Source organism: Nelumbo nucifera, chromosome 1 (genome assembly GCF_055504915.1).
Source record: "Nelumbo nucifera cultivar China Antique chromosome 1, China Antique-T2T, whole genome shotgun sequence".
Taxonomy (NCBI): Eukaryota; Viridiplantae; Streptophyta; class Magnoliopsida; order Proteales; family Nelumbonaceae; genus Nelumbo; species Nelumbo nucifera.
Window position 1 is genome coordinate 102,754,573 of NC_142649.1, and position 60,948 is coordinate 102,815,520.

General features: G+C 39.5%; 2 protein-coding genes and 1 pseudogene across 3 annotated transcripts; 1 reads left to right on the forward strand and 2 right to left on the reverse strand.

Moving 5' to 3' along the window:
- Positions 1-2,832: 2,832 nt before the first annotated feature.
- Positions 2,833-25,959, forward strand: LOC104611917 (uncharacterized; annotated as a pseudogene). Its single transcript, XR_016077865.1, has 16 exons — positions 2,833-3,086; positions 3,194-3,243; positions 4,012-4,072; positions 4,390-4,485; positions 4,592-4,741; positions 5,765-5,896; positions 16,952-17,079; positions 18,437-18,479; positions 19,434-19,517; positions 23,079-23,120; positions 23,495-23,565; positions 23,956-24,009; positions 24,121-24,226; positions 24,349-24,417; positions 24,957-25,100; positions 25,541-25,959. The product of XR_016077865.1 is annotated as an uncharacterized LOC104611917 (transcript).
- A 1,725-nt stretch (positions 25,960-27,684) lies between these two features.
- On the reverse strand, positions 27,685-37,716 carry LOC104611916 (Haloacid dehalogenase-like hydrolase (HAD) superfamily protein). Its single transcript, XM_010279199.3, has 4 exons — positions 36,794-37,716; positions 35,588-35,759; positions 28,062-28,178; positions 27,685-27,930 (listed from the first exon to the last, which is right to left on the reverse strand). The coding sequence occupies exons 1-4, from the start codon at positions 36,901-36,903 to the stop codon at positions 27,802-27,804; spliced, it is 528 nt and encodes a 175-aa protein (XP_010277501.1). The 5' UTR covers positions 36,904-37,716; the 3' UTR covers positions 27,685-27,801.
- Positions 37,717-49,800: 12,084 nt separating this feature from the next.
- LOC148803641 (uncharacterized) lies at positions 49,801-52,310 on the reverse strand. The gene is made up of 2 exons (XM_088896959.1): positions 51,987-52,310; positions 49,801-50,409 (listed from the first exon to the last, which is right to left on the reverse strand). The coding sequence occupies exons 1-2, from the start codon at positions 52,308-52,310 to the stop codon at positions 49,801-49,803; spliced, it is 933 nt and encodes a 310-aa protein (XP_088753085.1).
- Between the last annotated feature and the right edge of the window lie 8,638 nt (positions 52,311-60,948).

The window sequence follows — 60,948 nt, forward strand, 5'->3', positions numbered from 1 at the left end:
TACTTGTTGAAGATTAGTTGCTTGGTTATCGGAGGAGGAGGAGGAGCCTATGCTTGGGCTTACTAAAAATTGTTATGTGCCTTAGGAAAATTCACCCTTAAAAGCTAGCTGTTAGAGGGAGGGAATCCAAGTGCATATATACCCCACACTAGCATCCCATATTACAAAAATGGGACAAATGGATCGTAACAAAATTATTGGAAATGATTATAACGCTATTGTGATTGTGAGAGATAATAAGAAATTGTGGTTTTGATGTAATCCAGTTTGTGAAATTGGATAGGAAGGAGAAGAAAGAAGGTGGGAGAGCCATTGATGTCCGTAAATATTGGTTTTAGACCATACACGTGGATGAGTGTCGTCATTCTGTAATTCCGAAAGATTCAATGCACAAAACTCTCTGACATTAACAAGGGTAATTTTGTAACTTTATAATTTTCCATCGGGGTCAATAATGGAAGGGAGGTTTTTGTTGACTTTTTTAAAAATTTAAGGGAGGTGTTTCTTAAAATGAAACTAAAGGGGAGGTTTTTATTATTATCAGTAACTTGAGGGGAGGTTTTTGTATTTTACCCTAAAAAATAGTTACCTGCACATGTGCATGGCACATACCCTTATACCATGTGTGGGCTAATTTTATATACTTTTTTTGTATTCTAATTTAATTGGTTTTGATTTTAAATGCATAAACGAAATACATACACCTGTATTCAAATTCCATCACATCCATGTTAGAAGTAACCATTGGATGGAATGTTGTCTTTTGCCATCATAAAACCATTCTTTTTCGTATGAATTAAGGGTCTGTTTGGTTTGTAGTTGGAATCGGAATCAGAATGGTCCATTTTCATAGTCTGTTTGGTTTAGACAGAAATGAGAATGGGAATTAAAATCAGCAGGAATGGGATTTCATTCCCAAGGGAGAGGCAGGGAATGACCATTCCCTCAAATGGGGGAATTCCATTGTAGCACGAGTGGGAATGGGATTATGATTCTGCCCAACCAAACAGTTGGAATCAGAATAGCCCATTTCGATTCTGACTTTAGACCCCTATTCCTGCAAACCAAACGGATCCTAAGAATTTAGGACCCCCCAATATGATTTATTTGGGTTTGCCTCAAAGGACTTGGTACGAAGGCGATTTGTCACTTATAAAATTAGGAATGAAAAATATTTAAAATCATATTAGTTATTTGAAATAATGCATTTGGGAAATAAATAAATAGATTGAACATTTGACATGCTTGAATATAGAACTAAAGTCAATAGGCTTTTAAAATATTTAATTTAAAATTTAAAATTATATTTAGTTTATTTCTAATCAATACTATTTCAACATTGATTTATTTTGAACCATTTATTTTTCTTTTTGCATTTTCGTTTTTAATTTTTTTGCAATTTTCTTTCGTTTGGGTTCAATTGATGATAGGGTGTAAACGGATCAAATTTGAATTGGATCAGGTAATATCTGAATTTGATTATATTCGAATTTGATTAATTAATTATTTTGGGTAATTAATAAATATATAAAATAAATATTTTATTGATATAAAGTATATAAATATATAAATTGTTTACATAACTTAATTATTATATATATATATAAATTATATAAAATATTATATATATTATATATAAGAATTAAATAGTCGATCGAATTCGAATATTTATCGAATCGAATCAGGTCATATCCGAATTCAAATCCGATTAACTATTCGGTATGAATATGATATATGAATTCGACTAATTAGATATTCAAATTATCCAAATTTGATTTGATTGTATCGAATATTGAATTCAAAATCGGATTTTCGAATACTGCAAACCAAATAGTTAATTAGGTCTTTAATTCTTATTGAACCAAACCGGATTACTTTAAACAAAAAAGGTAGGGCTGCAAATGGATTGAATAATAATTGGTAAAGGGTATAGTATAAGAATTGGGATATATTCCTCACAAACACTCCTCACACCAACTTCAAAGCCACATCCCACCCTATAATGAAAACATCTCCCTATGAATAATGAATATAACTATGAGAGATGTTTCGGATGTACAACTAAGACATGCTGTGAGATTGGTGTGAGATGCACTCTATAAAAAGCAGATCAAGACTCATAATATAAATCCAATAACAATCCGTCAGATTTGTAACAGATCAAGACTTATAAATTATGATTTGAATTGAAATCCAAATATCTTATAAAAAATCCGATTCAATTTGGACTACAGTAAAATAACCTTGATATATATATATATTTATATATATATTATTTCATAACTAAATGAATCAGATCGGAGTATATTGAAATTAGATCCATTAAGTAAGCAGATCGACTTTTCGGTTTGGATCCTAGTTGTTAGAATCAAGGGAGGTATCCGAATCTGACACTACTTATATGATCGAATTGATACTCATATCGGACATGATCCAACTTATTTGCAACCCAACAAAAAGCCCTCACGCCTTTTCGCGTCTCGTGCTTTTGAAACACCGGTGCGTGTTTTCTACCGTTATGGAAAATTGGACATTTTAGAATCTGCTGCTCGTACGGCTGTGGCCCAATTTGTACGGATGTATTCCCTCGAGAGTCGAGATTGGCACGTTATAATTTTGTACACAACCCTCTGCGAGTGGCACCGTAGCAGTAGCACGACGCCATTTGACTGACTACTTCTACAGTTCTACTAGTAGCTCGCCCTGCTGTGTATAATTAATGCTGAGCCACTGCCACCAAACCTTCACAAAAATCGAACACTGCAGCATTGTAACCTGTAACAGTGTAATTAATACTAGTTGACAATATTTTTATATTTGGTATCTCCCAGTCCCACGAGCTTCTCGCACCATATTTCAATTCCCTTCAACAGAGAAGGAACAGAAGCTTCGCTACCAGCACCTATTGCATCATAAATACTCGATCCCAGTCGACATGTCCTACCGACAGAATCGCCATGGCTTCATACGGCCCGCCAGACGTTGCCATGGAGCTTCATGCTCTCAACCGCGCCAAGCTTGTCCACTCGTTTCGTCAGTATCTCAAAGCTTCTTCTCTGCCTCTCTACGGTTTCATCCTCTTACAGGTTCCTTTTCCTTTTTTTCCTTCGTTCGGAATTTCGTCTTTTTGTCGGAAAGAAAATTCACTATGGTTTAAGTTCGTGTATTTAGTCAAATTTGTATTGATTGTCAGGGAGGCGAGGAGCATACACGGAATTGTTCGGACCATGTTCCTCTTTTTAGGTAAATGCAAAATTCTCTGTGGTATACTTCTTTTAATTTCAGAATTGGGTTTCAATTATTTAAGTTGCACTTATACAAATATACAAATTGATTGCTATGCATTTATGCTTGACAGTGAGTTGTATACTTGTATGCAATGTGTACTATAAATGAATTGATTAGGACAGATATAAGTGCAATATAATTTTCTATGGAAGATAATTTCAAGTATAAGAAATAAGCACATAGCAGCATGAACAATATTTACCATGATTATTACAAAATTGCGATGATTGATTTACCCATATAGTAATTTGATTTAATATGCCTTGTTTAATCTTAATAAAGAATTCAATCTTAGGGGCAAGTAATAACACGATGAAGCCAATTAATCACTATGTAGTTAGAATGTAATGGATACTTATGACCTCTATATTTAATACTATGCCACGTCTCTGCACATTTTGCCTTGTTTGCAATTGGAACAACATCAACTCATCCACAAAAATACTAAAGGACAAGGCACTTATTCTTGGGAGAATCATTTCAGGAATAAGATTAATGATTTTTATGATACTAGATGGAAATTCTGATTTCAATTAAACACAAGAATTGACACTTCTTTTTGTTTTCATGAATCTGTAAGAAGTTTCCATACATCAATATAGATCACATGGTTTTCTTCTTGAAGATAGACTTTAGTGTGCTATTAGTTTTGGGTTCTTGTCTTGGTAACTGATGCCAGATAGCTGTACTTTCCAAACTAAACCCTTGATATTCATTCTGCAGGCAGGAGAGCTACTTTGCGTATTTGTTTGGAGTAAGAGAGCCTGGTTTCTATGGAGCAATAGTAAGATTTCATTTTTTTTGGAAGTTCTTGATCTACGGGTGCTCTTTTATTTGTAGAGGACCATTACTTTGATATTTGATATTTGAAGTTCTTCCAGTTTGTTCTCTTGATGGCATCAATTCTGAATGTTTTTGGTTGCATAAGAAAAACATCTTTAGAAGACTTGAGGCATGAACAAGAATACAATAATATTTTCTTTGTCCTTTATAGGAATTTCTGTAGGTAACCAATGTAGGCAAGAACTTGAAACAAATTTATGAGTAATGCCTGTTGTTATACCATTTACATACTCTGTTTTTTCTTCTTATTATTATAAGGATGTATCCACCGGTAAATCCATTCTTTTTGCCCCGAGGTTAACTGAAGATTATGCCATTTGGTCAGGAAAGATAAAGCCCTTATCCTCATTTAAGGTAATGTAACCTTCACCCTCTGAGCTCTCTCTAGCTGAGCTTTTTGGTAATTCTTTATTATCAATAGTATTATCTACCATGTAATTAACACAATAAATAATTACAGGAAAGATATATGGTGAGCATGGTCTGCTACACTGGCGAAATTGGCCAAGTCCTGAAAAGTCATTACCGGGGTCCTGCAAAGCCTCTGCTGTATCTCTTATATGGGCTTAACACTGACAGCAATAGGTTCTCAAAACCTGCCGAATTTGAGGTGCTTTTATGTCTCTGCTGTTTCTCTTATATGGGTTTAACACTGACAGTATTATGTTCTCCAAACCTGCTGAATTTTAGGTGCTTTATGTCTCTGCCCTCTTCTTTTTGTAAACATATTATCCTATGACTGGTAATAGAACCAACAATTTAAGTCCTATGGGTAGAACATATAGTAAAAGTTAATTTGTTTTTATGATGCCTTACATATGGTATCCATTTCTATCTAACACATATACGTGACTAATTTGATATGCAGGAGCCTATGCCAAGTGTGACTCCATAGATCCATGAAGTTTTGATGCCTCTGAAATGTTTTTTTTTTTTTTTTTTTTTTCATTTTCTTGGTTTTTTTCCAACTAAAGAAATTGTGTGTTGACTAAGATCCATGTAAGATTATGGTGTGGTCTCTCCAGTTAAAGCAGCAAAAAAGAGCATCTACCGGACCTAATTGGGGATGTCCTCTCAGACTTTAAATGTTATACAGTTGTTATAGCAGACTTAGCCAGACTGTTTTCTATCATATTAAATCTTCCAAACTACTAAATAGACTTGACTACTTTTGTTTTCCTTTTAAGAAAACTTGTATTATTGTTTGTCATTGCTACAACAGTTCTTCTAAGCCTTGACATAGGTTGGTGGCATGTCTTAAGTCACTTGCAATTCAAAGCTGCCTGAGTTCTTCAGACAGAAAGTTGCAGTTCATTCCTAATGCTCCATAATTCAGTGATGACAATAGATATATTCTGAGATGTCTTGGACAGCCTCCAAGAAAGTGCCTTTCATGATCTCTGATAAGTTTTGATTGAATTATTTCAGGATTTTCTGTCAAGATTAGCTATCCATAGCATGCATTAACTGGATGTTGAAAAAGCCAACTGCTTTTATCAGATATCACTGTTTAATTTCTCAATAACAGTAGTTAAGCAATTAGGATTACTATTTCTATAATAAGGTTATCATTTTAGGAGGAGATTTTATGTTGTCATAGATTGCTAAAGATGCAAAATGATTCTGCAACCAGGGTATTGATGAATTTGATACAGATAGCACCACTCTTCACCCTATTTTGACTGAGAATCGTGTTTTCAAATCTGAATTGGAACTTGGCCTCATTAGATATGCAAATGATATAAGCTCAGCAGCTCATATTGAGGTATAATATTTTCATTTCACTCTTTTTTTTTTTATTTTTTATTTTTTAAAGTGTGCATACTTAGCTTATTCCGGATTATTTTAGGTGTACTTTCAGAGATTGGCAGTAAACATCTTGTTCCAATTTTAGGCGTTTTTGTTATTTTTGCTATGAACAAACATAGAAAAAAATGGACAAAACATTGTCTTTTAGTCTCAATGGAAAGACATCTTTAACATTTCTGGGAATATCTAGACAACTGTAAATTGGTTACTTTTATTATAATCTAATCTGCTCTTGAATTCTGTTAAAATAAGGACTGTAGAAGTAAGAGAAAGATGAGAATAAGAAGAAGAGAAGAAAATATAGAAGGAGAAGAATTCTGGTTCGAACAAGAGAGAATAATCCATCTCTCTAGTCGGCCAGGTTTAATTTATATGTTTCTATTCAAGAAGAAAAAGACTCCTTTGTCCCTACTTAAGTAAGGGACACAACTATTAATAGAACACACGAAGAAGTTTGGTAAAAAGTGATAGAGCAATTAAGAGATTTGGTCAACTTACTAACAGACATAAGGTTAAAAGGAAATTTGGGGACATGCAAAACTGAGGATAAAAATAAAGTGAAGCCTCATCCCCGTCTTGGTCAACTTACTATTCGAATCTGCCCTCCACCAATCTTCATCCCTGTCTTGAGATCCTGAAAACACACGAAGAAGGGTAAAAAGTGATAGAAAAATTAAGAGACTCGGTCAACTTACTAACATACATAAGGTTAAAAGGAAATTTGGGGACATACAAAACTAAGGATAAAGATAAAGGGTCCATGTTAACATTACCAACACCACAAATGGAGGATGTGGAACCATTAGCAAGAGTAACAGATTGTGATGTTGGGCACTGAGAGAGGGAGGATAACACACTTGGAGTTTCAATCATGTGATCGGAGGCTCCAGAGTCAATAATCCAGGGATTAGGTTTGGATGCCAGACAAGCCATACCTGAGTGTGCAAGAGTGGTTGTATTCTGTTGAGATGTGGCCTGAACAAACCTCTCATACTCATCATGGGGAACACTCATCATCTCCTTCCCGGGAACATCTGTGGATGTAGGGGGCATCTGATCAGCTGAATGGCTCTCCTGTCTAGAGCTATTATCACTGGTCACGGCATGATTGGCCCAAGTTGAAGGTGGACTATGCAAATCATAACAATAATTGATGGTATGTCCATCCATACCACAGTGTGTACATCTTCTCGGACTAGAACTACGTCCTCTGCCACAGATTCCTTTTGAATCTCGACTTCCAATACGGCCACCACCACGACTATACATAGGTCCACCACCACACAGTTCACTTGATGTATGGAATTGTTTGAGATTAGATGCAAAACAGAAAGTAAACAAACAAGAGAGGAAGAGAAGAGAGCTGCCGGCAATGAGTGTTAGAGAGTGAGAGTTTCGAACTTAACCTCACTCTAACACTCTAAACATTTTATTAAGGTGTTAATCTTTGATAAATTACAGAGAGGCTCTTGAGTGGGCAAAAAAATACAAAAACAGAACATTACAGAGTATGGGCCCAGAATAAGGCCCATAACAAAGAGAAACATAACATAACATGAAAAGACAGTCTATGGGCCATTCGGCCCATCTCCTCTACACTCCCCCTCAAGCTGAGCATAGATGTTAATCATGCCCAGCTTGCCAGTGTCATGTTGAAGTCTTTCCTTGGAAATGCCCTTGGTGAGAAAATCTGCCAATTGTCCTTCAGAAGTAATGAATGGAAGACACACTTCACCGGAGGAGACTCTTTCTCGAATAAAGTGTCGATCAACCTCAATATGTTTGGTTCGATCATGTTGTATCAGGTTGTGAGCAATGTTGATGGCAACCTGATTATCACAGTACAACATCATGGGTTTGTCATGATCAATCCCAAGTTCTTCCATTAAGGACCTTAGCCACAACAATTTCGAGACTCCATGTGCCATGGCTCTATACTCTGCTTTTGTGGAGGATCGGGCCACAACAGATTGTTTCTTACTCCTCCAAGAGACAACATTACCAGCCACCAGACTACAATACCCTGAAGTAGATCTTCTATCATCAATATTTCCAGCCCAATCAGCATCAGTATAGGCTTCAAGTTTCAGATGACCATGCTTGGTAAATAGAATTCCTTTTCCTGGAAAGCCTTTCTGATAGCACAAAATCCGTTATGCTGCTGCCATATGAGTATCTCTAGGAGCATGCATGAACTGGCTAATGCAACTGACATCATACGCAATATCTGGCCTAGTCATGCACAGGTACAAAAGCTTCCCAAGAAGTCTCTGAAAGATCTCTTTGTCTTCCAACAAAGTTCCATTCGAAGTTGAAAGTTTGTGACTCATATCAATGGGAGTTGCAGCTGGTCTTGCACCCAATTTTCCAGTTTCAGACAACAAATCAAGGACATATTTCCTTTGGGAAATAAGAATCCCATCCTTGGATCTGACAACTTCTATGCCAAGGAAGTATCTCAACTCCCCCAGATCCTTAATCTCAAATTCTGTACGGAGGAAAGACTTAAGGGCCAGAATGCCTGAGGCATCATCACCAGTCACTATAATGTCATCAACATACACAATGAGATCCACTTTACTTCACAAACAGAGTATGATCTGACTGTGTCTGAACATAGCCGAATTTAACAAGTGCAGCTCTAAATCTCTCAAACCAGGCTCTAGGAGATTGTTTGAGACCATAAAATGATTTCTTCAATTTACATACCTTTCCTTGCATATCTTTCCCATACATTCCTGGAGGAAGACACATGTAGACCTCCTCATGTAAGTCACCATTCAGAAATGCATTCTTTACATCTAACTGATAGAGAGGCCAATCAAAGTGAACTGCCAGAGATAAAAGAACCCTCACAGATGTCATCTTGGCAACAGGGGCAAAAGTCTCCAGGTAGTCAATCCCATATGTCTATGTGTAGCCTTTTGCAACAAGTCTGGCCTTGTACCTCTCAATAGTTCCATCAGCCCTGTATTTAATGGTAAAACCCACTTGCACCCAACTGGATCCTTCCTTTCAGGAAAATCCACCATCTCCCAAGTACCATTTGCATGTAGAGCATCCATTTCAGTCTTCATGGCATCTCTCCATTCTGGAATCCCAAGAGCTTTAGAGACAGACCTAGGAATGGGGTTAGAAGCAACAGAAGAGAGGTAGGCAAACTATGAAGGAGAAAGCAGGTCATAGGAAAGGTGTTTGGAAATGTAGTGTGCAGTACACTTCCGCTTCCCTTTCCTAACAGCAATGGGGACATCAAGGTCTGGGAAGGATGATTCCAAAGGAGCTGAAGCAGTACCTGTTATCTCATCTGTGATTGGGAATGTATGAGCCTCATCTGTTGTAAGGGAAATTACTTGCTCATTCCTGGATCTCTGCCTTTGATACACTTTGGGATTATGGGTAGGACGAGGAGGTAAAGAAATAGGGGCACTAGGACACGAGGTATGAAGTGATTGATCCTCCTTTGATTCATTTGGTGAGGATACAGGTTTGTCAAGAGACTCAACTGGGACAAGAAGAGGAAGAGCAAAAACTTGTGATAGACTCTCCCCCTGTGGACAATGTCCTTCCTGAGAGGAACCATAAAAAAGAGAAAGTTCATCAAAGGTAACATCCATAGAGACATGTCGGGTGCCAGTCTTTGGATCAAAACAACAATAACCCTTTTGTGTGGGGGAGTAACCAAGGAAGATGCATTTGTGGGCTTTCAGTTCAAACTTATGTCTCTGCACACTTGGAATGTGAACATAGCAGGTACAACCAAACACACAAAGAGGAATTGGGAAGAGATCATTGTCTGGATGAAGAGGACAGAAGGGGGATTTAAACCCTAAAACCCTGGATGGCATACGGTTTATGAGATAGGTAGCAGTAAGTACAACATCACCCCAAAATCTTGTGGGAACATGTGAGGCAAACAAAAGGCTCCTTGCAACTTCAACAATATGTCTATTTTTCCTCTCAGCAACTCCATTTTGTTCAAGGGGTTCTAACACAGGAGCTTTGATGAATAACCCCCATGTCAGAGAGATACAAGGATAAATTCTTCTCAAAATACTCTTTTGCATTGATCTGAAAACCTTAATTCTGGTATCAAATTGAGTTAAAACAAGCTCATGAAATTGCCTCACAAGTCTTGGGACTTCATCACGGGATTTCATTAAGTATATCCAAGTGAATCTAGAAAAGTCATCAATAAACAGGATAAAATATTTGTAACCCCCCATAGAGGATAAGTGGTAAGGCCCCCACACATCAGAGTGCACAATATGAAAAGGAAAAGATGATCTTTTAATTCTCACAGGGTAAATCTTTTCTACAATGCTTTGACAACTGACATGACTCACAATTGAGACTGGACACACTGACTCCCTTAAACAGTTTGGGAAACAAATGACTTAAAGCAGAAAAAGGTAAATGACCCAACCGACAATGACTCAACATAATTTAACTGACAGACTCTGGAAAAGTAGAACCAAAAGCAACATTCTTGGGATGATCATAGCATTGGCCAGGGGTGTCGAGCAAGTATATTCCATTCGCTTCATGGCCACTCCCAATCACCTTCTGAGACTTCAGGTCTTGAAACACACAGTGAGAAGGGAAAAATGTTACACAACAATTCAATGACTTGGTCAAGCTACTTACAGATAATAAGTTGGTATTTAATTTAGGTACATGAAGAGTGGAAGATAAGAGTAAGGAGTCTGTAGCCTTGACAGTTCCCTTGCCAGAAATAGGGGCAAGAGAACCATCAACTAAGGTGATTTTGTCACGACCAGGAAGTAAATCATATGAAACAAACAAAGTGGAAAGGTTGGTCATGTGATCAGAAGCACCTGAGTCTATGATCCAAGGGGTTTTGAGATTACCTGAGGTGGATGCATGGTTAGCAAATGCGGTGGTGGCTGGACTTCCAGAAGGGTTGGATGATGAAGTTACACCTTCAAGTTGGCTGATCATCTTTCCAAACTTCTCATATTCAGCTTTCATGGCTGCCAACTGTGCACTGGTAGACTCAACCTCTGTATCTGTGCTTGTGGCTGCATGTGCACTTCCTGTCTTTCTACTATCATTCTTCTTCTGGAATCTGATAGGAACAAGATTGGGATGCAATTTCCAACACTTGTCCTTTGTGTGTTTCGGCTTCTTACAATATTCACACACCACCTCCTTCTTTCCTATGCCACTGTGAGCTCCTGTAACCCCTTTGGGTTTAATTCCCATATTTGCAAAATGATCATTGATACTGACTCCTTGAACCTGCACTTGCCTCTTACTTTCTTCACTGCTGACCAAAGCATATGCTTGCGACAATGAAACATCTTCCTTGGACAAGATGTTTTGCTTTGTAATGTCATATTCAGAGTTCAACCCTGTCAAGAACTCAAAGACCCTATTCCTTTCAACCAATTTCCTGTATGTTTCAGCATCCTTGGGGGTATCCCATGTCACAACCTCTATAAATCAATCTCTTGCCATAGAGATTTCAGGGTTGAGAAGTATGCTGCAAGTGACTTCTCCCCCTGCCTTAGATTCTTCACATCACTTCTCAGTTTGTAGGCTCTGGCAATATTCAACTTATGGGAGTAAGTTTCTGCAACACTATCCTAGATTTCTTTAGCCGAGTTCATCCACAGATAATGTTGGCTAATTTGTGGCTGCATTGAGTTCACAAGCCACCCAATCACTGTGTAATTCTCCTGCACCCATTTCTCATAAGAGGAATCCTCTCTGGGGGAGCTTTCTTGCTCCCAGAGATAAACCCCCACTTTCCTCTACTGCAAATATGAATTTTTACGGATTGTGACCAGGCCAAATAATTGGTTCCATCCAGTTTAACTGTAGTTACAGCCAACAATGAATCAATTGTAGTTCCCAAATTATGTCCGTATTCAACAGTGCTCTTGTTCTCAATTTCTGAGAAGTCCATTATGTAACAGCTTCAATTAGGGTTTCGGAAAGCCTTCAAAAGTGACCTGATTTCAAAGAACTCAGATTGAGTTGAAATAATAGCAAACACAGCAACACACAAACTCAGTTCAGATCTAACATCCGTGAGAACCAAGTTCGGTGGTAGCACTTTCAAGGAGAAGAAACCCTGATTCAGCCTTCAAGGAACAATCAGCAGGCCTCCAAACAATATGTATTCTTGGTTCCCAACAATAATTTCCCAAGGAGAACAAAAAATACAGTCCACAGTACCTAAGAGGACTTTTTACAAACACTATGTATGCAACAGTCAACACTTCACTGTTAACCAGCAGAAATCACTTCAAGAACACTCCGTCTAGGTCCAGGAAGTAGCTGAACTAAAGTAGAGGCTTGTACCACTTAGTTTAGATCAGTTTTCAGCAGTTTGAAAGTCCAATAACAGCCGAACCACACTTCCAGAATAACCAAAAAATTTCTGAGTAGAATCAGTCCAGCAATAATGGGCTGAATGGAGGTGTGCTTTGAATGCTTTAACAGTCCTCCCAAATAACAAAATAACTCAGCAAAGAACTGAGAAAACAACTTACAGTATCTCTGGTTTGAACTTCAAACCAGGCCGAACACTTTGCTCTCTGAGCTAGCTTCGAAACCCCTTTTCTCTGATTTCAAATCAGGCTGAAAAACTTGCTCTCTGATTCTTCTTGGTCACCGAACCCTTCTCCAAGTGTATAGAAACTTGGGCACCCTCCAATGACCTCCAAGAACCAGGCGAATGACTGTAAACATTCAACCCTAGAACCTCCTCATGCAGTTGGCTGAACTAGAACCACATGAGGGACACTCCAAGCAATGACCCACTCTGATACCAAGTTGAAAAACAGTTCACTTGATGTATGGAACTGTTTGAGATTAGATGCAAAACAGAAACTAAACAAACAAGAGAGGAAGAGAAGAGAGCTGGCGGCAATGAGTGTTAGAGAGTGAGAGTTTCGAACTTAACCTCACTCTAACACTCTAAACATTTTATTAAGGTGTTAATCTTTGATAAATTACAGAGAGGCCCTTGAGTGGGCAGAAAAATACAAAAACAAAACATTACAGAGTATGGGCCCAGAATAAGGCCCATAACAAAGAGAAACATAACATAACATGAAAAGACAGTCTATGGGCCATTTGGCCCATCTCCTCTACAACCTCCAATACGGCCACCACCACGACTATACATAGGTCCACCACCACCACTACGACCATACACCGGTCCACTACCAATATGGCCAGATTGAGCTCTCCGAGCTCCACCTCTAACACCACGGCCCCTGGATACTGCAAAGGCTGACCTATCAGAGACACTAGAATTCTCGGTAGATCCAATAGAAATTCTCCTAAGCCGAGCAAACACCTCTTCTAAGGACGAGCTGATCCTCCTAGTATCTGTGCCCGCACTGGTTCATATTCAGACTTCAGCCCCACCAAAAATCTGGTCACATTTAGTTGTTCTCTCTGTTGTTGCTGAATTTTAACATCAAAGGTGAGGGGGTGATACACATTCAGCTCATTGCGAAGGTTTCTCATGCTAGCATAGTATTCCTCAAGACTCTGATTACCCTGTTGCAAATTAAAGTATTCTGGATACAACTGATATACTCTAGTTGTGTTGTCTTGTCCCAAATACAACTTCTTAGCATGGTCCCAAACTTCCTTGGCAGTATCAAGAGACATGAAATTCATACTAATCTTGGGTTCCATACTATTCCATAACCATGTGATAATCTGTGCATCTTCTTGTTCCCAATCACCATACTCATGAGATTCAGTAGAGGGTTTTTCTTCCATTATATGCTTCACTTTCTTCTTTGATTTAAGAAAGACTTCTACAGATTTCGCCCAAGGCACATAATTTTCTCCATTCAACTTGATAGAAGTCATCTGAACATTCAGGTAGTCGGTGGGAACCATCACACTAGTTTTACTTTCACTGTTGTCTCCCATGGCTGATTTTTTTTTTTTTTACTTTCTTATTTTGCCTCTCACCACACCACACTACACACTATACCACACTGCCCTCAGCACCAGTTGTTTCTGAATTCTTCACTCTCTACACCACAACCCTACTACACGACTACCTGAAAACTCACCACACTACTCGAAGATCACTCCCCCTTCAAACCACATTGAAATCTGCACAAACCCTAACACACTACAACCTGAATTTTCACCACCCAACTTGGAACACATCCACCATTTAATTCACACTGAAAAACTGCATAAAAATCATTTACCTAATCACCAGAAAGTCAAGCTGTACTCGACACTCCACTGCGTCACTCGAATCAGCGCTCTTCTCTTCATTGATTGGGGGGGGGCTTCCTACAAACCACTGCAAACACTCACGAACTGCATGGCTGGAGGCATAGAAACCTCCAAGGGAAGAGGGCGATAACTCTTTTTCAGCCCCTTTCCTTATCTCCAATTGATGACGAAGGAAAAATTAGAAAACCCTAGGCTGGATGCGTGAAGATCAGAATTCTGGGCAGATTCAATTTTCTCAACCTAGCTCTGATATCATATTATAATCTAATCTGCTCTTGGATTCTGTTAAAATAAGGTCTGTAGAAGTAAGAGAAAGATGAGAAGAAGAAGAAGAAGGAGAAGAGAAGAAAATAGAAAAGGAGAAGAATTCTGGTTCGAACAAGAGAGAATAATCCATCTCTCTAGTTGGCCAGGTTTAATTTATATGTTTCTATTCAAGAACAAAAAGACTCCTTTGTCCCTACTTAAGTAAGGGACACAAGTCACACAACTACTAATAGAACATTACACATCAGCAACTTAAACATAAATATAAAGACTAAAATACCCCTACACAGTTGACATTAACAACTTTCTTTTTTGATATTACCAAATTTGCATGGGGAAGGCAAAATATTCCAGGCAATTCCAAATTCTTTACATTTCCAAAATATGTATGGTAAATATAGAATGTTGCTTAGTGAGACCTTCTGGTAAATTTCTAATGTTTGGTGGACCTATACTTATATCTCGAAGTTTCTTCTAAAGGAAATACAAATATTGATTTATCACAATTAAAATGATGTCAAAAGAAAAATAGGAAAAATTCTCATGGCAAACCACCACAATAGGAACTCTCTATTACTAAACTACTCCTCAAAGAAAGAGAAACAGAACCTATTTCAGGTCTCTTAATCTAAATCATTATCTTCTATTTGCACTATCTAAAATCAGTAGGATCCAAAAGAAATTGTGTACTAAAAATATTTACTAGTCCCCTTACTTGTCACCACTCTTCTTTTCCTTTGTATGGGACTATGGGGGCTGGGAAACATCTCAATTAAATGTTTTTCAAAAGGACCTGCAATTTGGTGACCATCCCACATTAGTCTTGCGTCATCATCATTCTTCTTCTTCTTTTTGGAGGAGATTTACCTTGATTTTCAAGTCCCAGTTGATTAGATATGAATGAGCAAAAGGCTGTGGGCAGTGGAAACTGATTCCCTGTCAGCGACAAACTGACAACATTGTGAATAAGTTGATACAATTGGTGGTGCTTTTGTCCAGAGTAAGAAATATAAAGAACCACAATGAAGATTAAATCATGATTTGCTGAGGGAATATAGTTCCTGGAACTCTTATCTATAAGATGTTGAGATTGTGGATGCTAGTGCTAGAATGATGGTTTAATCTTTACCACAGCTAAGCTCAGGAATGAATCCCCTATCAGATTCTACAGTTTCGTCATTATGTTCAGAGCATCACTGAACCTGAACTGTCACATCAAGCATGTGGTACTTTAACAACATGGAAGGAGTGTCTGTCTTTTAGCCTCTTTAATATAAATACATACGTATACGTTGGCTACTCCAATCCTGTTTCATCATTCCACTCTACCAAGATCCATATCTTCTATTAGTTTTTGTTTCAGATCTTTTTTCAACACTTCCACCTACATCCTTGTTGATTTTCTCATAGCTCTTTCACAATCACCTTATTTGTTCATTGGTGGTCTTTGTATATGTACATATCATCATCAATCTATGCTATCAGAGCCCATATCTTTTGTTAATTTTTGTGGCCTTGGATCTTTTCCCAGCACTTCCACCCAAATCCTTGTTGGTCTTCTCTTAGCTCTTTCACAACCACCTTATTGGTTCATTGGTGCTCTTTCATGCATGCCATCTTGATTGACAACCATGTTCCCATGCTTCCCATTACTAGTTCTGTCCTACTCTTGTTATGTATCCATGTGAACATCCTTGTCTCAACAAATACTCTCAAACTTGATCCTTCATATCAGCCTCTCCTGTTTCAGCATATTCTGCTCTTATTTCCCTTCCCAGTTAGTAGTCTAGCTTGATAATTTTTCATGTCGTCCCCTTTTAATTCTATATTCCACGGTATTTTTAATGTTAAAAACCATTCCTTTGGGTTCCTAACAAAAATAATTCTATACTTCATTTCACTGATATGCTAAAAACAGAGAGGGAAGCATTTGTAGGAAATCTTAGGAACTCAAGAATCCAAGTTTGTGTTCTGTGGAAATCATTATTCAGTTATATTTGTTGTTAATGAAGTTATTATAGCCAATGGGCCTAATGTAACAACATGGAGTATTACCATGGTTAGAGCATGAATAAAGTTCTTTTGTATTGGATCTTTGTGGGTTTGGGTCCAGGTTTGATTTGAACGAGGCATTCTATATCGGATCTGAGACGGGTTCTGCTTGGATTCATATCAGGCCTTCTATCTTGATATCTATGTCAAGTTTCTTCCATTTTATCAACTCATGCATTAAGGATTGGTTTCACTCCAATGCCAAATCCATTCTACACATCCAAGTCAACATCAACCCAGGAAAACATAACTTAGTGAACAGATTTAAGGGTTGGGCTGAATCTTAGCCCTCTTCATTCATGCCTTAACTGTAGTTAATCTAATTTCACTTTTTAAGGCAAAGAGGGTAAATTGAAATCAAGTAACCCCTCGTATTAAGCCCATAATATTCAATTATTGATTATGATGTTAGGCACTTAGGCTTATTAAGCTTGCAATTTTTGCACAGGTTATGCAGAAGACAAAAGTTGGCATGAAAGAATATCGACTGGAGATGATATTTCTACATCATATATACATGCACGGTGGTTGTAGACAGTGTTCCTATACTTGTATATGTGCTACAGGAGAAAACAGGTGCCTTCCAATTTCATTCATTTTTTAGATGCCCTTATCATATAGTATGAAGTATTTTGGGCAGAGAGTTTTATCTGTGATTTGTAGACAAAGCACTTTCCTTAGTAAATGATTTGCATTACAGATTCACTTCCCTTGGGTAATGGCCCTTTTATGCACTTCCCTTGTTAATTTAGAGAATGTGGTTCAAAAGCTTCACAGGAGGAGGAATACCCTACACTCATGCCTGACAGTCAGTTTGTATTAAAAAAAAACTCAGTATAAAGTTTAAAGAAGAATTGTAAATTTAGCCTCCTACAATAACCATTGGAAATTCACTGGCAGTAACATAACTAAAATATTCATATTGAATAGTGATCATTGAAATTCTCATGACTAATGGGCATCGGAGTCGATCAGCAAAAAGTAGACTTTGGACCATCTAGAGAAGAATTCTTACCATCCAGGGCCAAGGTACAGACAGATGCAACTAAGTGGTATCTTTGACAGGTATTGTGGACACACTACCTCTAATAGATATTCGAGATGATGGAGCCCTTGTCACTGGTGAGATTTGGTGCTTCTTTAAACAAGACAAGCCAGTAGACTTGGAGGGAGCACTTGAGACTGGTGCATGTGGCACTCCTATAACGAGTAATCCTTGAATTTTGTGAATTTTATGAAGGCACACACTTACACACAGACAGAGGCACAAAATAACCCCCATTTTCTCCTATCCAATCACTGCTCCATCTTTGCATGATTGCTGAGCAAGTAAACAGTGGGAGCTGAGAACAACTAAATGCCATTTAATGGGGGTTATATACGGGCACCATTCTGCACCACATGGTTAGCAGGGCATTGGGTTCTGAATGTCCACATGTGTGGCCTAACTACTTCCTGAAGAAAGTTCATGACAAACGAAGTTTTACATCAATGTGATTATATTGCATGAAAGGTTCAATAAGGTGAACTATGCCAATTCTTTTGATGACTCATGAATAAGAAACTATGCCAGGCTGCAATTTGAATTTGTCTGACTTATGTTGCTTTGGCTCTACATAAAAAACACAAGTTTATAAACATGCAGTCTGTGCTGGTTAAGAGAAATGGTTCTAGTGTTGACAAAACCATTAAAGTGAAACTTTGATTTATTTAGAAACTTACGTTTTGAGAAATACCAATCTAACTTTTCTTTTGACATTTCTTAATCTCATCTAGTCTCTGTTATACATGTCTATGTAGTAGCTCGCAGATGACATTGCCAATGCATGTTTTGTTGATGCCAGTATGCCATAATTTTTGCATAAAAGACAAATTTGGTTGCATGTAGAAGGAGAACTAATGTGAGGTTTCACTTTTGGGTGTTTTATTTCAGCTCCATTATTCACTATGGCCATGCTGCTGCTCCAAATGACAGGGTATGCAGATTAAAATATTCTTTGTACACGACTATTGTTTCAGATATTCATGATCAACTCCATAATGTCCTCAAATCTCAGTTCCATTTTATGATATTCTTTGTTTTATGTTCCCAAATAAATCATATTGATAACTGTTCTTCATGGAATCCATGAATGTAAAACCTTGGCAAAGTTATTCTATTATGCTTCTAAGGGTCTTTAAGCCAGCTGCACAGGGGTGTTCTGCCAAATTGGCAGTCCAGATTAACAATTAGCCACATGTAAACATGCTTATTAGATGCCCTTGTGCATCTAAACTTCTATTTTTGCACTTCTACCAGTTAACTTTTCCGAAATTTTAAGCAGATATGAGAGCAAAAATGACCTTTTCATGCCATATGGAAAACTTTCCACATTAAAGGGGTGAGTTGGAGATCTTGTAAATATTTTTGGGTGCTACCTTTAGTTGCTACATGTAAAAACGTGCAAAAGAATAACTCTAAACCTTGTGTTCTTTTTTATGCATAGAAAAGGTTATTGGCCTTAAATGGCATTTAATGTTTGGACAATTACTGACTGCTTAAGATGCAGTATTTTGTGATGGCATTTGTTTGGCCTACATTTTTGGTAGTATCCTCTTAACATGTCAAAGCAGTTCTCTCTCTCTCTTATATGGCTCACTCTTTTCCTTGATCCTTTTACAGATCTGGATTCTGCTATTTTTACTTGTGAACTAAAGTGGTTTGACTTCTGTTCTTTTTCATTTTCCTATTTTTTCTGAAAAAACAAACATGAGAACATTAAATCAGTCCCAACCAGGGGGTGTTATATCATATATGTTACATCATATTTTGAATAGACTGGACAAAACAATGGTAAAATTGGTCATGCATACCATTTTATATTCAGAACACTGAAAGCTTTATCCTCTTAGTTTCATCTTTGATTTAGCTTGCCTTTTTCTAATGGCAGACTCTGGAAGATGGTGACATGGCCCTTATGGATATGGGAGCAGAATACCATTTTTATGCTTCTGATATCTCATGCTCCCTGTGAGTTCTTGTCTTCTTTCATTATTCCTCTATACTGTCTTCTCTAATATATAAATTATCAAGCAAAGGCATGCCTGACATTTTGTTTTGATGTAAGGGGTGAAATCCTTGTATATGTTCATTAATACCTTTCCTTACATCTTCGTAATCCTAAAAAGTTATAGCAAGAGAACTAGTGGCCCTTATTGGATTTTCAGCGGTCAATAATGTGCCCATGTAAGACGAAGTGATGCAAAATTTGAACCCATGCAAGGATATTTTCTGACAAATTTAAAACAATCTCTAGTTGGAAAGAAACCCAACACATACAGCGTATAAATTTGGGATGAGACAAATTGGAGGATCATCTGTGAGATAAAACCTTCTCTATACTCATAATGTAAGACTTGTTAATGGTAATATCTAGCTTTAAGTAAACTGATTTTGGAAATAAAAAGCATACATATCTGGGAACTTATTAAGCAAGTGCTCGATCAGCATCTAGCCCATCTCAAAACATATCTTATGCCCTACACATTTTCTTGATCAACTGTTCTTGAGGTCTTACTAAATAGAAAATAATAGAGTAAGAAGACAATGAAGTAAAGAAAGATTCTTCCCCGATAATATCAACTGAGTGCACCTAGCATCCTATCCTCCACCAAAACAACATACATACATCTCCCCCCCCCCCCCCCCCCCCCCCCCCAAAAAAAAAAAAAAAAAAAAACAGCCACTAACCCAGGGGATCAAGCCCTAATGCACTTCTTTTTTTTGTTTATTAACTACTGTTGCATGAGCTCCCCTAAGTGGATGAAGTATCTATGTCAGGCATGTTCCTGATTCTGACAATTCATGAATTCTTGATGCTTCAACATAACATTTTCCTTACTTGCTCATTTGACATAAATTAAATAACAAATACAAAATTAAATATGATGATGGGTCTAGTGAGCAACTTTACTCTCCCTTCTCATCCTTGTCTCTGACAAGACAGTCTCCATCCTAAACTCGATCGAGCGAGTCCGGGGAGACCAATACCCACCGAAAAAGTGTTATGGCTTCTGATAGTTCACGATGTTTGGCTTCTCAGAGTTGGGCGAAGCGACAGTTCGGATAACTCCGACGGGTTGACGTGTTTGTGTTGGTGAGCTCGGAGTAAAGGAAAGGGAGTGTTGTCTGAGGAGGTGTTTGGTCGGGGAGATTGAAGGGGAATTTCTCTGGTCGAAGGATTTGCGGCTTCAGGTTTTGAGATTGTGCAACTGCAGTACAGAACCGGAGTTCAGGCAGTTAGCAGGTGGCCGCGTTTTGGTTATCCTAGAATCGGAACTTGAGGTTATCCGGTTGGTGGGAAAGAGCCCGTTCCGGCTCGGAGGAAGAACCTTAACACTTTTTCGGTGGGATCCGGGGCTGGAGAAGGAAAAAGCTGTGTGGGGAACCCAGCGGTCGCGAATCCAGGTTTTTGGGCTCCCACTCCATGCCTGGAGCTTGGAAATGTTTAGGGAGCTCGGAAACGCCGTCGGTGGCTGCTTTGCAGGTGTGGCAGAGGATAACCTCTGTTGGACGGACCTCGAAGCAATGAGGTTTCTGATTAGGTGGACAGCGATGAAAGAAGAGGAAAACAATTGGGATTCCAACCCGCAGCCGTATACTATGTCCATCTCTGGGAGAAAGTCATACCCTGCTCCGACATGTGAGACTGGTGTTGGGGTGAGGGTGGGCGTTTCCTCAGGGGCGGGGTTTGAGAGGTTCTCCCCAAGCGGAAACACCATAAAAGGAGGAGAAATAGAAAGAAACGGCGGGTTTGAGCGCGAGGGACTGGTACAGAGGAAAAGGGAAGGGAGACTCTGTCGGTGCCGGTGCCTTTAGTTTCTGAAACAGAGGTTTGCGTCCCAAGTCAATTAGAAACGGGAGGCGGGATTCCTTTGTTGTTTCCGGCCCCAGACGGAATCTCGCTGGATATGGTGCCATCGGAGGTAAGGGCGCCGGTGAATCCAGGAACAACAAAGGTTTCTGTTCAAGACTGGGTGGGTGACTCAATTTTCAAAAGTCTTTTGAGCGGGGAAGCCTCAAATTTCGATTCCCGACTTGGAGCCTGGGCCGACCTTTATGGGTCAACCTAATCATGGGCTGGGCCTGCCTCGGGCCGCTTAAAGCCCAAATTTCCGATGGGCTCTCAAGGGCTTTTCCCTTTGAGCTCCATTTGGCATAGATTTGAGGCTATCAAAGATACTGCATGTGGAGGTGGCAGTTGTGAAGCTCAAACCAGTAACGACACCATTGCAAAGTCCATGCTTACCAATTTTTCGGTTAGGTTTTCAGTCTCCACAAGCTCTCCGGCCACAAGAGAGCCTCTTAATGATGGGGCTCGGGTGAGTGGACCCCTATCGGAAGTTCAAGAAGAGGATGCTGTATCGGCACAGGTGGGCGTTGATGAGCAGGTGGAAAAAAGCGATGCGCTTTGGGAGTTTCTTGGGGTGTCTATCCTAGGAGACCAAGAGACCAGCGTCCGAGATTGGCTTAAAGATAAGTTTTCTGAGGAGTTGAAGATTCATCCCTCTGGGCTTGATCCTTCTCTCGAGACTGATACAGAAGTGGGGTCAGAAAGCTCGTGGTCGGACTACATGTCTGATTCTTCGTCATTTCCGCTCGGGGTTAGAAAGTACAAGTTTCTGGTGGACTGCTACCACCTGCCGGTTGCTGATCCTCCTTCCCGTGGGACTCGTAGCGCCAGAGGGAGAGGTAGAAGAGGCAGAGGCAGAACCGCAGAAGGTTTTAGTGTTCACTAGTGAGTTTTTGCTTTGTCATGGTTCAGGGGGTGTTTTTGGGCCTCTGTAGGTAGGTTAGCTGAGGTCTCTAGGTTGGGGTGCTGTTTGTGGGAGGTCTTGTTCGTGCATTCTCAGGCCCGCTCGTTTGTTTTGTTGGAGTGGCTTGTGGGATCTGTTTTGCCCCTGTTTTTTTCTTTTTCTTTTCGCATACATCTTGTATACTCTGTTTTCTTTTTAATAAATTTACCTTATCTTACTCAGAAAAATAACAAATATAAAATTCTAGACCATTTTTATAGGTATATAATATCAGAATTTGAAAAAATAGACTATGTTAATAATTTATGGTTGCAGTAGTGCATTGACCAGTTGAACTATGGGGTCTGGTTATAGTTTTGGGTAAAGTTGATCTTGAATAGCTCTCTTCCGTGTATAATCTTGCTAGGTCCATATCAAATGAATCTTCCTTTGACTTAATCACCACTGCTATCTGAAACCACTCCAAGCATGTCATGGCTAATCTATGAAATCTCGAGTTACATGATAAATTAAGAAGCTTCATTAATAATTACAACTATATTGGGATTATTGGTAATGGAGTAACCATAACCCTGATGGGCTAGAAAAAAATTTCGATTTTAGGATTTAATATCTGGGTTGGTAAAATGTGCACTGGGAAAATGTGAGACCTGCTTTGCCATATTAAATTTGTTCCTGATAACTTACTGCTCACTCAGTCCAATTCAATGTACTTCTACCAAGATTGATATATTTACTGGCTAACAATCATAACTGGTTAACATTCTATCTTCATGTAGGTAAATGGAAAATTCAATGATGATCAACGTCTCGTATATAATGTAAGTGCATTGCTTCTTGTCCAGTTGTCAATGTTGTGCATTACAGAACATGAAGAGTAACTTTTTTGTTTCAAGTTAGATGCTTTATTTGGTAGTTATCCAATGCTTCTAATTTGTTGATTTATATTTTCTGTTTGGGTTTTGTATTCTTTTCCAATTAGATTCAGATGGTGATGGAAAGGTATTGCCTAACTTATGACAAGTTGGAAAATATCATTTTGCTAGCACATTGGTTGCCTAACCTCCTATCACCATTTGGTCACAATTAGATTAGTGAATGAGAAACTAAAGCACCTGGGTTTAGGTGTACTAAGTCATTTCTTATTTATTTTGTTCTGTTCAACAAGTTAAATGTCTTATTCACAATTTCTCAGGCAGTTCTGAAGGCTCATAATGAGGTTATGTCTGCAATAAAGGACGGAGTAAGCTGGATTGACATGCACAAGTATGGTTTTGTACATCTTAATTTTTCATCCTTCATCTTTATAGTATCTATAAGTATAATATAAGTGCTTACAAATGATACTTGCATTCGTTGCTCTGATGCTTCTCTTTTTCTTTGTAAAATTGTTGAGTATCTTTTATCATTTTTTTGGGTCAAGGTTATCAAGCATCAGAGTTGCAGAGTGGTGATATTTACATTTATGATATAAAATGAATGCTAGTTTGCACATGTATGGAGTTTGAGATCTCTATCATTAGGAACCTTGGTTCATCTGCCTGTGATTGCATTATCATTTTGAGTGGAACATCATAGTTACCATAACTTTGAGTTTAGCTGCGTAAATTAATGTTTTGTTAATGATATTCCATATTTAATTCCGATGCAAAACAGATTAGCTGAGCGGCATATTTTGGAGTCCTTGGTAGAGGGAGGAATTCTCATCGGGTATGAGTCTTTTGCATGAGAAATACTTAGAATGATCAAGTATCAGCATGTAATAGAATTTTTTTTATTGGTAAGCATGTGATAGAAGCATAAAATTGATATTCCTTCCAGGAAGGTTGATGATATGATGGAAGAAAGATTGGGTGTCATCTTCATGCCCCATGGCATAGGACATTTCCTTGGGATTGATGCTCATGATCCAGGAGGTTATCCTCAGGTCAGTCATTTCTTTGATTGAGGTGTTGTGTGGTATGGCACAAGAGAGTCTTAATGTTAGCTTGTAATGTTTTTGCCTTCACCCAATTGATGATCTGAACTGTTTTTTTCTCACTCTTTTAGGGGATAGAGAGACCAACAGAACCTGGGCTCAGGGCATTGCGGACAGCTAGACAACTCAAAGAAGGCATGGTTAGTCAGATAATAAGATTTTTTATTGATATCTAGTATTCTTTGGTCTCTTTTAACACTTAAAAAGAAGTGCAGTGTAATCTAGAACATCTTTACCGAATATACATGTGGCCAGTTCCCATTTGCCAAGTTTTATACACCTCTAGGCACCATCATGTTTTTTATGATTCCTCTGGGGTTGAAAATATCTTAAGTTTAGGAGCAAATCTCCTAGATACCAAGTCAGATTCTATCCACATGAATTACAAAACTTGTGGTTATGATGTTATACATGGTTAAAGTGTTAATAAATTCAGAGATGCATATTTTGATTAGTGACTTTTCCACTAAGAACTCTGTTCTGATGTGATGTAATTGCAGATAAATATGCCAAAATTTCCCAATGTGTTTGTGTATAAAATTTTATCAGGACCTATATATAGGCCAAAGTACATAATGCCTTGCCTGTGAATCATTACACTGCACCACACTAATTACAATCACAAGCAAAAGAGCATCAAATTGAAATTGCTTATTCTTTTGCTTTACTTTAACTGCAGGTGGTTACAGTTTCACCAGGTTGCTATTTTAATGATGTTCTCCTAACATCAGCAGTGAATAATCAGAACATGTCTAAGTTCATCAATAGTGACATGATTGCACGGTTTAGACAATTTGGTGGTGTCCGAATTGAAAGTAGTGTAGTATGTATCTCTCTTAACTGAATCTATGATCAATCTCACTGGCGTTTTATAGGTTGGATTAACAGATTTAAGAATGAAAAAATAGCAAGATTGATTATGGTTTCAAGCATTGGTTGACAGATGAATACAAAAAATAGAAAAATAAAATTAATGTTGTCAGACTCAGGCCTGACAAAAACCAGAAAACTCGCTGGGTCATGGGTTGACAGTTTAACCGTTTGTTAGATCATTCAACCTAGGAAAATAATTAAAAAAACAGGGGCATGGAATTTTCATCTGTCGCCTATTTACCAGTTGAAACTGGGTCTGATTTGAGTCTGACAATACTGGATAAAATCTTTTTGTTTGGGACTAGCAGTTAGGAGAATTGGTGAAACCACATTTAGTAGTTTGAAGAAATTCATCAAATGGAACCTTAATACAAGTTTCTGTTTGTTCAGCATGTAACATCTAATGGATGTGAAAACCTCACCCACCTGCCTCGAGAAACATGGGAAATTGAATCCGTCATGGCAGGAGCATCCTGGCCTTTGGACAATGAAACAATCCTGAAATATCAGAATACTGGCCTTTCATCTACAACATCAAAGGAAGATCCTAAAATGGGCCTTTCATCTGCGACACTGGAGGAAGAATCAGCAACTGCCCAATTGGAGAAGAATGAAATTTCATCCTCAACATCGGAGGGAACTCTCACTACTACCGAGTAGCAAGCTGAACCCCTTGACGCAATATTGAAGTTGTATCAGCCACCAAATCTTTTTTGTAACTGTTGTGTGTCACTTTTTTCTTGGATTCTGGATCCGGAGGCATTCTGTTTTATTTCTTACTGTTAATTTGAGCATTCCTTGCATGGAAAGCTGTAATGGGCAACAAGAAAAGGAAAAGATTAGCATGTTTTAGTACACCACCAGCACAAATTAGGGAAAATGACGGTTCAGCTCAGGGTCAGTGTTTATACGCTCAAAGTACATTTTGGGTAGGTGTCAGTTTGGAATTGATATTAATTCACGGGCGGATTTAGGTGTATAGAATGTGGGTTTTGACCTTTCAAATGTTTAAGGTTTTGCAGTGAAAATCAGAAATCTACATTGGGCCTATCTGTAGAAAATCAGAAATCTACATTGGGCCTGTCCGTATTTTTCCACACAAATTAGGGAGAATGATCAATCAGTTATAGTCCCATAGTACAGGGGGAGTGCATCTGACTATGAATTGATGATTTATAAGGGGGAGAGGGCTAATTCTGCATCGGGTGTATCCGTAGTCCGCACAAATTATTGTCTGACTCCGGAATTTATACGCGAACAGGCAAAATAAAAGGTGACTTTCCAATTTCCTGTCTATCATTTCTCCCCTCGAATCCTCCTTGATGTAAAACGGCCAACTGTCGCACTTGACGTACTTTGTTGACATTCCTCGACAAGGACAAACGGTTTGATGTGATGCTGGGCCCATCGTTGCCGATCAGACCTTCCACCGTTACATGATGGATTGCAAGTGTCTTTAGATTTTTGGACAGAGATGACGATGTAGGGTCAGTCAGAGTGGGATATGGTATTATGGTTGATTATATTCCAATCCAAAGTCAGAAGCGTTCTCCTCACGTGGGGACCCCCTTATTATGTTCCGCCCCTTAGTTGATTAGATTCCAATCTGATGGGAGGCTTTATCTTCAGTTTTTCTTCCAATGAACATTCTTTTAGAACTCCATGTCTTTCTTGAAATGCTCGAGTTTGTGTTAAATTATGTCACTCAATCTGCATTATCAATAAAGCATCTCGAATAGCTAGCTATATTTGTGTCTAAAAATTGTAAGGCATGACACATGTTGGTAACTTTCGGTGAAATATCTTCATGTTATTAGAGTTTTGAGAAACTCTTGTTGCCTTCTTTAAGAAACATGCTATCTTGTGGATTTTCTTTTACATGTCAAGATCTGATAGTTATATTAACCCAGTTCTCCATCTTAATTTTTAACATGCCATCTCCGTTTCTGCTCTTGCGTAGATTTTGTGAAAATCCACGCTGACACGAATAGGAAATGGACGGCTTCCATAAAGATGAAGAACTAGATGAAATTAAAACTGCAATAGAGAAACTCAAGCAGACCATAACAAGGAAATGATAAACAACACAGATCAAACCCTTGTTTTGGATATCCAACAAAATTGTGTAAAATGATAAATGAAGATCGGTTGATCAGATCATATATGATCCATCTATGGAAATCCAGACATTAGTGCAAGGTTCAAAATATCGATACGCTTGATACACCCGTATGGGCATATCGGGCAAATCGATACTCTTTTTGGTGGTTTTTTTTTTAATTTTTTTTTGCCAACTGGTTCAGAGGTGTATCGGTGGGGTGCCGGAACGATACATATCGACTGATACGTGTCGATACTTTGAACCTTGCATTAGTGACTAGTGGTGGAAGTTTATCATCAACGAGCATGCAAGTGCATATAATGTCCTCATTGGGACAAAAGGGGATACATCCTGCATCCCTGTTAAGTAGAAATGATTTGGTTGACTTTCCTGAATTACTATGAACTCACTGATAGCAATAGATTGCAAATAATTTCTGTAACAGTTGTATTGTATTGATTTTCCCATTTGAATGAGAACTACAATAAACAATCTCAGACAATGTGCACAAACTCCACAACCTTTCAAAAGCAAAATAAGGAAAAACTAATCATTTTCTCTTGTTCCTCTCGGTCTCGGATGGAACTGAATTTTGAGTAAATGTAGCGAGCCCCTGTCTCAGTGCTCCAAGGTTTACCCCATTGCCAACAAAAATGCTTGTCACACCCATTTTTGAAACCTGAAATTAACCAATACATAATTTAAATGTCTGAGAAGTATCCTCCAGATGAGAATTTGCAATTTTCTCTATATATGTAAAACATAACCTCAGGACATACTAAAGACAACAAGAGTTTTATTTTTCCTTACCGCATCAATGTTTCTATCCTCATCATCGAAAAATAGCATTGAACTAAAGGGAACCCCGGTCCTTCTATGGATTCTTTGGAAATGCTCTGTCTTGTGGGTCCAACTGGAGAAGATCTCCTGCACCATCAAAGCATCAACGGCAATGATTACTCAAAATTAGACGGGGAGAGAGGAAACTTCAGATTATGTGAAACCTAAACTAACAAATATAAAGGAAGAAGATGAAATTAAAGAAATCCTAGAATTCACAGTCAAATATATAATAGAAAAAAAAAAAAAACATATAAAGATGAACTTAAGAGGGTCAGAGCCAACAGCTAGGAGGAAACACCAGCAAGGCCTCCCCCACACCCACACCCAGAAAAAGTGTTTAGACATAGAGACCACTATACATGTACATAAACTAAGCAAACAAACATAAATGGGTGAAGGAAGAAAATAAAATCAAAGCAGACCTATCATTCAAGGTCAAATGTATTATAGACCAAAAAACATATAAAACATAACCTTTATAATATGCAACTAGAAGGGCTGAAGAAATGCAATGCTCAACTCTTCCCAATAACCAACCAAAAGTTCAGAGGAATCAAAGCCTGACGTCTTGATTCCCTTACACTGAAGCAAATAGCATTAAAATGTGTAGTGAAAATTCTAGATTTCACTGTAAAAACTAAACTCCCTCCCAAATCTAAGGCCCATGATATTCCCCTATGTTTTACATGGATTGGACATCCAAACCGAAGCCCTTACTTGAATGAGATCCTCATGGCATGAACTTAAAGAAGACAAACTAGAAGGCTGAAAACGAGCCCTTTACTGTATTATAGACATCACTTTTCTACAAGTCAATGAAGTCTATGTCTTCCTTTTGCACCATATCTCTCTTTGATATCTACTCAGGCACTACTTGTTCATTGAAACATTGTCTAGTCCTATGGGTGACCATAGGAGACACTATCATGTGCAAAGCACATATATTTCATATGTGTGTGTCTAATATATGCAAAAGGTCTCCTGATCCAGTCAAGTACAGAAGTTCCCTAAATGACTTAAGCCAACCAATTTCTTTCACATGTAGGATTCCTGTGGCCAGCCCAGACTGTCCATCAGATGGATGACCCTATTGATCAGTCATGTCTGGATTCCTGTGGCCAATTCAGATAGTCCATCGGATGGATGACTCTTGGGATCAGTCATGCCTGTTACGCCCCATCTTGTGTTGCAGTTTCATTTGATTAATAATAATCCTCCAAATTTTCATTTTTTGATTTAAAAATACCATTAAAATGCATTTTTGCAACAAAGCAATGTCTTCTATGACAAAACTTATTCTACAAATATAGGGTGGAGAAGAGGAACACAACGGTTCTCTTTGGCTCTATACTTGTTATATATCAGAGATTTGAGTTGTTTATGCTTCTTCGCTAAACAAACCTACTTGTTTTACGTATGCAAATACTGATAACTCCTCCACATTTACCCCTGCTGCACCTTTTAACTTGCCTCAGCCTCCCCTTTGATTGTCACTAAAGTGGAGACCTGCTAAAATCCACAATCTGGTACACAAATCATGTCCTTTCATGATCTGATCCAATGATAGAATGGAAACTTTACCTTTTAATGAGGGTATCCGTACTTTGCACATTACAAGTAGGTGCACTCCAACAGCTCAGCACAATAAAGCTTGAACCCAACAGTCCACAATCTGATTCACAATTCATGCCCCTCATGAACTGATCCAATGAAAGAATGGACACTGTCTGCAAATTAAGAAAGATATGATTTGATTGATTAAGAGATTTGAATAAATTTAGGAAAGATTAGATTTGAATAAATTTAGGAAAGTCATATCCTAGGATTAGGGCTGTTCACGGGTCGGGTTGGGTCGGTTTACTGGCGTTTTTCCAACCGACCCGACCTGGTCAGTTTACCTAGAAATAAAACCGAAATCGACCCAATACTAGGTAAAACCGACTTGGTCGGTTTGAATCGGGTTGGGTCGGTCTGGTGAATGATTCTCTCGGTGTGAACGACAACGGTAAAAGATTCAAGTCTAAGAAAGCAAAGGCTGGATGCCTGAAAATTAAAAATGATTTGATGGATTAAAACTGATATTTTATATATCAGACCTGGTCGGTTTACCTAGAAATAAAACCGAAATCAACCCAGTACTAGGTAAAACCGACTTGGTCGGTTTGAATCGGGTTGGGTCGGTTTGGTGAATGATTCTCTCGGTGTGAACGACAACGGTAAAAGATTCAAGTCTAAGAAAGCAAAGGCTGGATGCCTGAAAATTAAAAATGATTTGATGGATTAAAACTGATATTTTATATTTAATATGTATACTTCTGAAATAAAGCTGAAATATATATATATATATATATATAATATCTGAAATATATTATATATAATATATATCTAAGTCGGTTTGGGTCGATTCGGTTTATGTTTTTTTGTAACCCAAAACCGACCGGTGCTGAAGAAAAACCGGCCAACTCGGGTTGGATCGGACCGGGTTGGTCAGTTTGGGTCTTGTTATGAACAGCCCTACCTAGGATTAAGGGAAAGATTTAGTCAATCCCTGATTCAGAGAGATTCTAGGGGTTTGTCTTTCCTATCTTTTCTTATTTAAGTTGTATGCTCAAAATGTTTTGATTATCAATAAAGAAAATCTTCTTCTTTTCTCCCTCTATATTTCACAACATGGTATCAGAGCTTTAGGGTTTGATCATGAATTTTAAGGCCGCCATGGTTGGCTCAGGTTCAGCATCTTCGGATGCTACCAGTGGTGTGACGTCTTCGGAGGGAGGTATTTAGTCAGCGGCTATTTCTCTTTCTGAGAATTCCCTTCAAATTACCATTCACAAATTGAATGGAAAAAATTATCTTGAGTGGTCTCAGTCCATGCGGTTGGTGATCGACGTCAAAGGGAAACTCGGCTATTTGAATGGCGAAGTGAAACTGCCAGCCACTGATGATCCAAAGTACAGGCAATGGCGTTCTGAAAATTCGATGGTTACCGCCTGGTTGATCAACTCTATGGATTCGGTGGTTGGAAAACCATTCATGTTTCTGCCGACGGCTCGCGATGTGTGGGAAACTGTTAGGGAAACCTATTCAGATTTGGACAATCATTCATAACTGTTTGAACTGAATACCCGAATGTGGAAGATGCAGCAAGGCGAACATGAAGTAACAACTTATTATAATGAGATGATGGTTGTTTGGCAGGAGTTGGATTTATTTGAAGAAGAATGGGAAAGTCCCAGTGACAGTGCTCGGTACAAAAAGAAGATAGAAAGAGGTCGGGCTTTTGTCTTCTTGGCTGGTTTGAACAAAGAACTCGATGAGGTTCGGGGACGTATCTTAGGACGAAAGCCCTTGCCTACTATAAGAGAGGTTTTTTCAGAAGTGCGTAGAGAAGAAGCACGGTGGCAAGTGGTATTGAAGAATGTTAGTGAAACAAAAACAGAGAGTGAAGGGTCCGCTCTTGTGGCCCGAGGTGCAGACTTAGACGGAGATAAACGAGGAGGAAAGTAGAGGCCTCGGTGTGATCATTGTAGAAAGCCATGGCATACTCGAGAAACCTGTTGGAAGCTGCACGGGAAACCGGCGGGTTAGGACATCCTAGCTTTCAATATTTAAAGAATCTATTTCCCAAGTTATTCATGAATAAAAATCATTCAGTTTTCAAGTGTGAATCTTGTGAATTAGCAAAACATCATCGTGTTGTTTTTCAGTCTCAACCATATAAAAAATCAAAACCATTTACCATGATTCACAGTGATGTTTGGGGCCCTTCTAGAGTAACAACTCTTTCTGGAAAACGTTGGTTCATTACTTTTATTGATGATCATACTAGGGTCACTTGGGTTTTCCTTTTAAAAGAGAAATCTGATGCTGAAACTGTGTTCAAAAATTTCTATAACATGGTTCAAACACAATTTCAGACTCAGATTAAATTTTTTCGAAGTGATAATGGAAAGGAATTTTTTAACAATGTGTTAGGGAATTTTTTTGCTGAGAAAGGAATTGTACACTAAAGTTCGTGTAATAATACACCTCAACAAAATGGGGTGGCTGAAAGGAAAAACAAACATCTCCTTGAAGTTGTTAGAGCCCCAAGTTTTCAAACTAAGGTTCCTAAATATCTTTGGGGGAAGCCGTTTTAACAGCCCCTTATTTGATTAACAAACCTACACGAATTTTGGATTTTAAAACACCCATACAGGTTTTCATCGACTGTTTTCCAAACTCTCGTCTAGTGACAAACATTCCCTTAAAAATTTTTGGAAGTGTGGCCTTTGTTCATAACCATGATCCTAAACGTTCAAAACTTGATCCAAAAGAACATAAATGTATTTTTGTAGGCTATCCCACTAATCAGAGAGGTTACAAATGCTATGATCCAGTTTTGAAAAGGATGTTTGTGACTATGGATGTCACATTCTTTGAAGGAACCTCGTACTACAGCAACTCCCATCTTCAGGGGGAGAGCAACACTAGTGAAGATGGTTTTGTAGATGGTTCGGATTTAGTGTTTGAATTTGTCCATAATGATGTTCCTCACAACCAGTCACCGAAAGAAAGTGAGGCAGAAAATACAAAATTAGTGGAAACAAATGAATTAAATATTGAAAATGAACAACCTTTTGTGATGCCATATCAAAATGAAAAAGCTGAAACAACAGAGATGCGTGCGAAACACTATAAAGGCCTTGTATATTCAAGGGAATATCTAGCACAGAAAAGGAGAGGCACTATTCCGCAACATCAACAAGAATTTGATCTGAGGTTGGATCATGAAATTCATGATAATTCTCCAAAAATCCCTGAAAATATTCCTCCAGGTAATTCTAATTCTTCCAGTCAGCTTGATCTTCCCATTGCTCTTAGGAAAGGTGTTAGGTCTTGTACAAAACATCATCTGTCAAATTTTGTATCTTACAAAAATATTTCACCTTCATATTGTGCCTTTATTTCACAAATGTCTAGTGTATCCATTCCTAACAGTATCTAGGAGGCTCTAAATGTTCCTGAGTGGAAAGAAACTGTTTTTGAGGAGATGAGAGCTTTGGAAAAGAATGCTACCTGGGAGAAAGTAGATCTGCTGGATGGAAAGACAATTGTTGGTTGTAAATGGGTGTTCACTCTGAAGTACAACTCATATGGATCCTTGGAGAGATACAAGGCTCGCCTAGTAGCTAAAGGTTTTACTCAGACATATGGAGTGGACTACTCTGAGACCTTTTCTCCAATGGCGAAGCTAAATACAGTTCGAGTACTCTTATATGTTGCAACTAATCTTGACTGGCCACTGAATCAGCTGGATGTGAAGAATGCCTTTTTGAATGGAGACTTGGAAGAAGTATATATGGAGCCTCCACCTGGTTTCACTGAGAAGTTTGGAACTAAGGTATGCAAGCTAAAAAAGTCTCTATATGGACTTAAACAGTCTCCTAGAGCCTGGTTTGAAAGATTCACAAGATTCGTTAAAAGTCAAGGATATAGTCAAGGACAATCTGATCATACTCTTTTCACAAAAAGATCCACCAAAGACAAGGTTTCGGTTATGATTGTCTATGTTGATGACATAATCTTGACTGGAGATGATATTGAAGAGATGAGCAGACTAAAGTAGAGCTTAGACAAGGAATTCGAGATTAAAGACTTAGGCCAGCTAAGGTACTTTCTTGGAATGGAAGTGGCAAGATCAAAGAAGGGCATTGTGGTTTCGCAACGAAAATATATTCTAGATCCCTTGAAAGAAACTGGAATGAGTGGATGCAAACCTTCAGACACTCCGATAGAAGTTAATACTAAACTTGGAGAAGTTAAAGATGGGGTTCCAGTAGATACAGGAAGATACCAAAGGCTGGTAGGAAGATTGATTTACTTGTCACATACACGTCTTGATATTGCCTTCGTTGTGAGCATGGTGAGTCAATTTATGCACTCCCCGTACGAAGAACATCTTGAAGCTATGTATCGAATTCTTAAATATCTAAAAGGCACACCAGGAAAAGGACTCTTCTTCAAGAAAAATGAGAAGAGAGGGGTTGAGGTGTATACAAATGCGGATTGGGCAGGCTCGATCACTGATAGAAGGTCAACTTCGGGGTACTGCACATTTCTTTGGGGCAATTTAGTTACTTGGAGAAGCAAGAAGCAAAGTGTAGTTGCTAGAAGTAGTGCTGAGGCTGAATTCAGATCAATGGCTCAAGAGGGTGCTAGCAGATCTTAAGAGACCGGTGAGCTTTCCTATGAAACTGTATTGTGATAACAAGGCAGCTATCAGCATTGCTCATAATCTGGTTCTACATGACAGGACTAAACATGTTGAGATTGATAGACACTTTATAAAGGAGAAGCTTGAAGAAGGAATAATTTGCACTCTGTTAGTACCAACCACGCAGCAAGTTGCAGATGTATTGACTAAGGGCTTGTTGAGACAACCATTTGAACTTCAAGTTAGCAAGTTGGGCATGATAGATATCTTTGCACCAACTTGAGGGGGAGTGTCGAAAAACTAAGAAAGATAGAATTTGCGGCAAATTAAGAAAGATATGATTTGATTGATTAAGAGATTTAAATAAATTTAGGAAAGATTAAATTTGAATAAATTTAGGAAAGTCATATCCTAGGATTAAGGGAAAGATTTAGTCAATCCCTGATTGAGAGAGATTCTAAGGGTTTGTCTTTCCTATCTTTTCTTATTTAAGTTGTATGCTCAATATGTTTTGATTATCAATAAAGAAAATCTTCTTCTTTTCTCCCTCTATGTTTCGCAACAGACACTTTACCTTTTAATGAGGGTATCCATATTTTGCATATTACAAGTAGGAGCACTCCAACAGCTCAGCACAATAAAGCCCAAACCTAACAGCCCACAGCTCCAAAGAACATGATGACTTTTTTTTTTATTATGAATATGATATCCTGTTCTTTGCATAATCACAAGAAACAAGCAAGCCTTTCCTAGACCGGATGAATTAGTAACTGCATCCTTGAATAAACATAGCCACTAGTTGGCCATTCTAGACTTCCACTAAAGCATTACATTGATAAAAGGAGCCAAAGCACTTACAAGAATGATTCATTTATACCCTTGATTGAGACAAATATGCAACAAATATCCTTGGATGCAGATCAGGGAAGAATTAAGTCAATGACTCAGACAAGGGTCTCAAGAAAAGTACACCAATGTTTCATTAAACACAAACATATTAAGCTCATTGTATAATTATGTAGCCTACATTTAAGAAGCATCAAGCATGACCTAAGATTCTCAGATTCTAGATATAATAGTTTAAAATCAACAATGTTCTTCAAGTACTAAAATAAGCATAAAGATGGCTAGAGAAGTTTAGAATTAAGAAACTCTTATGGTTAAATCTCAATGAAAACACACAATCTGCAATAAATGTAAATACCAAATAAAATAGCTAGTGGAGAAGACTTCCACTGCAAGAAAGCAAATAAAATCTAGAACATGGGAAACAAATGAAGCTTTATGATCGGCTCACCTGGGCCACAAACATGGATTGAATCCCCAATTTGTCCAGAAATGTCTTTGCTATATCAGGGGTAGGTGATCTAGAAGCAACTGCTACATCAATTCCTTTGTCCTTGAGTGCATGCAATATACCTTTAGCATGTGGATAAAGAGATGGCATCTCACGTTTGGAGCGACATTCACTGAAAAATGAGTAATTAGTATCAGACGCAAAGTTCATTAAGCATTTGTAAAAGACATTTAAAGCCTCCACAAGGACAAGAGGGATGCCAATAAGGAGTTAGACTGGGTAGTGCAAAAATACCTTGATGTTTTAACAGAAGATATGCCCCTAGGGTGGAATGAGAAGGAAAAGAGTCCAACCCCACTTAGCTTTGACAAAACTTGGAATATGATAGCTAAAGCCTCTTTAAAACATTTGTTCGGATTTTGTTATCATTGTAGTCCTATAATAATCTCATCCTGCTCCTAGCTACTATGAACATTTCCATGCATAAGAGTGCAGTGAGCAATGACAACACTTGTTCCTAATGTTCAAAATGAGTTAGTTGTATTTAATATGCAAATGATTAACAAATAAAATGAAGAACTGTGCAAGAGAAGAGGATACAACTACAACACATACACTACAAGCAGCACAAAGCAATTCAACAACATGCAATCTGAGACTGAACAATAAATTACATAGATTGAATGTGCATTGACTAATTATTGATATACAGCCACTGGGTAAGAAAGAGAAAAGATGCATTCACGTGGAATAAGTTTGAGCTTCTTGCTGGAGATGTACTGATAGAGAATTAACTGAATCATCATATGGCTTAGACATAACTTAAATATGGTGCACGCAGAATCGCCGTTTCTGGAAGAAGGGGAAAAACATCTAACAGGGATAAGGTACTAAACGAAGTCCTCTCAAAATAATAATCGATACGAACGTGATAAAGCCTAATTTCCCGAAATTTAGGATTCTTTTAGCCAATATAACGATATTAGAATTCGCTAAAGAACCAGCAGAGACAAATACGGCTAATTCTCACCGACTGCAATTTAAAGAGATCAACTAAGACATCTCAAAAAAAAAATCAAAATAAATAAAAAAAGAACTGAAAAAGAAACTATAGCAAAACTCCAGGCTTTCCAGTTTTCTAGAGGAAAAAGAAAAAGAACACAAGAGAGGATAAACCCTAAAGAATAAAAATGGTGGAGAAGGTACCAGTAAAATGGCCAGAGAGTGTAATCGAGATCGAAAACGACTAGACGAGGAAGAACTTGGAAGAGACCGAGCATCTTCAAGGCGTCGTCTTTCACCTTCTCGTCTCCCATCTTCTCCTCGGTCGTCCTGTCCTGGCCGCCTTCGTCTCGACTCGAATCTCCCTTAGTTTACGAATTGTTTTTAATTCCTTCATGCCACGTGGAATTGTTTTTAGGGTAAATTTCTTAAACTATACACATGATTTTTTTATGCCACGTGGAATTGTTTTTTTCCGCCACAATGTTATGGCCATTTCTTATCATCTTCCTCATCCCCCTCTCTGTCTGTCCCATGTTCTCCGGTTACTGGGAACGGGCACTGAGACAGCCATCCACTTTTCCACCCTCCCAGCCCTTCATCAGTCTAAACCATTTCTTCCTCCCATTTCCCTTTTTTTCTCCCCAATTCATTGTAAACAAACTATAGGTCCCTTCGAACACAGCATTACGAGAAGAATCATCTAAGGTTGCAAGAACAGAGACAACTACAGCTGCTTGCTCTCAAAGTGATGGTTGATGACTGGAATCAAGCTGGATTTGAGAACGAAGACAGAAGATAATCATATCGTTCGCCTCCTCCTTCCTCCTGGATCTGATAAGATTAAGGGTGTGATAAGAAGACAGAGAAATTAAACCAATCTAATAGAAATCAAGCTAAATATGAGGTCAATCTGAAACATTGATTGTATATTTCAAGTAACAGCAAAAGAGGGGGAACACAGAAAACCATACACCATACATTACAGCTAAGGTACAATAAAATAAAACTGCAGAAATCAGAAAAAACGAGTCGAAGGAAGTGTATGCCACAAAATTGTCAAAAGCATCTCCGAACAAGATCCCTGGAATTTTGAATTGAATTGTTGCATCTTAGATCTTGAGTTTAATTTCAGATAACAAAGATTAAAGTAGAGAGGCGGCGAGAGATAGAAAGATAGTTCAAGAGCCATAATGAAATTAAGAATCCATGGAAGAATTTGATAAAAAAGCCAACCATCAACACGCTAAATTCCTGTTAGGCCTTGTATTTCTTTCACTATATGTTTATTTTAGTCGAAGATAGGTACGGACTTTTGGACTTTTTGTATTTGGGTTCTCTTCCGAATTTGTTTTTGTATAATGGGTTTCTAAGAAGCATAAGAAAAGATGTTCTTGTTGCCATTTGTCTCAGGCATCGGACCCTGCAGCAACACCTGCCAGAATCCCAGAACCTTGAAAACCCCTCTTTCCCTTCCCATTGTCAAAGCCGATATCTCCTATCCAGCACATCAAACAATAACCTATAGTGTTGAAAAGCATAGAAGAAAGCCCAGCTTCCTGTTAGGTTCGCTTACGGCAAGTCACTCACTCGCCTCTTTTATCTCCTGATGCTTTAGTTCGTGAAGATTCCCTGGGTTCGCTGCTGGAGTCACCACTGCCAATCTCCACCGATAGAACCTCCGGTGCCCAATCGAAAACCCAAGTCCACTGCTAAATCATTTGTCCTTTTTTTTTCAAAGTTTCAAGAGGGAACTCTTCCAATGATCTGTTCAGAGTCATGATTTGGCAGTGAACTCTATGCTGTTGCAACGGACAAAGTCATCGTCTCCTCTCAGAATCCTTGTATCAATGAAAAGGAGGGGAGAGAGAAAGAAAGAGGGGAGAGAAGTGGAGGGTAAAATTGAGTTTTAAAAAATTATATATATTGTGTGGGAATGAATTTTGACGGAATATTAACAAACCTTAACCGGGTAAAGTTAGTCAATTGTCAGAAACAGTAGGGTAGCGTTAGTCAATTTTCAAAGAGCAAGGGTACAATTACTCAATTAGCTAAACCATAGTAGTTTAAGAAATTTATTCTATTTAGGGTAAATTTCTTAAACTACCCTTATGGGATCAGACCTTTATACTTTTTTTGCGATAAAAACCTTCCGAGCTTTGGCCATTAGATAAAGACCCTTCCGTTAACATTCTATCCATTATCATCAAAAAAGATTCTCATTTCGTTGTTATAAGAGTTTTGAATCCCTAAACTGTCCTTCAAACAATTTTATTCTTAGGCATCGTTTGTTTATCACTATCTTACTTACTTGGGTAAATTCACTAATCCAGGTAAATGTTTTCTAGGTAAATTTACCCAAGTAAGTTAATTTATCCATGTTCTTTTTGTTGCAATTTACCCAGGTAGATAAGGCACTCCAACTTATCCATGTTCTTTTGTCTCACCAACTTTCTTGGGTAAGAAACTCATATATTACACTATTGCCAACATTACCCTTTTGGCTTAAATAAAATTTTTTTTGGAGGTTTTATTTTATAAACCTGTGTAATAAGTTCATGCCATTTGCCCCATCGAAATTGAGTTTCAACTCATTCACATTTAGCTTGGTCCAAATTACCATCCGATGACCACCAACATATAGATTATAAAACCCCGCTTACATGTAGAGAGTGAGTGAACATAAGGCTGAATCCATGGAAAACTCCTAGAATGAATGCATTAAATAATTAAGAAAGAGTAGATGGTCAAAGGGAAATAAAGGGAAGTTAAGAAGAATCCTTATAAAGTGAGCAAATCATGTAAGTTTGCTTTCTTAATACCACTAATCATAGAAAGATCTGGACTTTAAGACAAACTAGAGGTTCATCCTGTCAAATGAATAAGTAGAACTTGCTATGTTAAAACAAAAAAAAAAAAGATAATATGTTTTTGATTTCTATTCATTAACTATATGTTTTCTGATAATCAAAATACTAAAAAAAGATAACTATTGTTCTATAAAAAAAAGAAGGAAAAAAATATAATATGTTTTTGATTTCTATTCATTAACTATATGTTTTTTGATAATCAAAATACTAAAAAAAGATAACTATTGTTCTATTGAGTTACTAATCAGAGAGGAGGTAAGAGAAAATGTATGCATTTCTAAAGTCAGGTGATAGATTAAAAAAGTATTCAACCTCTCCCATGTCACCAATTAACTTTTTACTCACTTTGATCATCTCATCTGAACTTAATCCAGGGATCTTCCTTATATCTTAAAACACTTTCATTCTCATCTCCCTACCCTCCTTATCTACATTTAACGCATATGTCACTTGTGTAACCCTATCATTGTATTCAACAAACTGTTGTTCAACCATATCTATCTTTTCTAAAAGCACCTTAACCAACAGGTCATCATCCATGCAACTCCTTGACCTCTTACTTGCTCTATGAGGGCGAGAGGTTGATGAAGTACCTATTAGAGGTTGAGTGGATGGTGGTTGTGTGGAAGATTGTGAAGTCATGCTATCCTCTTGAAAAAACTCTAATCCAACTTGTTGAACTTCTCCTTCATTAATTGGTTTATCTTCCCTGGGTTGGTAACTAGATTGTTCTTCCCTATCAACAAGTTCTGCAACATCAGAAGGGGTTTCTGCATGCTCCTCAGTGGCTTTGTCTCTTCCAAAGATGATAGAAAGTTCATCAAGAAATGAAAAATGCTTGTTCCTTAATCCTTCGGCATATGGATGGCTCTACATTTATCAAAACAAAAATATATTAATAAATTGGATGTCATGTAAAATAGATGTATACATTTGTCTAAAATATAAAATACAATAATCCACAATTACCTTAACCCACCCATTGAAGACTTCTTCCTCACATTGGCTCGAGCTCGATTTGAGGAAAAATATTTTATAAAAATAAAAATTATATATAAAATATATTTTTTGTTTGATATTTAAAAAATAAGAATTATAATAATTAAGTATTATAATATTTTTATTATATATATTATTTTCTATAATTTTATTTTATATATATATCGGCTCGCGAACCTCATGAGTCGAGCTCTATTAAGCTCGAGCTTGGCTTGTTTATTAATCGAGCCTATAAATTGGGCTCGAGCTCGGCTTGAAGCTCGGTTAAAATTGAGCCGAGCCGAGCTTTTCACGAGCTAAGCTCGAGCAACTCGTGTAAAGCTCGGCTCGTTGCCACCCCTACCTATAAAGTGTTAGGAATCCCTCGCTGTTGGGGTATCCAGCATCACACAAGTAATAATAACCTAAACAAATATGACAATACATATTAGTTTCTTAAACATCAATATTAGAATTTTTGTTATAGTGTCATAATTCTCATAGTTCATTTTTTACCTTATGGTACTTTTAAGCTATTTCTCCTTGAAATGGCATCACGAAGGACTCTACTGTCATGAACAGATCCCTCCCAGCCAGGTAAGATGTAAATGAACTACATATCTGGAGAGCAAACACCCAATACATTTGTTGCAATTTTATTCTTCCTCGTTCGATATCTAGGCTAATCATTTTCGGACACTCAGACCCTAATATATGTTCCATCTAAAGCCCCTAAACAACCCTATACAATAAAATAAGAGAGAAAATTAAAAATTCTAACCTTTAAAGGTTTGTTATTTGTAATGAAAAAGAAAAAATAAATAAAAAATGGACACACCTTGAATCATTTCCATTTTTCATCAGTTGAGTTTGCAGGCACGGGTTCAGGTTTTTTAAGAAGGATTTCATGTAGGCGTAGCACTGCATTCAAGACCATATTGAAGTACTTGCTTAAGGTGGACCTAGACCTCCTAAAGTGCCATTTTTGCTCCCTAATCTTGACATCATGTGATAAAATGTTTAGGAAGCATGCAACTATTTTTTCCACTCCCACATGTTTACTACCTCTTAATTTTCTTACACTCCTTAGTAATTCAAATAGCCTCAAATAACTAGTCCTATCCATTCGTATATGGTCTATACATGATTGATTTGATTCCATGGCCATAGACTTAAGGTCTGAAAACCTAATTGCAAGTTTTTCCACCCGTGATTCCCTACCAATCCCCTTATCATTATAACTATTCAATATCTTAGAGACCATCATCCTTCTCCTCCTGATTGCAATGATAATAGCAATCAATATACATAAATAAGCATACTGCATCATCATTTCATAATGAATAGAAATAGCAATTGCAACCAACTTTTTCTTTTGATTCCTATTTAGTGGTGATCGAGGCATGCCTCTCAAAACATCATTATATTCAATTACATGAAATATAGTGATGGACAAGGCATGTTTTTCAAATTAGACATGCAAGAAATTATTAGAATAAAAACAACTTAAGATGGAAAGAAATTCAAACTAGTTGAATTAGTTTGAAAATATATGTGCCAAAAAATAAAAAAAAATGCATAAATGCTTACAAAATTTCTAAATAAATTGTAGAGTAGCTCAAACTGAAGCTAGAACATATTGAACTATGCTTCCAAGTAGTTCATTTTCTTTTTTCAAAATATAACTTTGTTTTGGAGAAAAAATCAACTAACTTTTATACTATGCATGATCAAAATGGTAATCTCATGCTTCTTAGTATCAAATAAAATGGTAATCCCATGCAACTATGCTGGAACAACTGAGAACTAAATAATATTTTGTCAAACAAAGTAAAAAAACCACTGCTATTTTCCTTTCTGAATGCTTGAAAATTTTATACATTAACAACTGAAACAATTCAGTGGGAGATCGAAGATCCAAACCAATTATCAGAAAGGCGCAGATAAAACTTTAAGGGGGCATTCTTTGTTAAATATGCAGGTTGAATGAAGAACAAGGAGAACATGTAGGTAGCAGTATACGAGCAAAAAATTAGATACAAGCATCACAAAAGATACCACCACATTTTTACCCCTTAATGCTGTAATGAAAAATATAAAAATTGAAAATGTTGAAAAAAGAATGCAAAAGAATGAAATAAGAAAATAAAACTAAAAAAGCTTATAGAACTAACCTCCCTAACTTCATCAACTGTGTAAGATCTTAATGGGATATTAGCATATGTTTTCATATTCAACTTCAGGAGATAATTCACCTTGACATACCCCATTCCATATATCCAAGTTACAGAAAACAGAATTTTTTCAATTAAATTATGTCAACTTAGATACACACCAGAACCAAATTATAATAAAGAACAAAATAAGAGAAGAATACACACCAGAACCAAATTAATTATAACAAAGAATGAAATAAGAGAAGAAATCAAGATGGAATAAAATCACATGTCAATGAAAGGTAAACAAAAGGACAAGAAATTCCACCTTGCTGCATGTAGGTTGGGGTAAGGCTTATGTGGGGAATGGTCTCTTTGAAAGATAGAGAAAGGCTTGTGGCTCGGGAGAACGACTTTACTGGGAATTAAGAATGTGAGGGTGAGGAGTCCGAGAGGGTACTCAAGAGTGCTGGGTGCTAAGATGCCAGTAGGGCTATTCACAAATAAATCCAAACCGATCAAACCAACCAACCTGGCCTGACCCAACCCGAGTTGGTCGTTTTTTCTTCACTACCGGTCGGTTTCGGGTTGCAAAGATGAACAAACCGAAACCAAACTGAACCCAACCGAGTTATGTGAAAAAATATATATTCTGAAAAAATATCCATTAAATATAGATATTTTAGTTTTAAATAATAAATATATCTGAAAAAATATATATTATGAAATATATCAGATATGTATTCCCAAAATATATATTTCCAGAAATTAGAAAATATATATTTTGATATATTTGTATATATGTTTTGGTTTTAAATATATATTTCCAGAATATATATTCTGAAATATTATATATAATATTAGCACTTTGACTTCATGTGCATTGTGCAAGCTTGGAGTTGGTTGAAACCCAAACCGACTCAAACCGACCAGGTTGGTTTCAATTTGATCTATAGGTAACCCGACCAGGTTGGGTTGGTTGAAAAAACACTAGTAAACCGACCCAACCCGACCCGTGAACAGGCCTAGGTGCTAGGGATTGGGTGATCTTCAATACGAGGAGGACCTCTATTTATAGGAGAGGTCCCAAGATCCCAAAAGGTAGGAGATGAGGATATTCACTCCGTATCGGGAGAGGGAATATTTGATTCGTTGTCAATTATTGGGTGTTCTATTGGGGTTTCATCGCATGTCTCATGACGATCTTCTCGAGGATTGGCTTTCCTTATCCTTGAGGTCCCTCATTACTCACGTGTGCTACTACTTTTTTGCGCATTATAACTAATCCCGCGCGGCATCGGTGATGTCACCGTTTGACGGGTAGCGCTTGCCTATCTCCACGTGGCGGTTCGCTACGTCCTTAGCCATCGTGGGTTCCATGTGAGTTGGGTTATAGGTTTGTTTTGACTTGGGTTATAGGTGAGTTCGCGGGTTATGAGTTCATCGCACGCTTTAGTAGGCATGGCTTCATTGAATGTTCAAGTGAGCTTGGGGCTCTCGGAAGGGTTTAGCTACGGTTTCTTTAGGTTCTTTCGCTAGCTTGACTCGGTGAACTATAGGTTTATTGCGATTATTGTGATATGTATTGCGAGTTCATCACAAAGATGCTGGTGTGCTGCGGGTTAGTGTGGAGTTTGGTTGTGAGCTACTCGCGTGTACTTTTGTGGTATTAATCTTGATGTTTGGTATTCTGAGGGTTTGAGTGCGCGCCACATACCTACATTGTCCACCCCCGAAAGATTAAAAAAATTAAAAATAGAAAAGAAAAGATTTTCTTTAGTTGAGGCCTTTATAATAGACAAAACAGTATAAGCCACATCGAAGCCAATTCTCTTTGTTGATTGCATAGAATGGAGAGAGAGAGAGAGAAAGAGAGAGAGAGAGAGAGAGAGAGAGGAGGAGGAGGAGGAGGAGGAGGAGGAGGCTTGGGAGGGGATTGGGAAGAATGGAGGTGTGTGACGCTTCAGCAAGAGAATCTCCGTTGCTGGGAGGAGGAGGAGATATGGTAGAAGGGATGGTGGATTATAAAGGTCGCCGGGTTATCAGATCCAAGAGCGGTGGTTGGAAAATCAGATCTTAGCTTACAGTTCTTTGTAAGGAAAAAAAAATAAGGAGAATAAGAAGACTTACTGACGGACTCAAACACTCAGTAGAAGACTCTTCAACGAATTGCAAAGGTATGGGGTTCTCTTTGGTGGTGGATGTTCTTCCTGAATAGGAGGTTTGGGGAAGAAGCTAATGTTTGTCCTAAGCTTGTTAACAGGGGTATTTTCGACTGAACAAAATCATCCCATGATGGGAAAGTAACTTACCCATCTCTGAGGTGGGTAAGATTTTCCCAAGTAAATGACCTTTAACTTACTCGGGGGAATTTGTATTTTCCATGGGCCCCACATGTATTTGCAAAAGAACATGGGAAAGTTGGTCAACTTTCCCATTGACCAACTTTTCCACCCCAAAATAGTAGTAAATGAATGAAGCCTTTTTATCATTTTATACAGTTTACGGCGATTGCATCTTTGTTGTATACAACATCTTTTACACCTGGTCTCAGGCCCATTGCCTGCAACTCGCTTCATCCCTCACTTCGCCATTTTGAGGCATTCTTCTTGATTGTTGTTTATAAGTGTAAGGAGTAGGGGAAGGTGGTCTTTCTCTTAGAAGAACGAATGAAGGTTTATGAGGGAAAGTGGGCTCGAAAGGGAGTGAGTGCTTGGAGATGGTGGTAACGAGCCACCTAAGATTTCTATCTCCTAACCACAAAGAGGACTCTCATATTTATGGAGGAAGCCTTGGGACCCCAAAAGGTAGGAGATAGGGACATTCACTCTATATCAGGAAAGGAAATATATTGCTTGCTGGCAATCATTGGGTACGCTACTGAGTGTTGCCACGTGTTTCATGAAGATATCCTCGGGGATTAACTTTCCTTATCCCCGAGATCTTCATTACTTACCTGGGATACTGCATTTTCCACACACCATCACTAATCCTATGTGGGGATATTGACGTCACCGTTGGTGGTGCTTTGTCTGCCCATCATCTACAGCACATTGAGTCCATCCTTGCGAATTACAGGGAATTGTGCGATGAACTGCTTCATGCGATAGGTTCGTTCAAGGCACGAGAGGACCAGACCACGTCTCATGCAAAGATGTCACTAGATCACTGGATAGAGTTCTGGTTCAAGTCGCATGGCTGTCGCGATGTGATGGTGATGGGTAGGGATAGTCAATGCCATCTCGCCGCGTTTATTCTGTACATGGTGTCCTGGTTCCCCTTGCCGCAATCGGTCACAGCTTCCCCTGGCTTCTATATTTGTGGGGTATTTGTATGCGCTAGTTATGTTTGTGTGTCGTTCCTCTAGATGTTCCTCTGCGAGCGGTTCGATCTTGTAGTGACCCCACATCCGCTTGCATGTCTTAGTGTTCCAGTGGCGACTCGGCCGGGGGATGAGTTCGAGGACAAGACTTTTGAGGCTTGCAGGGGGAAGCGATGGTTACAGGCCACTCACCATAAGAGCTTCAGGATAGCTGAGATCGGTGTCTAGTTGGCTTCCCTGGGTGGATTCCAGTGGAGGCCCTATTCCCAGACAGTTTGTGATGCCTTGCCGTTTTGTGTTGGCGTGCCTATCCCCATCGATGCGGACCAACATTGCGCTTTAGATGTGGATAATGTTGTGGTGGGCATCACGCGGTTGATCGCATGGCCCGGGGTTAGGTTTTTCTCGATCGCAATGGTGAACTGCAACTAGCTGGGTATCGCCCAGATCGGGTAATGTGCCAATTTGGGTATGACGATCTTGGTGGGCAGTTTCTGCAGGCTGTTGGAGAGGATGTGTTTTGGACCCATCAACACAATCAGGCCTTCCCGGGTTGCTTGCGTTTGCCGGTTGCCAGTTTCTACAGGGAGCCGCAGTGCAAGGCCCTGTAATTGGCCTATCTCTGTGTGTTGCTGGCGGGTTCCCAAGAGGTCATCAGGAAATCCCCTAGGCCTCACCATATCCTAGCGCCTCCAGAGGATCACGCCGCCAATCGGGGTGCCATCCTTGTTTCTATCATGACGCGCCCTTCAGAAAGGGATGTAAGCAAACGCAAGAGGGTCCTGCCGGTGATAGAAGAAGAGAAGAGCAGCCGCCCGTCGATTACCAAAAGGTCACGACCTGTGCGGGTCCCCCATTCGTCGCGGTTTGGAAATGTGACGAAATCTTCCACTGTCGCTCCATCGTAGCTATCCGTTGATAGTCCGAAGGTTCAGCCTGAAACATCTGTGGATGCGGTTGCGCCGGTGACCGAAGGCTCTCTGGGATTGCCACTCTTGGGTCCCCCCACTACAGGGGTCATCATCTGCTTCTCGAGTGGGCGGATAAAGAAGAGGGCAGCTCCGCACTCGAGGCGCTGCCATGAAGGCGGTGACACGGTAAGCCCCCTTTTGCGATGATTGTGATCTATCGCCTTTTCTATGTTATAAGCACTATTCTGCTAATGTGTTTCATTCGTCGTTATTGCAGCTAGCGGAGAGCAGAAGCGGATGGATTGTCAATGAGAATTCTGCGAGCTCTTCGGGCCAATCAATGGGGGTCTCTCTCGGTGCCAACAACGGGCAAATTTTGGTAAGTGTGCAAACCTGTATGGGTACGTCACCCTTTGTTGTATGACTTGGTAACTAACTATTGGGTTTTCTATGATTTTGAAGTGGGTAGATCGCAGTGGTACCCGACTCGATGAAGATGTTTTCGGGGTCGATGAGGTGGATCATGGTGTAAGTCGTGACTATTTTCATGTCGACCCTCTTATTCTTTCTCTTCCTTTAGGCTTTAGTGTGAGTCTATTAGACTAACTGTTTGTGTTTGATTTGTTGCAGGATTCATTCGCTGAGCATGTCGATGGTGCGACGGGAGAATTAAGGGGCAAGCAGCCCCCCAGGGCTGAGTCTATGGGTGGTGTAGGGGGTGTGGGTTCCGACGAGAACGTCTGCGATGTGACGACATCGGCAACACATCGTGTCGAGCAAATGGCAAGGGGCTCATGTGCAGTGATATCCGATCCGTAGGCCGTTGTTGTTGTCGACAGTGTTAACGCATCTAGTGGTATCGAGGAGGGGGAAACTACAGCCGATGGTGATGATGCTTCTCTTCGGCCGGAGATCACCAGTGATCTGGACCATTGTTCTAGAAGTGTAGGGGAGGATCTCGAGTTTACTCTCCCTCCAGAAGAGTTATCGTATGAAGAAGAGTTTCTTCGGATGTGACAATAATTGTTGGATTACTGTGATCGCCACGACATCCCTCCCTTGCATTTCCCAATTGTGGACCCGATGTTGGTCCAAGGCAAAGAGGTGAAGTATAACATATCTAGTGTTGTCGCCTCATTCGTGTCCCTTGCGATTTAGGCAGGGTGGTTGCCAGAGGGAAAGTTGCACCCCGTGTTCATGGGCCCTGTTCTGAATATTGTGGTGACCTTGATGAGTCGCATAATGGGTCAAGCGCCAGAAGAATTATCATGGACCGATTTTGCCTACTGGATGGAGGCCTATCGAGCTTTCTCATCGAAGGGTTTTTGTATGGGTCGGATCGAAAGGCCTATTGTAGACTTGCGCACGCCTCTCTGGAAGGCGAGCCGCGATATCCCTAAGGTAGACCTGTTTCGTTAATTGAAATACATTCAAGGATGTTGCAAGGTTGTCGAGGCCAGTATGAAAAGGGTTACCGGAAGGCTTATGACTTTAAGGGATGAGTGTGGACGGCAGGAGCGGATCCCGGAGGATTACAGGGCAGAGTTGAATTCCTTGAAAAAGTACGAGGAGACTAGTGGGGTGGTAGACACCATAGTTGCTATACGCAAGGAATGGACCAAATGATTTTCGTTGTGACATGCTATTGCCAGATCACCTTGTATTTTGTATTTTGTATTATGGAACTTAGTAAAACTTGCAATGTGCAATTTTCATTTGATTGCGATGCGTCATGATTGTAAAAGACTTTATCGAAAATGATAAAATGATTAACACAAATGGTGAAGGTTTATCGCAACTAACAAAATGCATATCGCGAATGACTAATGACATGTTGTATCTCAAACGACGAATGTTTATCGCAAATGACGTATGCTTACCTTGACTAGTATCGGTGCATGTGTCGAATGGAGACTAAGTCATTTGCGATTAGTTTGTTTGTATAAGTATAGGAATGAATCGCCATTGATTACCTTGTGGGTGTAATCGGCTATTGAGTATGGGATATTAATGGAGACGGGGATCACATGTATTATTCCTTAGTCTTTGGCAATTCGGTGTTAGCGTCGAATGTTCTTGGGGAAAGAGAACTCCCCGCGCGTCCGCTTTTATTAAAAAGGATTTCGTAGCTTCTTGTAGTTGATAATCGAAATAGCAGGATTCAGGGGATTCAGGGTGAGGGTTTTGGCTGGGATTGCCAAGGCTTTAATTGTGCTTGGGTTGTCAGGGCTTGTCTCTGCCTGGGGTTGTTAGGGCTTGTCTCTGCCTGGGGGGCCGGGGCTTATCGTTGAGGTGCCTGGGGTGTCCAGGGCTTTGTAGAGATGCTTGGGGGGCCGGGGCTTATCACTGAGGTGCCTGGGGTGTCTAGGGCTTTGTAGAGATGCTTGGGGGGCCGAGGCTTATTGCTGAAGTGCCTGGGGTGTCCAGGGCTTTGTAGAGATGCCTGGGGGGCAGGGGCTTATCACTGAGGTGCCTGGGGTGTCCAGGGCTTTGTAGAGATGCCTAGGGGACTGGGGTTTTCTCGCAAAGGTGCCCAGGGTGTCCAGGGCTTTGCAAGACCATAATAATGGAAGGAAATCTAGATGTACTCGTCATGAAATTTTCAGGTAAAACGAATGCACATTTGTATATAAAAAACGTATTTGCAATCAACAAAAAAGGAAAAATCTAGATGTACTCATCATGAATCTATTAAGGTAAAACGAATGCACATGTGTACATATATGAAAAAAAAAACATATTTGCAATCAACAGAAAAGGAGAAAAAAACAGTATCATAACATGAAATCATGTTGCATGTAAAAGGTCAAGAAGGAAAACACATTATGGGGCAAAAGGGCATACATTTTTGTATGTGTACAAAATATGATTATTCAAAGTAAGGTTTTCAACTAGTAACCATTTATGGTTTCATCATCGTCACCCGTGTCTATAGTTTTCAGCACATAGTAATCCGATTTGTGGGCTTCCTTTATCAGGTAAGGTCCCTCTCATGTCGGTGCAAATTTCCCTGCGGATTTGCCTTGCCTAATGTTAAGGGCTTCTTTAACACCATGTCGCCTTCGTTAAAGCTTCTAGGTCTCAAATGTTTGTTAAAGTTGGTTGCTAGTGCTTGCTTGTATTTGTTTTGTTTTTCGGTCGCCCTGTCTCTAACTTTGTCTACTATTTTAAGTTCATTCGCGAGCAAGATATCTAGGTCCTCTATTCCAATCTTTTTACCTATCTCCGCAGCTACTTTGGCAGACACGACTTTGATTTCTACTGGCAGTACTAATTCTTGTCCAAACACCAATGAGTAAGGTGTCGCTTGTGTGCTTTTCCTGATCATGGTGCGATAGGCCCATAATGTCTCTGATAGCTTCTCTGCCCAATCCTTCTGGTTGTCGTTTACGGTCTTACTTAGCATTTTCAGCAATGTCTTATTCGTGGCCTCCACCTGACTGTTGCCTTGCGGGTAGTATGTCATTGATGTCCCAAGTCTTGCCCCGTACTGCCCCAAAAGGCCTCGAACTTCTTGATTTTTGATTGAAAAACCATTATTCGTTAGTATCCGCATCGGCACCCCAAACCTGTGGACAATGTTCTGCCGCAGGAAGTTTGCTATGTTGGCAGCACAAATCCGTTGTAAGGGGATGGCTTCCGCCCATTTGGTGAAGTAATCCGTTGCGGCAATGATGAAACAATACCCTTTGGACGGTGGGTGTATCTTTCCTATAAGATCTACCCCCAAGTATGAAAGGGCCAGGGTGTGATAACAGGGTGCAGGGCATTGGCAGGTTTGTGAATTCTTTCTCTGTGAATCTGGCACTTATGACGTCGGCGCACGTGCCGCTATGTGTCCTCCATCGTAGTTGGCTAATAGAACCCGAGGTGCAAGATATGGTTGTGCAAGGCGAGTTGGCCCTAATGAATCGCGGGTTCGGAATTATGGTCCGCCTCCAGGATATCCTCAATTTCCTTGCCATCCAAACATCGCAGAGGTCTGTCCGTGTGTGATTTCTTGTACAACATGTTGTTCTAGAGGTAAAATCTCTTAATCTTAGACAATAACTTCCTCCTTACGTTAATGTCGATCGGGAGTATGCACTTTTGCAAGTATTCTATGTATATCTCCTTCTAGCCTTCATCACAAACAACCAAGCATTCCTTGCTATCTGTCCACGATTATGCACCTGTCACACACCCGTTGTATTTTAACCGAATCATATTTCATCATAGGCCAATAGTATCCTAATCGCTGTAGTTTGCGAAACAAGGGACCCGCGGCTACCCCATAGGTGGCTCCATGGATTTTTCCGATCGTAGCTTCTGCTTCCTTCTTCCCTAAACACCTTGTCCTCATGTCGTTCGACTCTCGATGGTATATTACCCCTTGCACTAGCTGAAACTTCACGATCAACCCTATGTCCTGGGTCCCCATGGTCTGGCCTTTCAGCTTTCGTATCACCTCATACCTCCAATCGTCGACCGTTATCTACTCTCGTCCTCCACTTGATCTTTCAGAGTGACAATCAACTATTTGTCGATGGATTGGATAGTGATCTCTATCGGCTCAGGACTAGCTCGTATCTTGGATCCTAGTGTGGTCATAGCGTCGACGAACCTATTCTTGGATCTATTTTGATGTTCGAAGCGTATGTCGAGACCACAAATTAGCTTTTGTATCAAGGTCCTATACGGAAGGATGGTGAGTTCTTTTACCATTGTGCTTCCGTCGAGGTGCCCGATCACTAGCTTTGCATCGCCAAACACCCTTATCCTCTTTGTGTCGACTTCCATTGATTTAAACAGACCGACAACCAAAGCCTCGTATTCCGCTATATTATGTGAGCACGAAAACTAGAGCTTAAATGAAAAGGCCGTTGTTTGTCCATCAGGTGATGTGAGGGCCACCCCAACGCCGGTAGAGGTGCTTGTACTGCTCCCGTTGAAAGTTAGGATCCACTCACTATCTCTAGGGATTTCTTCCGATATAGGAAAATCAGAGGTAGACAGGAAAATGGCCAACAGGTTGGTGGTGGCTTAACACTTAATGGCTTTAGGCTGTGTATATTCTACATTGTATTCATTAAGCTACATCATCCATTTCACGAGCCTACCAGACAAGGGAGGTTTGTCCATAAAAAAATTGATCAGATCATTTTGTGCGATAAGCCTCACCTTCTGCCCAAGAATATAATGCCTAAATTTCTGCATGGCAAAGACTAGGGCCAGGCATTGCTGTTCCATGTGGGAATAGTTCTTCTCCGTCGTCTTGAGGGTTCTACTGGCGCAATAAATGGGGATTTCTAGTTTGTCGTTGTCTTCCTGTGCCAACAAACACCCTATCGCTTTCAGCCCCGTTGCGATGTACATCTTGAACTCCCATCCATCCTTAGGAGGTTGCATCACAGGTGCTTTGGCCAATGCTCGTTTTAGCTGCTCGAAAGCATCTTCGTGTTCCTTAGTCCATTTGAATCCGACGACTTTCTGAACCAATTTCATTAGTGGCAGGGCCGAGTGCGCAAGGCCGGGAATGAATCTCCTTAAGTAAGAAACTTTCCCGAGGAAGGTCTTCAGTTGGGAATGATTCACTGGCTGCGGTAAGTCTAGAATGGCCTTGACCTTATTTTCATCCAGGTGTATCCCGTCTTGGTCTACTCAGTAACCCAGGAATTTACTTGATCGCACCCTGAACGTGCATTTCATCGGGTTTAATCTCAGTTTGAATTCCCAACATCTAGTGAAGATTTTCCTTAGGATTTTGGAGTGTTCTTCTTTCTTCTTAGCCTTGACAACTATATCATCCATGTAACATTCTATCTCTCAGTGGATCATGTCATGGAAGATACTGGTCATTGCCCTCTGGTATGTGGCCCCGGCATTTTTTACCCCAAAGGGCATCATCTTGTAGTAAAAATTTCCTATGGGCATTCTGAAAGTTGTATGAGGAGCATCCTTGGGATCCATAAAGAATTGACTGTATCCGCTATAGGCATCAAGGAAGGAAAAGAGTTTGTGCCCTGCTGTTGAGTCTATTAATACCTCCATATTAGGGAGAGGGCATTCGTCTTTCGGACAAGCTTTGTTCAAGCCTCTAAAGTCAATTCAACATCTACAATGAGGCAAGGGTCAGTATCTAGGCATTATGTTGTTATCAGGATTTGGGTAGGAAGTACTAACCTTACTTGTCCATTCTTTTTCTTCACCGAGACTACGTTAGCTAACCATTGGGGGTGTGCTATGGGTTCGATGAAACCTACCTTCAAAAGTCGTTCTATTTCTTCTTTGATTTTCAGCGTCACTTCTGGGTTCAAGACCCTTTGTGGTTGTTTCACCGGCCGACACTTTGGATCTATGCACAAGGAGTGGCGGACTAATTCTAGGTCGAGTCTTGTTATTTGATCGTACGACTAGGCAAACACATCCTGAAACTCTTCTAAGAGCGACACCAATTGCTCTCTAGGTCGAGTCTTGTTTCTTGTCGGACCCATCGGTCGCCATGTTAATTTCCGTCAATGATTCTTCAACTGTGTCGATGGAGTCCGTCATGCTTTTCGGGGGTGCCCTAACTTCATCGCAATATTCTAGTGTTTCTCCTTCTGATTCCTGGGGTCGTTTAATCGTTACTATCCCAACTCTATATATACATATCATCAATATTTATTTATTTTTAACTCTTATGTGTATATGGTCATAGCAACTTCACTTTGAGGTACGATGAAATATTCTGGTTGAAACATCACTCAAAATCTTTTGGTTAAAAGAATGCAATGATTCTCATTTCTTATAAATGTACTTTCTCGAAAACATGTATACTGTGATTAGGCTATACTTAACCAGCTTTGCATATAAATGAAATTGTTCTCATACCTCGGGGATGGCCTTCTTGGTCACGGGTGGTTCAACGCTCTCGTACTCCTCGACGATAGTGTAGTATTCTTTTCCATCGTCCCCTGTCATCTGTACACATATGCTCCTCTTCCGTCGCTCTAGCGTTCCCACGAGTTCGCCTCTAGGTGGCTGCGAAAGCTTCGTCCATTCAACTTTAGCTATCCGGGTCTCGCCGTCCTCCGCTAGCTCTGTGAAGTAGATAGCATCCTGAAGGTGTGTTTCGGTTTTGTCAAACGGAGCCTTGGTGCGTTGAAGGGACGAGGGCCAAGTCATGTATCAACGGTCGTCCCAGGAGTGCATGGTAGGAGGTTCTTCCTCGAACCACTTGGAATTCCTGCATTATGCTGAACGGCCCAACCACAATTTGCAGATCTATAGACCCCTCAGTGGCCGAGGGGGTTCCGTTGAAGTCCGTTATTTCTAGTGGGAGTCCTTTGACGTCATCCTTTCGGATGCCCATAAGCTCTAGCGTGTGGACCGGTATAAAGTTTACGGAACTCCCGGGATCAACCATGGATCTCCGCATATCATATCCTCCTATCTTAGCCATGATGTATAGGGGTCGGTTATGAAGGGGGTTAGCCGCTAGCATGTCGTCTGCCGTGAACTCCATGCTACTACGATCATAACTACATGGCTGTAGGGGGTGTCGAAAGACTTCCACTAATGCCCTAATGGCTAATCTTTGTGTTGTCGAGTTGGCTCCTTGCTTGGCGAAGAATTGGTGTAGTTCCTCGCTCTGCTCTAACCTCTCTATCAGGGCGTCTGCTTGGTGCTGTCCTGTAGCCCCGACTACGTTAACGCTACCTCCTCGAGTGTGTATTGGCAAGGGAGAAGCAATCCATTAATTCGTGGTGTGGTGTTTGATGGTACTCACACCACCTGCCACCGTGCTTGCCTTTTTTTGGGTTCACTCCTGAGGGTGGTGGTGGCAAGGTGATGACCCCATCTTCTACTAACTTGTTCATGATCATGACTACTTCCTCCTTAGTACATGGAAAGGGGGGAGGCATCGGCATATCTCTTTTCCCTTGGGTGTTGTTTCTCTGAATCTCTGCTATGGCCCTGGTCTGGCCATCCCATGGTTCCGTGGCCTCCTGTTGACCGCATATGCTTCTTCCCTGACATGCAGGTTTGTTCCTTGATTGTCTGCGCCGTCCTTTCTGCGCATTTCCAGAGTTGGCTAAAGGTTTTTGCTTGACATTTTCGATGCCGATCCAGTATGCCGTCCGCATCCCCTAAACGCACTGTTCGACAAAGCTTTTCTCAATGGCGTTCTCGTTGAAAACGGAATGGGTAAGCTTCTGAAACCTCAAGACATAGGCCAGTAGATCCTCCCCTGGCCCCTGCTCTAAATTCCGGAGATCTGCCATTGTCAGCTTCCTCTCTAGTGTGAACCATTTCGATAGGAATTTCTTTGCTAACTCCCCCCATGAATCGATGCTCCCGAGAATAAGGCTTACGAACCATGTGTACGCTAGCCCCGTTAATGATTTTGAGAATTCTCGCACTTTGAGGTCTCCATCTAGAGCAAAGGGACCGAGGGAATCTTCAAACTTACTGATGTGTTCCTATGGTCTGCCTCTTTGCCCGTCATACTGTGGCCATTGCTGAGGAGAGGTGTACCAGGTGGGATACGGCTTGTATAGGATGCGATCGAAATAATGCTTCTATAAAACTGCTGAATCATATGCCTGTTCACGGCTTTCAACCACCAGCCCCTGAACGTATTCTTTTAATTCATCCCTACTGAGGGGAATTTTAGATGGTGGGTTAACTCAGGGTGAAGTGCGGGGTTGGTAGGTGGGCACGGATCCTGCTTGGGATGTGGCCAGGTTGCTTCCATGATGCTGTTCGGGCACACCAGGGAAAGCGGGTGTTACATTAGGAGCATGCTAATTGGGGTTGGGATTCGAAACGCCGGGGATAGTAGCAGCGGGTGTTTGCTCCACATGGGCCGAGCGATTCAGCAATATCTGGAGGGTGCTTCTTATTTCCTCCATCCTTTTGAAGCACTCTTCAAGGAGTGGAAGAGAAGCCTCAAACCCATAGATCTTGTTTGACAAGATTTCGATATCGGCTTGAATGGTCGTCTCTGTTTTCGATTGGTTCTTGACCCCAAGGTTAACATTTTCTGGGACATCGCTTTGTTCCTCAGGAATGGCAGTGAGGTTAATTCTCTTTGAGGCCATCCTTTGTGATCGAAGACATAACCAGAGATTCTACTGTAAGGAGTAGGGGAAGGCGGTCTCTTTTTTCGAAGAACAAAGGAAGGTTTGTGAGGGAAAGTGGGCTCGAAAGGGAGTAAGTGGGTTGTGAGTGCTTGGAGATGTCGGTAACGAGCCACCTAAGATTTCTATCTCCTATCCACAAAGAGGACTCTCATATTTATGGAGGAATCCCTGGGACCCCAAAAGGTAGGAGATGGGGACATTCACTCTATATCGGGAAAGGAAATATACTGCTTGTTCGCAATCATTGGGTATGCTACTGGGTGTTGCCACGTGTTTCATGAAGATATCCTCAGGGATCATCTTTCCTTATCCCCGAGATCTTCATTACTCACATGGGCTACTACCTTTTCCGCACACCATCACTAATCTTACGTGGGATACTGACGTCACCGTCTGAAAGTCGATGTTCGTAGGCGTCACGTGACGATTCGCAAGGCACTTCTTTGTAACGGTTCTATGTGTTTGGGTACACACTCGGGTCTCACCACGGGTTTGGTTCGTTGTCCTCCCGATCCGTTGTGGGTGTGACTTCATCGCATAGTCGAGCGTGCTCAGGTCTTGTGGGCAAATCTTTCTGAGGTTTGTTTAGCATGTTGCAGGTTTATCGTAGTGATTGCGATTAGAATGTAAGTTAATCACAGCGCGGGGCGGATTGTTGATTGTTCGTAAGTATTTCTATGGTGGTGTTCTTGGTGTCCGAGTATTCTTTGAGGGTCTAAGTAAGCTGTATGTACCTACAATAAGTATTTTTAATAATATGATGAAATGAAAGGAAGAAAACTACTATTTTCATTTCTAAATGAAAAATCGCCCCTTTCTTGTAGAGAGTTTGGTGCCTTGTGCGAGTGTTGCCAAAAGGAAGAAAGCTATTGAATTCATCTAGTGAATTCAAGCTTCTTTTTGGGGAGAATTCGCCGAGGGAAATGGTGTCCGACGCTTCATTTTATACCCAAGAAATTCCTAAGGAAGAGGACAAGGTTAAGTTCTCACCATGGCAGATGCCGGCAGTCATCTGCCATGGCAGTCAAACCAAAGAGTTATTAGGGCAGAACCAAAGTCGTTACGGGTTTAGCTTCCATCCTGAAAGAAAAATAATAAATTTTGTCTAATATTTGCTTTTATTTTTTTTGTCTTTTTCATTTCTAATCGAAATCTCACATCTATTTTTTTTTGTAAGGACCTGGAATAAGGAAATCTAAACACTATAGTAATCCATCTACTGAGGGCAAATTTCTTAAACAATCATTATGGTTTAGTTAATAATACCCTATTGTTTGACTATTGTCTAGCGCTACTCTTACTGTTTCTGACAATTGACTAGCTCTACCCTTACTGTTAACATCCGTCAATATTCTGCACGTGACCCTACGTGACATTTAAATTTTTTTTAAAACCCAATTTTACCCTCGTCCCCTTCCTCTCAACCGGTAGGTCTGGCACCCCCTTCCTCCTTTGACCCCTCTCTCTCTTCCTTCTTCCATTATCTTTCTTCCTTTTCTCCTTCTTCTCTTTCTAAAACAAGACACCCTCCTCCGACCTCTCTTCTCTCTGTATGTTTGTGTAGGATAGGAGAACAACAACAACTCTCATAGCAACCATAGTAGATGGAGCTACCAGAGAGATCGACGACTGTAGAGAAGAAATTGTGAAGATCATGTCCGAGCTGGAAAAATCCTCTCCCACTGAGATATTCTCTCAACCCTCTTTCCTTTTCTACATCTCTATAAACCCTAGATGAGATCACTTCTCTTCTCCATGATCTTAACCCTAGATCTTTAAAACCCCGGGTCTCTTCTTCGTCGTTCATTTTACTGTTTTCTCACCATTTCCCTCTTCCCCTCTCTCTTTGAGAAAAAAGTCAAAAGTAGCAGAGAGAGAGAGAGAGAGGCCCTTGATTGATCTGGTTTGATTTGGGGAGAGATGTATTAGATTAGGGTTTACGTAGGGGAAATGGGGTTCTGCACTTCGAAACCCTCCCCAAGACTTGATCTTTATGCCAACAGAGAAGAGGAGCGATTGCAGGAAAACCCTAAGCCTTTTGAGAATTCTGTTAATGGGGGAAATGATAAAGCAGAGGCAGAAGTAGCGAGCTGAGCTCTATTTGCAAAAAGTAGAAGTAGCAAGCATCGCCACCAAAAACAACGACAGTAGCAAAAAGTAGAGGTAGAAGTAGGAAAAAAACTCCTAATTTTCCCGTTTTACGGCTTCATTATTTGTTGTCTAAGAAATCTCCAGCTCTGAGCTCTAATTCTACGTGAAGGAGGTTCTTTAAGAGGCCTTTTCCACCACCATCTCCCTCCAAGTATATCCAAGCAGTGTTGGCTCTTCTTCAAGAGCCTACCTCCGATCCTCTTGGGTAGGATTTGAACGGGTTAGAGAACAAAGTGTGTTGGCAGAGAGAGAGAGAGAGAGAGAGAGAGAGAGATTTAACAGAAGGATAAAATTGAGATTTCAGTCCTTCTATCAATATTTAATAGCAATGGTAATTTTTTGAAACAATAGGGGTAGTGTTAGACAATAGTCAAACAGTAGGGGTATACTTGGTCAATTAGATAAACCGTAAGGGTAGCTTATGGTTTCCTTCTTCCAGGCCCTTCACCATAGTAAGGGCCCATACAAAAATATTGAAAAAGGTTGTCTTGTGTTGTGCTGAGATTGTTGTTGTAATGACAAAATTATAAGAAAAACTAAAATTTCTTTTGCTATATTTATCTGCTTATGCTGCTTGTTTGTTTCCATCTAAATTTGTGGGGTGATCATGGAGGTTCGATTGTAAACAAGTTGTCTATCATTTTCAGTCCTTAACCTACTATTTTAAATCCTTTTTTCTTCAGATTTTATTGATTATTTAATCATTTTCTAAGTGTATGTAGTGATGGTTCACCGAAGGAAAAGCAAAACAGTAAAGGGTTTCTCTCTTCTCTCTTCTTTCTAGGGCCTGAATGATGCCAGGGCTCACATATTGAAATAAGGTTGGAATGGGGCTTCCACCCCTATGTTTTCCCATTTTATGATCCCATTCATGGATGAAATGGAATTCATTTCCACTCCCATTTTAAGATCCCTTTGAATGACACCAGGCCTCATCCAGAAATGAGTGAGTCTTTATTATTTCTAGGGCTTGAGCGAGTCTTTGTTCTTTCTTTTTTGGGACTGCATTGAAAATGAAATTCATTTTCATTCAACCAGCCCAATGAACTGACTATGACTTACCCGATTTAATATTAGGGCTGCAAGTCAGGCTGGGTTAGGTTGGGTTGAGGCCAACCCTAGCCTAACCCTAACTTCTAAACCCCCAACCCTAACTAAATTCCTTTAACCCTAATCCAATCCAACCCAACCCGAAGTCAACTTCGAGTTGGGCCCAACCCAACCTTCTTCCCATCCCTTAAAATTTCATAAAACCATTTAATCTCAAATCTTAACTCGATTTTCACTATATATATATATATATATATATATATATTAATCCTATGTTTTATTAGTATTTGTTCTTTGATGTTTTTATTGGTTTTTTAGTACAAAATTTGACAAAAAAAAGTGTTTGAAATGACTATAGTTTATTATGAGTTATGACTTATGATAGATCTTTTATGGGTGGCAAACATTAGAGAGGAGATGAAAAATAAAATATTCAAAAAACATAAAATATGTTATTAAGGTTTTAGTCTTTTCATTTAGGATTAAGTGAAGTTATTATCTTAAAATAAAGACATGATGGTATGTAGTAAGGGCTATACAACTATCATACATCTAAACAAATCAATGTATGATATATAATATATAGAATATATATTTATATATGACATATAGTATGGAGTCGGGTTCGGGTTGGGTCAAGTTGTCCAAGGGGTCAACCCTAACTAACCCAAAATAAAGTCGGGTTCATGAATTTCAACCCTAACCCTAACTCGAGCATCAAGGTTGGGTTAGGGTTGGGTTTAGGCCAACTCGACCCAAGTTGCAGCCTTATGATTTATCTTCCATCACTTCGGCTAAGAAAACATTTTTCTAGTAAGAGAAGTGAGGGATTGTGGGGAGAAAAGAAAAGAAAGAAAAAAAACAATAAAAAATAGAAGACAAAAATATGGGTTTAATTCCTTCCATGAAAATCAATGTCGTTATAGCCGATTTTGGTAATTTAACAGATGAAGGTAGGTCAAATTAAGGTTTAAAAGAAAAAGGGCAATAAAAATAAAATAAAGAAAGTTTATATGGGTATTTTTGTAACTTAACGCATTTTGTCATTTGACTTAACGATTAAAGTGGTCTTTGTCTAACGGCCAAAGTTCAAAGGGGTCTTTGTCACAAAGAAAAGTACAGGGGGTCCTTGTAATTTACCCAAAATATAAATCATCGACACTGGATCTGCTACCAACATGGTTTATAGCCACACATCTCAAAGACGATTCACACTTTTATAAGGGTGCAAATGGATCGGAACATGATCCAATCAAATCCAAAGTCCGATCATATATTGTCGTATTCGAATATATCTAGTCCAGGTTTCCGGGTTGGGTTTGATCCCCTATTTGATTTGATATATGTGTTATGTGTTTACTTATTTATATATAATATATATGTATATATGTTATTTATTTATTCATAAATATTTTATTTATATCACATTTTTGTAAACTTTCCATGTTGTTTTTTTATGAAAACATGTATGTATATAATATTGATGAAAATAGTTTAAAAAATACTTGTATTTTTTGTTTTTATTTATTTAAATAGTTATATTTTTTTCCTTTTAATAATGTATTATTATTATTATTTTTAAAATTAATTCGGATCGAATCATATTCAGATATCCAACATCTTGATCGGATTTGAATTCAAATTTCGATTGAATCTTCGGATCATATTTAAATATACCCTGATTCGAATCCAATCCGATCAGTTTACATCTCTATATATTGTTATTGAATGAATAGATCGTATTGTAGGGACGACAGTTCACATGGCACCTGAGTATACATGTGTGAGCCTTGTTAAACGACAACTTTCTTCAT

Excerpts from the sequence above, each read along its gene's own strand:
- LOC148803641 (XM_088896959.1), bottom strand. The coding sequence starts at position 52,310 with ATGAAATTGGTTCAGAAAGTCGTCGGATTCAAATGGACTAAGGAACAC. Across the intron at positions 50,410-51,986 it reads ATTATATTCTTGGGCAGAAG|AACATTGTCCACAGGTTTGG; the intron begins GTGAGGCTTATC and ends TTCCTGCGGCAG.
- LOC104611916 (XM_010279199.3), bottom strand. The coding sequence starts at position 36,903 with ATGGGAGACGAGAAGGTGAAAGACGACGCCTTGAAGATGCTCGGTCTC. Across the intron at positions 35,760-36,793 it reads ACTCTCTGGCCATTTTACTG|TGAATGTCGCTCCAAACGTG; the intron begins GTACCTTCTCCA and ends CTCATTTTTCAG. Across the intron at positions 27,931-28,061 it reads AGGATAGAAACATTGATGCG|GTTTCAAAAATGGGTGTGAC; the intron begins GTAAGGAAAAAT and ends GGTTAATTTCAG.